Here is a 60,948-nt window from a genome sequence, read left to right as displayed (position 1 = left end):
AGTACAAATCCCAGTGAAGCTCGTAATTGCGGAAATCGGAGAGTGTGTGCGTGACGTGCCGCTACCGCGCCGACTCCTTTCCCCTAGCTGAGGAGGTACCTGAAACCAAACTGAAAACTGTAAGCACAAGGCTTAGTGAGTTCCCCCATAATACCACATACCATGCAACATATAGCAACCATTATTCAGCTAGGAGTTACGGGCCTTGCCCACACTCGGGAAGATACGGGCCCTGCCCACACTTCGCTAGCCGGGAGATACGGGCCTCGCCCACACTTGTGAAGATACGGGCCCTGCCCACACTTCGCTATCTGGGAGATACGGGCCTAGCCCACACTCCGACCTCGGAGAGATACGGGCCCTGCCCACACTCAACCACTAACCCATAACATATAAGTATCACACAGACAACAAGTATAAGCAATTCTATCATGTTAACACATATATCGTACTTAACTACAACAGAGATACGGGCTCGGCCCACACTCTAGTACTAGCATCTCGTCTACACGGGTCGGCCTTGGTGCCTTAGACCCGTTCCTACTGGGAAGGAAACTCACCTCGAAATAGCTGCTGGTCTGTGTGGGAACTGATCACCTACTACTGCTGCTGCTGCTCCGGAAACCCTCCGACTGCAATTCCCACAATATACTCAATCAAACACTGCTCACTAACCTTTGGGTAAAAATGACCATTTTACCCCTGACCTTGCCCTAAGTCAAAGTCAGAGTCAACTTTCAGTTGACCTCGACTCGCCGAGTTGGCTTTCCGACTCGCCGAGTCCCTACGCAAACGACTGCCCTGAATCCCGATCCTACCCGTCGAGTTAGGCGACGACTCGACGGGTTCGCCTTCATGACCAATATTCAAGTCCTTCATCCTACTCGCCGAGTTGTATGAACAACTCGTCGAGTCCATCTTCATCCGAAGAACACTCATGCTAAGACTCGCCGAGTTGTATGAACAACTCGTCGAGTCTGTTCTTGATCTAAGGAGATTGCCTTGAACTCGCCGAGTCAGGGCATTGACTCGCCGAGTACCTCCATAGATGGGTTAAGCTTCCGACTCACTGAGTCACACCTTGTGACTCACTGCTCACTCGACACTACAAAAAGGGGGACAAACTCGAAGACTCGCGAGCAGACTCGCCGAGTCACATGAACGACTCGCCGAGTCGTTGCCATGCACTCCTAAAATATACCGATTTGCTCGATTCCAGTCCATGCCATTCATAGATCTGGACTTCTAGGACACGAATCACACGTAAAGTTTCCAACTTTACGTGTGGATATTCACCAATATGGATTTTAGGGCTCAAAATGTCTCAAAAGGGTAGATCTAGGGCTAACAAGCAACATGGGGCCAAAAAGCTAACAGATCTGAGCTCCTGGAGCTCAATCTTGCCTAGATCCAAAGGCCAAACGCCTTATTACGACATATAATGCACATACAAACTTGGGGAATTGACCAAGAAGGACCCAAATGAAGTTTAAGCATAGAATCAAGGGGAAAACGGGTTATACCTCAAAGGAACTGCTGGAAGAACACAATAATGGCCTGGATGGCTTCCTATCTTCTGGATCTACTACCTTCCTCCTTCAAAGCCTTCAAAAGTACACAACAAAACTTCAATCTTCAAAGAACAAGCACAAACGAGGGTTGGGGAGCTCTGGGGAGAGAATGGGGGCTGGCCTGGGGCAGATAAGCTGCTTAAATAGGGTGCAAACCCCTGAAACTTAGGGTTTCATCCAACAGCTGTGACTCGCCGAGTCCAGGATATGGACTCGTCGAGTCGACAATTTAAACGCGTCCCGGGTCCCGCATCCACTCGGCGAGTCGGACCTATGACTCGCCGAGTCCAAGGCTAAAAGAAAGGAAATACATCAAATAATATTTACGTACCAGGAACCGGGTGCTACAAATCTCCCCCACTTATTTTAGACTTCGTCCTCGAAGTCTGCCGCTCGATCCTGAAATAGCTCGGGGTAGTGCTCCATCATCTCGTCTACCGGCTCCCAAGTCCACTCCGAACCCTTGCGGTGCTGCCATTGCACCTTCACTAGCTCCACCCTCTTGTTCCTCAAATCCTTCGACTTCCTGTCGAGGATTGCGACTGGGCGCTCAATGTAGTTCAGGTTGTCATCAACCTGAATATCCTCCAAAGGTACTACTGCAGAATCGTCCACTAGGCACTTTCGCAACTTTGAAACATGGAAAGTGCTGTGGATCTGGCTAAGCTCGGCTGGCAGATCCAACCTATATGCTACCTTGCCCACCCGGGCTACGACCCTGAACGGTCCGATGAATCGCAGGCCCAACTTGCCCCGCTTCCTGAATCGGATGACGCCTTTCCACGGCGACACCTTCAGGAGAACCATATCCCCGACCTGGAACTCTAAATTGGATCGACGCTTGTCGGCATAACTTTTCTGCCGACTCTGAGCAGTCTGAAGCCTGCTCCGGACCTGCTGGATCCTCTCAGTCGTCTTGAGCACCACTTTGGTGCTTCCCATGACTCTCTGGCCAACCTCACCCCAGCATATCGGGGTCCTACACCTCCGTCCGTACAACATCTCGAAGGGAGGGCGGTCGATACTCGCGTGATAGCTGTTGTTGTAGGAGAACTCGGCCAGGGGAAGATAGGTATCCCAGCTACCACCGAAATCTAGCACGCACGCCCGCAGCATATCCTCCAGAGTCTGGATGGTCCGCTCGCTCTGCCCATCCGTCTGCGGGTGAAAGGCAGTGCTAAAATGCAGACGAGTGCCTAACTCGTCATGGAATCTCTTCCAAAACCTGGAAGTAAAACGCACATCCCTGTCCGAGATCACCGATACCGGCACCCCATGCCGTGCCACAATCTCCCTGATATAGATGTCGGCCAATTTCTCGGCCGATATGCTCTCCTGAATCAGAATAAAGTGAGCACTCTTGGTCAATCTATTCACGATGACCCAAATTGAATCCACTCCACGTGCGGTCCTGGGAAGCTTCGTGATAAAATCCATCGTGATATCTTCCCATTTCCACAGTGGAATATCCAACGGCTGCATCTTGCCATGCGGTCTCTAATGTTCGGCCTTGACCTTCCTGCAGGTCAAACATCGCTCGACATACCATGCCACATCCCGCTTCATGCAGGGCCACCAATAGTCTAGACGAAGATCCCTATACATCTTCGTCACCCCGGGATGAATAGAGAATCGGGACTTGTGCGCCTCCTCCATCAAAATCTGGCGCACGCCTCCGTGATACGGCACCCACACCCTATGGTGTAGTGTCAATAACCCTCGGCTATCATAATCGAAGGAGGAAACCTGACCTACTACACGCTCGCTCTTCCGATGCTCCTCCTTGATAGCCTCCTGTTGAGCCTCCCTAATCTGCTCCAACAGGGGAGTCACCACGGTCATCCGCATGCAAACGTCCCTGATCGGCGCCGCCTTGCGGCTAAGCGCATCGGCCACCACATTGGCCTTCCCCGGGTGGTAAAGGATCTCGCAATCATAATCCTTCACCACATCCAACCACCGACGCTGCCTCATGTTCATATTTGGCTGATCCATGAGGTACCTCAAACTCTTGTGGTCCGTGTAGATGGTACACCGAACCCCATAGAGGTAATGTCGCCAAATCTTGAGGGCAAATACCACCGCCCCCAACTCCAAATCGTGCGTCGGGTAATTCGCCTCGTGAGGCTTGAGCTGCCTTGAAGCGTAAGCAATGACATGCCCCCTTTGCATCAGCACCGCGCCCAACCCAGAAATGGACGCATCACAATAAACCACAAAATCCTCTACGCCCTCTGGCAGGGCTAAGATCGGCGCCTCACACAATCTCTGTCTCAGCGTCTCAAATGCAGTCTGCTGCTCGGGTCCCCACCGAAAGACCGCGGCTTTCTTCGTCAGCCGTGTCAGGGGCACGGCTATCTTGGAGAAATCCTGAATAAATCTCCGATAGTAGCATGCCAATCCCAGGAAACTCCGAATCTCAGATGGAGACTTCGGAACCTCCCATCTCATCACGGCCTCGACCTTGGCCGGATCGACCAGAATCCCGTTCTGGTTGACGAGGTGTCCCAGAAATTGCACCTCGCGCAACCAAAACTCACACTTGGAGAACTTGGCATACAAGCTCTCCCTCCTCAGGGTCTCTAACACCTCTCTCAGATGCTCCTCATGTTCCTCACGGGTCTTGGAATAAACCAAGATATCATCGATAAAGACTATCACAGACCGGTCCAGCATCGGTCTGCATACACGGTTCATGAGGTCCATGAACGCGGCAGGAGCATTGGTGAGCCCAAACGGCATCACCACGAACTCTTAATGGCCATAGCGCGTCCGAAACACGGTCTTCTGCATATCCTCCTCCCTGACCCTCATCTGATGATAACCCGAACGCAAATCAATCTTGGAGAACCAAGATGCGCCCTGAAGCTGGTCAAAGAGGTCATCAATCCTCGGAAGCGGGTAACGGTTCTTCACCGTTACCTTGTTCAGCTCCCGATAATCTATACACATCCGATGCGACCCGTCCTTCTTCTTCACAAACAGAATCGGGGCTCCCCAGGGCGAACTGCTCGGACGAATGAACCCCTTGTCTAGCAGCTCCTGCAGCTGCGTAGACAACTCCTGCATCTCGGGAGGAGCCAACCGATACGGTGCCTTGGCTATCGGAGCCGCACCAGGAACAAGGTCGATCCTAAACTCCACCTGTCGCTCCGGAGGTATCCCAGGAAGCTCCTCTGGGAAGACGTCTACAAAGTCCCGAACCACCGGAACCTCGCTCATCGATGCATTACCCGCCTTTCGGGTATCCATCACATACGCGACATAACCTGCGCATCCCTGCTGGAGATAGCGCCTAGCCCTCGCTGCTGAACATACAACGGGTCCACACTGCGGCCTTTCTCCATGAATTACTAACTCTCCCCCACTTGGGGTCCTGACTCGCACTAGGTGCTGCGCGCAATCTATCACCGCCCCATTAGGGCTCAACCAATCCATGCCAATAATCACCTTGTTCCCACGCAACGGTATGGGAACCAAGTCTACCAAGTAACGCTCCTCGAACAACCGCAGAACGCAATCTCGGAACACCATCGATGCTCGCACCGAACGATCATCAGCAATCTCTACCTCTAAAGGACAATCTAACTCTCCTGAAGTCTCATGAAACCTCTTGCTAAGCGCAAGAGAAACAAACGATCGGGATGCACCCGAATCAAACAATACCTGAGCTGGGATGCCGTTCACAAGGAACGATCCTAAAGCATACAGAGCACATATCAATAACATAACATCATAAAAATAAGATAGAGGGAAAGAATCATACCCGTCACCACATCGGGTGCGGCGCGTGCCTCCTCGGTAGTCAGCTGAAATGCCCGGCTCCTCACCACTGGAGCCTCTGCCTTGCCCTGCCGCCATCCGTGATCCGCAGGGTCGCTGGAGCTGGCGCCTTCACTGGCGCTGAAACTGTGAACTGGGGGCAATTGGCCTTCTTGTGGCCCCTCTGATTGCAGTGAAAACACAGCAACTCCGATGTCTGAATAGCTGAAACTGGAGCAGTACAATCCCTGCTAAAGTGCCCTGGCTTGCCGCACTTGTAGCAGCCTACTGAACCCATCCTACATGCCCCCACATGCGTCCTGCCGCACTTCCCACAGCGGCTCGGTCCTGACTGACCTTTCGGCCTACCATCTGATCCCTTGGGCTTCTTCCCCGAAGCCCCTCCTGCCTGACCCTCCTCTAGTTTCCGTTTCCGGATGTGCTCCAAATCTGTCTCCCTCTCCCTTGCCCTGGCAATCATGGAGTCTAGGGTAGGGCAAGCCGAAAAGCTAACATGCTCCCGGATGTCAGCTCGTAGCATATCATGGTAACGAGTCCTCCTCATGTCCTCGTCACCGGCATACTGGGGCACCAACAAAGCCCTCTCCCTGAACTTGGCGGTGATCTCCGCCACAGTCTCCGTCGTCTGCCTCATGTCAAGAAACTCCCTGGCCAGCTGCTGAAGCTCGACCGCCGGCACGAACTCTACCCTGAACCTGGTCACAAAGTCCGACCAGGTCATAGCCTCGATAGCTGAGGCTCCCAACGAGTCACCCACTGACTCCCACCAATCCCGGGCTCGGTCCCGTAGACATCCCGTTGCATACCTCACCTTCGACCCCTCGGGGCAGAAGCTAGTCAACTGGGCAGACTCGATGTCTGCAATCCATCGCCTGGCAACAATGGGGTCTTTCACCCCATGGAAATCCGGCGCACCGCTGCCCCTGAAGTCCTTGAAGGACAGCGTGCGAGATCCTGACTGGCTAGATGCCATATCACTCCTGAATGCCCGAAGGCGATCCTCCATCAACTCCATGATCCCTTCCTTGATCGACCCAAAGATAATGGGAGTCGACTCAAGGATACCCCTGGTGATCTCTGACGCGATGAACTCGCGTAGCCCCTCATCAATTGGCTCGGAACCTGATCCCGAACTTGACCCCTCTCCTGAGCCGCCATCTACCGGCCTCGATCGGAGTACCACCATTCTGCAATACATCACAACAATCATTAGTGATACTGATACTCCCTGAGGGATCACATCTACTTACAAGTTCCCTGGTCTTATCTTGGCCATCCTTGGTTCGGGTACAGATCCTCTGCTTTCAGTAGTACGGGCCCATACTACCTTCCACATCTATCCGTACCTTCTTCAAGGATTGCCTCGACTCCACCAGATCCCTTTCACTACTGCTGATCACTGCTATACTCATCCTAGGCTTGCCCTAGGGAAATCTCTAGTTCCACTCTAACCAGTCCTCAGCTGCTACAGGCCTCCTTGTAATGCCAGTTAGCCATTACCCGAATACCATCACATGTGACGAGGCCCAAATAATTCTTCGAGTATCCGACTCGTCCCTACAACGGTTGGACTCAAACAAGAGCTGCGCAGTAGGATCAAATCCGGCACTCTAAGATTATTCAACCCTGGTCACACGTGGCGTGACGCATTCGCCTAATGGCTAACTCCCATTATTCAGAGTCCCACGAAGCACGAAGCAAGCAGCATTCAGATAAGGGGTAACAATCTCAACTAACTCTATCACCTTCAGGAACTGAGCTAGCATAAGTGCTAAGCTCATACTACCAGGCATAACCTAATCAGGCTATCCTACTTACCGTCTACCCGATAACTAGCATGCAATTTTTCATACAACCAAAACACAAATAGCAGGCACATAAGGCATCACTCCTAGATCCTTAGTCCTATTCTAGCATGCTGTTCTACGAAAGCTGATAAACACAACATAAACCGGTATGGGTGCTTTGGGGAATACTTACTTGAGCTCGGCCGGTCGCGCACATCACACACTTCGTTATTTCAAAACTCCTTTCTCCATTTTAGAAAACATTTTCTTTTAGAAAATCCTTTAATCCCTTGATTTGAGTCCAGACACTCCCGAAGGTGTGTCCGAATCCCTCAAACCAGGGCTCTGATACCAACTTGTAACAACCCAATTTTCTTTGACCAAAAAATTTCGTTTTAAAAAAACATCACTTTTAGAGAATATAAAAGGGCTAAAACATTGTCTGATCAAAATATCACACCAGTGAACCGTGTCTAAAAAACCAAGTCATACATTTAATTAAAATATCAGAGTACAAATCCCAGTGAAGCTCGTAATTGCGGAAATCGGAGAGTGTGTGCGTGACGTGCCGCTACCGCGCCGACTCCTTTCCCCTAGCTGAGGAGGTACCTGAAACCAAACTGAAAACTGTAAGCACAAGGCTTAGTGAGTTCCCCCATAATACCACATACCATGCAACATATAGCAACCATTATTCAGCTAGGAGTTACGGGCCTTGCCCACACTCGGGAAGATACGGGCCCTGCCCACACTTCGCTAGCCGGGAGATACGGGCCTCGCCCACACTTGTGAAGATACGGGCCCTGCCCACACTTCGCTATCTGGGAGATACGGGCCTAGCCTACACTCCGACCTCGGAGAGATACGGGCCCTGCCCACACTCAACCACTAACCCATAACATATAAGTATCACACAGACAACAAGTATAAGCAATTCTATCATGTTAACACATATATCGTACTTAACTACAACAGAGATACGGGCTCGGCCCACACTCTAGTACTAGCATCTCGTCTACACGGGTCGGCCTTGGTGCCTTAGACCCGTTCCTACTGGGAAGGAAACTCACCTCGAAATAGCTGCTGGTCTGTGTGGGAACTGATCACCTACTACTGCTGCTGCTGCTCCGGAAACCCTCCGACTGCAATTCCCACAATATACTCAATCAAACACTGCTCACTAACCTTTGGGTAAAAATGACCATTTTACCCCTGACCTTGCCCTAAGTCAAAGTCAGAGTCAACTTTCAGTTGACCTCGACTCGCCGAGTTGGCTTTCCGACTCGCCGAGTCCCTACGCAAACGACTGCCCTGAATCCCGATCCTACCCGTCGAGTTAGGCGACGACTCGACGGGTTCGCCTTCATGACCAATATTCAAGTCCTTCATCCTACTCGCCGAGTTGTATGAACAACTCGTCGAGTCCATCTTCATCCGAAGAACACTCATGCTAAGACTCGCCGAGTTGTATGAACAACTCGTCGAGTCTGTTCTTGATCTAAGGAGATTGCCTTGAACTCGCCGAGTCAGGGCATTGACTCGCCGAGTACCTCCATAGATGGGTTAAGCTTCCGACTCACTGAGTCACACCTTGTGACTCACTGCTCACTCGACACTACAAAAAGGGGGACAAACTCGAAGACTCGCGAGCAGACTCGCCGAGTCACATGAACGACTCGCCGAGTCGTTGCCATGCACTCCTAAAATATACCGATTTGCTCGATTCCAGTCCATGCCATTCATAGATCTGGACTTCTAGGACACGAATCACACGTAAAGTTTCCAACTTTACGTGTGGATATTCACCAATATGGATTTTAGGGCTCAAAATGTCTCAAAAGGGTAGATCTAGGGCTAACAAGCAACATGGGGCCAAAAAGCTAACAGATCTGAGCTCCTGGAGCTCAATCTTGCCTAGATCCAAAGGACAAACGCTTTATTACGACATATAATGCACATACAAACTTGGGGAATTGACCAAGAAGGACCCAAATGAAGTTTAAGCATAGAATCAAGGGGAAAACGGGTTATACCTCAAAGGAACTGCTGGAAGAACACAATAATGGCCTGGATGGCTTCCTATCTTCTGGATCTACTACCTTCCTCCTTCAAAGCCTTCAAAAGTACACAACAAAACTTCAATCTTCAAAGAACAAGCACAAACGAGGGTTGGGGAGCTCTGGGGAGAGAATGGGGGCTGGCCTGGGGCAGATAAGCTGCTTAAATAGGGTGCAAACCCCTGAAACTTAGGGTTTCATCCAACAGCTGTGACTCGCCGAGTCCAGGATATGGACTCGTCGAGTCGACAATTTAAACGCGTCCCGGGTCCCGCATCCACTCGGCGAGTCGGACCTATGACTCGCCGAGTCCAAGGCTAAAAGAAAGGAAATACATCAAATAATATTTACGTACCAGGAACCGGGTGCTACAGATGCTTACTATGCTCTTCCTTGATACGAGAGTATATAAGTGTGTCATCAAAGAAGACAATGACACACTGATCCAAGTAAGGGCGGCATAGCCTATTCATTAGGTCCATGAATATTGTGGGCACATTAGTCAATCCGAATGGCATCACTACGAACTCGTAGTGTCCGTAACGAGTTCACAAGGCTGTCTTCAGAACATATTCCTCTAACACTCGTAATTGGTGATACTCGGACCTTAGATCTATCTTTGAAAAGTAGTTCGCCCCTTGAAGTTGGTCGAACAAATCGTCTATGCGAGGCAGAGGGTAACGATTCTTAACGGTGAGTTTGTTTAGTTCTCTGTAGTCGATGCACATATGAAACGATCCGTCCTTCTTCTTCACGAACAAGACCGGAGCTCCCCAGGGTGAGAAGCATGGTCTAATAAAGCCCTTGCTGAGCAGTTCGTTAAGTTGACCGGATAGTTCCTGCATCTCAGTTGGTTCTAGGCGATAGGGCGATTTGGCTACTGGGGTACCCCCTGGAACTAAGTCAATTATGAACTCGACTTGACATTGCGGAGGTAATCCTGGGAGTTCTTCTGGAAAGATGTCGGGAAAATCGCGTACCACTGGGATGTTCTTTATGGCCTTCGTCTCTTGGCTCACATCGGCAACGTGAGCAAGGAATGCATGACATTCCTTTCGCAAGTACTTATGGGCTTGAATACTCGAGATGATACGAAGGTTCGTGTCGGGTTTGTCGCCATAGACTACTAGAGTTTCTCCAGATGGCAAATTAAGGCGAACAACCTTTTCATAACACATGATGTCGGCACGTCGTAGACTCAACCGATCCATGCCGATAATGACGTCGAAACTTTTAATTGAGACCGGCATGAGGTCGATTGAAAATGAATGACTATCTAGAGTTAGAGTACATCCTATGCATATACTGCTAGTACTCTCAGTTTTTCCGTTAGCCATTTCTACAGTGAACGGTTCTTTAAGTGCTCATGATTTTTTCTTAAGTAAGTGAGCAAATTTTTGGTTCACAAAACTCCGCTCTGCTCCACTATCAAAGAGAATGCATGCATAAGAGTTATCGAGGAGAAACGTAACGGTGACCATTATGGGGTCAGCAACTGCTTCCTAGTGGCCTATAGCCAAAACCCTTCCTACTCCACCGGCATTCCCTGCCTTTGGTCAGTTTCTTTTATAGTGTCCCACCTTGCCACAACCGTAGCAAGCCTGGCCCACACCAACGCTGGGGACTTGGTTGATTGACCTTGTCGGAGATTTGTAGAAACGGGTAGTGTCCCCCTTCTTGTTGCAGTTAGAGCACTGCTTTTCCCGGCAGGGTCCAGTGTGGTGGAAACTGCATTTGTTACACTTTGGCAAACTTCTCGCGTACTGCTTCACCAGTGCAACAGCGACAGGTACTATCGCAACATGAACCGCTACGACCTGCTGCTTTTTGGTAGCTTTCTGTGCAACATTCTTCTTCTTGTCATCCCAGAATTTCCGCTTGATATCAGCGGCTTTGGTGGGTTCTGGGATGGTTAGGGTTGTTGTTGTCGATGGGGTACGGACTCCATGGTCAATGTCACACCCCAAAACCGAGAACGGCGAAAACATTCTGGGGCGGAGGACGTCATGTAATGTATCACAACACAGTAATAGTAAACAAGCAAACAACATCATCCATTTCATTAAATATATATAACTTTTAATACAAGTGTGTTCTGTATAGTTATAGACACCAAAAATAATGTAAATCAAAATAAAGAGATGAGTCCTGAATGCGCTCCATCTTCTCAAAAGCTGGTCTCGGTACCTGTCTACTGATGACCTGAGAATACAAGTTATTTTGAAAGAGTTTATCAGCATAAAGCTGGTGAGTTCATAAGTATTTTAGTGTCGGAGTTTGTTATCAAAACGTTTGAACATGACTCAAGTGTAAGTTTGTAAAATGTATGTAAATGTTTGTAAAAGTTTGAATCTCTTAGAAAAACCTATATTTTCTATTAAAGTAGCCTTCTACCAAGGCTTAACTGTTTTGTATGTTCGTTTGTTGTAAAAGTGTGTAATTTCCCAAGTGTAACTATCATTAACAAAATATAGTTTGTACATTAATGTTTAAGTGAAATAATCACTAAATGTATGTAATGGGTAAATTAATGTAGTACTGTAGTGTTGTATTATAGGAACTACTGCTGTACTAACTACCTTAAACCGGATTTCTATTAAGGTATCATGTGATTAATTGTACCATACTATCGACTGAGTAATAACGACAAATGTAGGTCGTAAAAAAAAGGTATCACGTTTGGCACCCGCAGACCTGCAGGTCCGGCTGTAGCTAGCAGCAAGGTGTAGGATAGTCAATCCAGTATAGATCTATACGCAAACTCACGCTCTCCCTCCAAGAGAATTCTGGTTACAACTCGGGCCATGACATTTAAGGCATGCCCGATACAGTGGATCACAATTATAAACGTATCCATGTATAGGTAATGTAATGTTACTTGTTCTAGTATCGTTGTATATGTTCTCTTCCTAGTATAGTTGTATATGTTCTACTCTAGTATAGTTGTATGTGTTCTTCTCTAGTATAGTTGTATATGTTCTGCTCTAGTATAGTTGTATATGTTCTGCTCTAGTATAGTTGTATGTGTTCTGCTCTAGTATAGTTGTATGTGTTCTGCTCTAGTATATTTGTATATGTTCTCATAGTAATGTAATGTATATGACTCATGAATGAACTGACTCATTGATCTAGCAACAACGTAAATGTAATCCTGTGTTACCCCGATGGTAACTTACTAATGATGTAACTAATACGCATGAATAATGGAAGTACGTTTATGTCTATATATGCACACATGGTATATAATTAATATTGAAACGACCCTCGGACGGCTACCCGACATTCCACCAGACCACATCCAACTCGAGGAAAAGGAAATAGGGTGGATGGCCTTCCGAAGCCTTTTAAACATTTCTTATATATCTATACATATATGGGCATGCAATTTATAAGAAGTATAATAAGGTTTAAATAAAAGTATTTGATAAGTAAAAGAGTTTGTAAAACATTTTGAAGTAAAATAGTTTGATAAACATTTGGAAATAGTGATGAAATCATTGGTTTTGTAGTTATTAATCACACGTGATTGAAGTAATAACTATAAGTATTCAACTTGTATTCCCCCCCCCCCCATAAAAGCATTTAAAACATTTAAAAGTATTTCAAAGGTTAATTAAAGGGGTATGAACTCGCCTGTAGTGAGTGGTTCTGATGACAATGTTGGATTAGACGCTAGGTGTCAAGTGGTGACTTGAGTACAAGCGCGAATCCTATTTAGCATATATTGGCACATATGTGGATTTAATTAGTGTTATGAACAACTAATTGATGATTTTGGGACCACCTTAGGGACTAGTAAACACTTATAATGAAGTGTTATAATCATATATGATTGTATGAGGGTTTATAAGGCTATACAAGAGGGTGTATGGCCAAAATACACATTATATGTGTGTGTGCGGCCAGGTGTGCGGCCTAGTGTGCTGCCAGCACATGTGTGCGGCCATGTGTGCGGCCAGATGGTGTTCTTGGTGTTCTTGGTACCTTTTATGAAGATCTTCAAGGAGAATGGATGATACTTGAGAGGATTTAGTGTTCTATGCTTGAAGAAGTGAAAGAAGTGTTCAAAAATGATTTAAGTGTGGCATATATAGGTGGAGTGTGCGGTTGGGAAAGGTGTGAGGCCGCAAACAAGAGTGTGTGGCCGCACACTCCATGTGTTGGAGTGTTTGGCCTGGTTTTGATTCCTACACTTCGAGTTAACCCTTTTTAACACTCCCACCTTGATTATATCACATTTAGAACACTTCATTAGACTCTAAAGGTTACTACTATATAGTAAAATAAGTCTAATATTGATCCGCAGAAAGGGTAATGCTCAGACTCTTGATCCAAATCGAAAGCTGAAACCCAAGAGAACCATGCGTATAACTCGAACCAAGAGCCCCAAAGCTATATAGCCCAACTCACACGGAACACTCCCATACACATACTTAAGAGACCCAAGATCTCATCAAAAGAGAAAAGAAACTCCAGAGATAATCGACATGCCACCTTAATTAAAATAGAAAACATCTTCACGATCGGTGAAAACAAGACCCCATACTGGATTGAACGGATTCTATCACTACCCTACTAGCTCGAGAAAACCTTCAAGATGATTCCGAAGGTTACCAACACCTGATTCTGTTATGAACCAAGCTTCCCCTCTACCATTGAGGGTAAGCACACCTGAAGACTGAAGGGACTTAGAATATACCGAACATGAGGGTAGTTGATGTATTCCTTGACCTTTAACTGGCACCACTTAAACCCTTCATAGAATTCCCGCTGAATATAAAACTCAACGATTAATGACCTCGAATACCTTGACACCCATACCCAAGGTTCTAAATGGAGTGAGGCGTGGCCTGGCGGCAAGGTCAAGCCTCAAGCTTAACGAGCCGTGGCGAGCCATGGCGTTTTTCAAGGCGTGATGTAAGGCGACAATTTTGTATTAATTTAAAATTATATTACCACATAAATATAGATTTATATTAAATATAACTACTTTTTAGAAGTGTTAGATCAATAACTAGTAAGAAAAATTTAACAAAAACGACAATACTTGTATCTCCGATAAGAAAAGACATAACAAAGAGCAAAAAACTGTGTCTCAAATGAAAAAACACACGCCATAACGCGCCATGACGCGCCATATCACGCCTTGCCACACGCCACGCCTAACAGCAACGTTATGAGGCTTTTCGCAACGGCGGAGCCACGCCTCACGCCATGGCGCGCCTTTTAGAACACTGCCCATACCAGAGAAACCACAGCCCATAACTATAATTAGTATGTACTTGACCCGAGAGTAGCATGGTCCATTTGGGTTTCCTTCACCAGAACAATCTGATAGGATGGATATTTGAGAAAAGGGTTATTTATTATTTATTAATATATTACAAGTATAATATATTAATATGAAATCATGTTATTTAAATAGTATTGATCAAGATTTAATTTGGAATTAATTTTGTGATCAAAAGAGACTAATTAAATTAACGAGGACTAATTATGAATCAGTGAGATATATATTGTTTGGGCTATTGATCCATGTTGGGCTAAGTTTATGCAAGTATCCATAAGAGTTAGCCCACATGAGATATGGATATAACCCAAGTGTATGGGTTAGGGTTTACCCATGACTCTTGGAATCCTACACTATATAAATGTTGCCCCTTCGCCAAAATCGTGACCCTAGGTGTTCTAAGAGTTCATATAAACGATTTTGTGTGCTCCATCCTCTCTCTTAAAGTCCTCCTTTGTTCATGGTGTTTGTGAACCATTTAAGGCATCACACTTGAGGTCCTAAGCTCTTGAAAAGCCAAAACTACAAGCTACAATAAAGAGGTATTATTCTAACTTGAATTTATGATTCATGTACCAAATTGTATACTAGTTGTAGGCTTCATGCTTTGGAAATTTTATTGCATGTATAATTAGAGAAAACATAGATCCAAAGCATGTAGGGTTGCATGTGCATCATATGAGTGTTATAGTGCTAAAAACCCAACACATACACCAAAATTGACGCCTAAAACCAAAAGGTCCACAAAGCCCACTAATGGCCCAATTTTTCAAAATGGGCCCAACCCCATATGGGTCTTATCCTAAGCCCATATTTTCCTTAAATACAAATAAGATTACTACAAACACCCCTTGGGAAAAACTTGGTCAAATACATAAGCCAAAGTCAAAGTCAACGGTCCAAGTTGATCTAACTCACCGAGTTGTCCTTCAAATCGTTGAGTTTCTCCATCAATATGCACAGATCGGGAAAAATCAAGCCAACTCGCTGAGTTTACCTACCAACTCGTCGAGTTCCCTCATTAACCTAAAAATGTGGCAGAAAGCCGAGCCAACTCGTCGGGTTTATCCATAAACTTGCCGAGTTAGCTCAAAATCCAGCAACTTAATTCATTAAGCACCTACTCCATAAAGACATGGCCAAAAAACATAGATCGGACTTCCTTGAGCTGGAAAACCACGTAAAGTTTCCAACTTTACATTTATGCATGTCTAAATGAAGCTCTTAAGCTTCAAATGGACTTAACACTCAACTTAACGTATGCATGGCATCAAGATCCTCCTAAAGTTTGCACCTTTAAGCTCAAATGTAGCAAAATAAACTCAGATCTGAAAGGATGAACCTTTACACCACCTAACTTATCCCTAAACTAAAAAAGGAGGCCAAAATCACAATAAAACCCAAATGAGGAGATCTAATCATCTACCAATCAAGGTTTAAACTTGATACCTAAAAATGGCTGCAAGAAATGGAGTGATTATGGATCTAAGGCTTCCTTCTCCAAGATTGAAACTTCAAGATATTTTACTCCCCTTCACAAGGCACAAAATGGACACCAAACTCTTCTCTAAGGTTCAAACGCTTAATAGTGGAGGCTAAAATTCGATTTAGGGTTTTTGGGAACAATGGAGGCTCATAAGGTGGCCAAAAGAAGGACTTAAGGCCTTTAAATAGGGTGTAAGACCCTAAAAATTAGGGTTTCCTTCTGAGTGCCCAACTCGTCGAGTTAAGGATCCTCAACTCGTCGAGTTGCCCCATTAGACTTCGCGGCCAAGCCAATTTCTACTCGTCGAGTTGAGGCTCCTCAACTCGTTGAGTAGACCCATTAAATCCATGATTCTTCATCTTCAACTCGCCGAGTTAGCTCCTCCAAGTCGCCGAGTTCAACTAGAAATTGGCACAATTCCACAGTTAACCTTCTAGATTTTGGGTGTTGCACCAAACTTCCTAAAGCCAAACTGAATCAATCCTTAGCCAAATGCTCAATTCTACTCAAGTTTGACCAAAAGTCAAACTAGTCAAAAAGTCAATGGTCAAAGTCAAATAGTCAACATGTAGACTATTTCCACGTCGTGGCCTTCCTTGTCCATGTTGTGGCCATGCCATGGCAAAACAGTCGAGGTTTCAAACTCCGCCACACCGTGGTCACCTTCGTCACGTTGTGGGAACTGTCTGAAGTGTCATTTCTCACAAAGCACATAATCCTTATAGATCTAAATCCAAAACGTCAAATCTAGTCCTTCTCAATGACTTAATGGATAAAGTTTCCAACTTTATCCATTAGGATTTCATCGAAAGGTAAAAGCATGACCCCCAAGTCCAATAAGCACTTTATATGACCAAAACTCAAACATGGGATCAAGAACACTCAAGCTATAAGATCTTTTTCTTACTCACTTAGAATTTGAAGACCATGAGAAAACCATATCAAGCTCTAGAGTTCCTCAAACTCCAAAAGCATCTAAGAATGGTGTAACACCCGGTTCCTAGTATGTATTTTAATAAAGAATTATTCATTTTTACAAAAGGGAATCGACGAGTTGGAGGCCCCAAACTCATCGAGTAGGAATGAGACTTTTGGATGCGGGACCTAAAGTCTACTCGACGAGTTGAGAAGCCTCAACTCGACGAGTAGGACTGCCAGAGTGAAACCCTAACTTTCAGGGTTTGCACCCTATTTAAGGACCTTAGCACATCCTTGTAGCCTCCCTCATTCCAGCAAACCCTAATTCGTGATCTTGAGCCTTGTGAGCGTGTGAGTGAAAAAGGAGTGATTCTTTGGTATTTACTTGAAAGAGTGGAAGCTTGAAGTGCTTGGTTGAAGGAAGAAGCTTGGATCCAGAAGTAGAACTTCATTTTCGGCTTATTTGATCTATAAAGTTGATACATTGGTTTTCTATCACTTAGATCTCCATTTAAGGTTGTATTTTACCATTTTGGAACCATTCATGGATGCAAGCATGTTTTGGGGTCAAGACTTCAGATCCAGAGCCTTTGAAGGACTCCATGGCATAAAGGTGCCAACTTTATGGCCATAGGAGTCCCATGTATCATATGAACCACTTTTTAGGGCTTTTTGAGCTAAATAACCCATGCATACACGTAAAGTTAGAAACTTTACATGATATAATGACCCTAGGGAACCAGATCTATGTTTTGGATGCATTAAGCCCGACTAAAAACGATTGTATGGATTTAGACTATGGGGGACTCGACTAGTTATTCATACAACTCGGCGAGTTGGGTCGTGGTCCCCTAACCTTTTATGTTACCGAGTAAACTCGTTGAGTCTAGGAGATGACTCAGCGAGTTGGACATGTTTTGGGCTTGACGATTGAAGAACTCGACGAGTTCAAGGAGGAACTCAGCGAGTTGTGAGCAAAATGTATCGACTCTGTATGAAGGAGAACTCGACGAGTTTCAAGGAGGAACCCGACGAGTTGTGAATAAAAGGTCCTAACTATGTTATAAGGAAGAACTCGACGAGTTCATGAAAGAACTCGATGAGTAGGATCGAGGTTTCCAGAGTTTTATGAATCATGGAACTCGGCTAGTTCATGAAAGAACTCGACGAGTAGGATCAAGGTTTCAAGGTTTATGGATTATGGAACTCGACGAGTTGATGGACCAACTCAGCGAGTTGAGTCAACCAGGACGTTGACTTTGACCAGGATGTTGACTGTGACTTTAACCATGGACCAAAGTTGACCCTTAAAGGGGTTATGAGTGTGAAAAAGTAATTAAATGATATTGTTATGTGTAGGAGTTTGGGAGGAGTTGATCCCAACACCGAGGATAATTCAGCTACTTCACGACATTGAGGTGAGTTACCTTCCAGTTGAAGTGGGTTGAAGCCACTTGAAGGCACCAATGTCGGTCCACTAGTAAGAGTATAGTAGGGATGATTGTCTTTGTGATAATCATCTGGTATGCCACTATCTGTTATGCTTTATGTGCTAGTATGCTATGATATTATGTGATAGTGGTAGGAAGGGGACTAGTCCCCAGACCCGGTTGAGAAATACCGACAGTTATGTGATAGTTGCACGATATGCCTGCCGGTATGTTATTTTATGTGTTTATATGGTAGTGGTAGTGGTGAAATAGTCCTCGTAGCCGGTTGAAATAAACCGGAGGGTAGGTCGAGCATCCAGATATGCCTGGCAGGGTAGGTCGAGCACCTAGATATGCTTGACAAGAGGTAGGCCGTGCATCCCAGTATGCCTGACAAGGGTAGGTTGAGCACCCAGATATGCTCAGCAGGGTAGGTCGGGAACCTAGATATGCCTGCCAGTATGCTTATCGTATGGTATGTGGTATGATGAGGGAACTCACTAAGCTTTGTGCTTACAATTTTAGTTTTGTTTCAGGTCCTTCTTCTTCGAAGGGAAAGGATTCGGTACGGTAGCAACGCATCACACACAAGATTTCCGCATATGAGATTCTTAGGATTTGTACTCTGACATTGTTACTATGTTATGACATGATTTTGAGACTTATGATCTATGGCTTTTTATGAAATGAGATAACTTGATGATGTTTTCTATAAATTGTTTTATAAATTGCTATGTCAAAAATGAAATTTTTGGTCCGTATTTTTGGGATGTTACAAATAGGACCAAAACATCCAAAAAAAATGGGCTTAAACATCAAACAAGATACACAAAGGTCAAGATATGAACTTTATACCTCCAATAACTTAGAAATGTGGAAAAGTTGTTGGATCCAAGCTTGTTCGTTGTTTCCTTACACCAAGATGAACTTCTTTCTTCTTCAAGTTTCACCAAAAGAAGACATTAACCTCAAGATCAAGCCACCAAGCTCATTTCCATGGAAGAGAGGCTAGGGTTCTAAATGAAGGGATGGAGGCTGAAGAAGATGGCCTAGAATGGGGATTAAGATGCTTAAATATGAGAGCAACCCTAAAAATACGTGTGCTTGGGCCTGAACATGGCCACGTCGTGGGCATCCTTGCACCATGTCGTGGCACAAAGTTTTCTTCAAAACTCCATCTTTAGTCATTGACAAAAAAAGATTAACCAATCTGGAACACAGGTGTTATAAATTCTCCCCACTTAAATTAGATTTCGTCCTCGAAATCCACTCTTACCACTTACTCTTAAACATCTTCTGAACCCCTTGTGGATTTTCCAAGCCCATTCCCCTTAACACGATTTGAAGCTACTATGAATTCCAAAAGTTGCAACAACCACACAAAGTCTTAGTCTAGTTTTATGATTCATGAACTATTATCCTAAGGGTTTAGATTCCTCATCGATCCCAATGTCTACATCAAGATCTAACAAATAAGGAATAAACAGGTAGGATCATATCAGAGATAGGGTTTGTTTGGTATACAAAGTATACTGTCTAGAAATCCCACTTTAAACACCTCACTAAATCCAACTTAGACGTCACTCTTGTAAGTAGATCAATCAGTACAATGACTTGGAATCACTGATAAATCTTATTTATATGTTAATAATAATGACTTATGACTATAAATATAAGTTACATTGAAGTAGAGTGTTGCTTTACTTACAAAGATTCTCCTGAATAAAAGTCCAAAAAGTTTGAAGTAAGGACTCCGACATATACTCTACTTAATGTCAGACTCTCAGATCCTCCAGAGCCTAGCTAGATACCCAAAATCTAGAGAACTTTAGGGCCAAATGTATAAGGTTTTAGAGGAATTGCGTCTGAAATGGTGTAAGGAAGAGTATGGGGTTGGCTGCTATTTATAGGATGGAATCTAGGGATGTGCGTCGCACACCATAGAGGCGCAAGGCATACTGTGGTGGCGTGGCTCCTTAGGGTTGCTAACACGTGTCCAAATCCAGGTGGGGCTGTGTGGTTGCTTATAGAACCCTCTAATATCCACGCGTAGTGTCGTGTGCATATATCGTTTTTCATATTTTTAAAATTGTGTATCTTCTTCATATGAGCTCTATTTTTTATGTTCTTAATATCCACACGTAGCTATCGATGAGATCTATAACTTTCATTTAGACTCCGTCAGCTAATTTTGACTTTTGCTTTTCACATAGGCTTAGATTGTTAACGCCCACATAAAATGGATAACTTTCTCATCCGACGTCCATTTTCGACAGACTTTATATTGTTGGACTCCTATTAACGAGATCTTCAATTCTCTTTTAAACCGTTGTGGATAAAAATTAACTGGTCTAAAATTTGATATCAGTGTTGCACACTACTGCGTTGAATCTAAGAAAAACCATAACTTCCTTTAATGAAGTCGGATTTTGACGTTTTCCATATGCACGCCTCTCGGTTTAATGACTACTGTGACTTTCGTTTAGATCACTTAGGCTAATAAGCGATCTATCTCTGATTCACTATTTTGTGACATCCGTAGCCATATCAAATTTAACGCGAAACTTCAACGTATTATAACTTATTTGTCCTAAGTCGGATCCGAACATTCCTTATATCTCTAGAATCCTTATTACCTATACTACAACTAGGTTAAGATTATTTTTCCTAAATAATTTTTTATTTTCGACGCGTATTTTAATCCTATTTATTTATTATTAAATACTTATATAATTTGCATAGAATATCGTATAAAACACATAAACACATAAATATATGAATATTCCTTTCTTATTTGTTCCTAAAATATTACAATAGTTGACCAAAGTGATTAAAGAATATGACTAATCTAGCAAGAAACGCGAATGTTACACAAGGGTTGAATCTATATGGACAAATTAAAGGTCAAACGCCTATTTTCACAAGGAACACAACTCTTGAGAATGAAGAAAGTTACAATGAAAGGGTTTTTTGTAAACTTAGTTTAACTAAATCAAGCAGAAGCATGCGATATAAACAATATGTAGAAATCAATTGAGTAATGAGTATGTTCTATTCATCCAAAATGTAAGTTAATCAATCAAAATAATTCACTAATCTAAGTTGGTGCTAAAAGGTATTAACAAGCTTTAATACCCCTGTTCACTTGTCTAATTTTTTTAGTTAAATCTAGTTATTCAAACCTAACCTTCCTAAGTCAACCTAAACAAGCTCTTAAATTGAATTGAGAAGTCGCATGAAGTTTTATGAAAGTAGTCCCAACAAAATTCATTTCTTCTAATAATCTCAAAAGTGTGAAAACATGTAATTTCAAGTTTAAAATGCAATTGAATTCAGACACACAACCAATTCATTTCTTGTTATTGGTTTCAATTCCTAAAACAATATTGGATTCCAAAAAATGAATAATTTTGCAATAACTAACATAATTCAAGTGACAAATATGAATCAACTGAAGTTCAAGAGTATAAATCAAACAAAATTAGAATTTACTAGTCTATGATTCATAACATCAATTTAACAGAATTAACTACATAAATATGAAGTACAAACAAGAAACCATAAATTATGATTTTGTCGATCATGACTAAAACGATATAACAAAGTATTGATTTACAATGTTTAAGGCGGTAAAATAACTTACAAATAGTGAAATAATCATTTCCAAGTGTTTTCACTAGGTTCCAATTGCTCAAAAAAAAATTTCAATATCATCAACAATCGAAAGAGAGCAAAAAATAATATAGTAACAAAATAAAATACGGCAAGAATCGTTCAAAAACAATCATTGGGGTTGACTTGACGAAGTTAACACATATAATAAACGTAACTTGCACGACTCACGGTTCTTGATCTACCATATCACATCTCATGGGTTATAACGTAAAAACTAATAATCTATGTATTTCGACATAACTTCCAACACGATCTTCACGTTTGCGTATCTAGTGACAACATTTTTCAAGATCATGAACATATTTGTAACCCCATAGACACTATGGAATCCTGTACCTATAAGCATAGAATATTTTTACCATAAATTTGTAAACTCAACACATCAATTTTCAAATTGGAAATGAATTAAGTTAAATTATGGGAGGGAAGATGCAACTAAAACCGTAACAATAAAGGTGGAAAGTGAAAACGAAATGAATGACCAATATGACATGAGAATCATCGACCAATTAAATGTATCGATCCATGACTAATTTCGTTGACAGCCCAACAAAAAATAGAAATCAAGAACATCCCCCAATTACCATGTAAGTAATATTATCACTTTTATACAAGATGTCCATGACATTGCTATTGTTATTAAGCAACAATGCATAATGAGCGGTACCTACACTATTGTTATTGAATAACAATACATAATGAGCGGTACCTGCCCACATTTTACCATCAAAATCTGATGATGTAACATCTATATAATGCATATATGATCCATTTAGATTGAGATTAGGGTTAATGCTTCCAACATTTTCATTCTAGAGGGTTAGGTGTGATTAAGTATTAATTTGAACAAAAACATGATGTGTTCTCCAATACGGTAAACAGATGACCAATTAGTTGGGGTTGAAGTTGTTAGTTTGAGGTATCGAGCCTTGACGAAGAGAAGAAATGTCTGATGTATCAAATAGTATATCTCCCGTAGAGCAATGAGTGATTATAAATCTGAAACGGATAATTTTGTCCATGGTGTAGGGTTGGGATGAGGTTCAAGGTGGGATCCGAGTTTTGTAGTGAAGGAGATGAACCGGGTGTCGTGGGTTGGGTAAGGCATTTTTATTTATTATAACATAAATATTAAAATAAAAGATAAAAAATACTTCAAAAAATTGAAAAACAATCACTTCAATTTGGACATGACCGACAATCAAACTAGGCTAAATGAGTGAACTCGGCAATTTTAAAACTCGTTGTATTGTAGAAAAAAAAATGTACCATTTTTGGAATTTTTATTTAATAATTTGTTTAAATTTTGCAAATTTGAGTTTATTATTTGAATTTTGAAAGATGGTGGTAAGATATAAAATTTTTGAAAGATGGTTGTTAATGGAGGCGCCTGTTAAGCAGAAGCTAACAAAAGCGGGGACAAAATCTGAAAACGACGGAGAAAATGGATGGAACCCACCCACACCGCACCGCACCCACTCGTAACCTAAACAATCAAAATTCTTACACTTGAAGCCCTAATTATCAACTTCAGTTCACTTGATCGGAAGGAAGCAATAACATCTCAATCATCCATGGCTGATGATGCCGCAAGCACCAGCACCATTACTAGTAGAATCAACACCTCCATAACCGACATATCACATGACCATCTCTTCTCCATCCTTCTGCTCCTACCTCTGGAATCCATCCTGTCGTTTGCCATGACCTGTAAGAAAACTACTCGCCTAACTCAATCCCATACTCTCTGGAAATCCATCTGCACCAGGGATTGGGGTCACTCCACCGTCGATGCCCTCGTCAATTCTTCCTCATCTCCTCTTTCTATCGACTGGAAGAGACTCTATCAGCGTCTCCGTAACCTTGATCGGGTCGCCTGCTATACGCTCACAGATTCGGAGACTTCCCCTGGTCCTAGAGCTTCTCATTCTCTCAATTTTTTCTCCGGATGTCTCGTTCTCTTCGGTGGCGGATCCGAAGGAGGTCAGTTACTCTTCTTTCTCCCTGTTTTCCCAATTATCTGATGATCATCTTTTTTTAGATGGATCTTAGTGAAGATAAGGATCGTAATGCCGGTAAGAACAACGTGGCAAAATCTATCTTCTAAAGCTATAAATTTGACCCAAGTTTTCTATATTGAGTGAACAGTGTTTTTTGGAAATCAGAGTAGCCCAAAATTAAATTTGGCTTTTAGATATGAACAGGAACATATTGAAACAAATCTCTAGACATAAAAAAGATGTCTAATGGTGAAAAGCTCATTCTATCAGTATCAATGGCAGATTTGGATTCACATAACTAGTCAATGGCAGTCGCGATTGCCAGCTGGTTGAACACAAGTTCCATTCCTTCTTTTTAATTCTAGGCAATCGTTCTCTACTTCCAGATCATACTCCAAGATCGATAGTTGAATGCTAGTAGGTATCAAGATCAGGGTATCATTTCACTTCCTCTTCAAATGGATCATAATCCTTGTCCAATACTTCAATTATTCTCCTTTCCTTACAATCTCCTAGACTTCCACACCTTTAAACATGCTTTATCTTCAAACATCTATATGATGATCTCATAAGAATCTATTATACTCTGTATTGTTAAGCTCATTGAGAATGAATTACTCTTTCCATGTATATTCTCTGTTCCTATCTTTTAAAAGCTAGTAATCACAATTCACACATTGAAAAATTCTTCCTTTTGTTGTTGTTGTTCTAGGACGCCATCTTGATGACACATGGGTAGCCTACATAGGAAACAGCTTTAGAAGAAAGATGAACTGGCAAAGAGTAATATCAGAAGGCCCAAGTGGGCGATTTGGTCATTCATGTGTTGTTATAGGCAATTGTCTTGTCCTCTTTGGAGGCATCAACGATAGTGGAATCCGTCAAAACGATACATGGATGGCTCAAGTAGAAACCACCACTGGTGCATTATCATGGAGACTACTCGATGTTGGCCCAATCACACCTCCAACAAGAGGAGCCCATGCCTGTTGTCTGATCGATAACAGAAGAATGCTCATCCATGGAGGAATCGGGTTATCTGGAATGAGATTAGGTGACACATGGGTGTTAGATTTATCTGAGAATCTCTGTTTTGGGACATGGCATGAAACAGTGAGTCACCACGACCCTGTTCCCTCACCTCGATCAGGACACACATTGACTTACATTGGAGGAAGTAGGAGTGTTTTGTTTGGAGGTAGAGGGATTGGTTATGAAGTGCTTAATGATGTATGGTATTTTGATTCGTCTGAAGGGCATCTAAAATGGGTACCAATAGTCTTTGAGCTGAGAAGCATCCCTAATGGGCTTTCACTTCCTAGAGTTGGACACTCAGCTACTTTGATTTTAGGAGGGAGGATTCTTATCTATGGAGGTGAAGATTCTTACAGACACAGGAAGAATGACTTTTGGTTGTTGGACATAAGTCAGGGGTGTATGTGGAAGAGGCTAAAATCTGAAGGGTATCAGCCGAAAAACAGGTCATTTCATCGAGCTTGTGCAGATGAATCTGGGCGTTATTTGTATGTTTTTGGTGGAATGGTGGATGGGATTCTTCAGCCTGCTGAACCTTCTGGACTTAGGTTTGATGGTGAACTTTTTGTGGTAGAACTTGTATTGTAAAATGTAAATATTATTGTATAAGTCAAAGAGGAGTTTGTAAATTGAAAGTAAGTTGTATTGAATTAAATTTGAAGGAGGCGTAGGGCATGCACATCACTAGAGCCAAAAATGTTACCATATATATGCATATGCATATGCATATGCTGATTGCTTATAAGGAAGCAACCACAAGTGGGGGGTGGGGTACCTGTGGCTCTATAGACTATAGGTGGTCCTATGTCTGTTTTACCTTCTACATCCTTCCTATCCACACTCTCTTTTGCCTAGAAAAATATCAAGGGACATTTCTGCTTCAAAGTTGTAAACAATTTGTGGTCCTGAAATCAAGGTATGGCCTTTTTTTGTCTCCATCCATATGGTTTACTTGAAGATCTATTCTTGGATGTGTAAAACATGAATGCTATGTAGATTGTAGAGTAACGTTTTGTATTCATTAATCCAAGTATTTGATCGTATCTATGTCTCGAATCCATGTTTATGTTTATTGTGTCATCAAGCTTTTGTGTTTATTTGTTAATACAAATCAAATTGGTTCTATGGATTTTATGTTATGGCATCCATATTTGATTAGTTTTTAACATAAACATGAAAATAGGGTCGATTATCACTTTTGTTTGTTATCGATCGTGTAAGGATTAATAGTTGGGACCACAAACAATGATATGGTTCTAACATTCTGCTTCATAGATCTAAGCATCTCTTGACTAGAGAAGTCATGTATGTGTCAAATGATTACGTAAGTCCAACATGGTTATGAATGTGATATAAATAATTTTATGGTAATGTAAAACACTTTCACATGGTTATAAATGATGCACTTTGTCCTTCCTTGCAATAATTATCACCAACTTAAATAGTCATCATAATTACACAATAAAACGTAATGACATTACATTATGCTATTTCAGAAGGCCATTCACAAAACATGTTCAAGGAATATTTTGGGAGATAACTTTTCGCCATTGGTGCTTTTGTATGCTATCAAGATGAAGCTCATGAGTGTGAAAACTAATATTATTCGAGAAACTAATATGGCATACATTGTTATCATAATATAATTTGAGTGGCACTAAGAGAATTAACCACCTTGAGGACACCATTAAGATTTTTCAATAACATAACATGACACATGAAATGGTAATATGCCGCGTATTCCTCCATCATTGTCGAAGTAGTAGTGAGTTATTATTTACGATTCCATCATGATATTGACCTTTTTTATAGCATGAATATGTACCTAAAATTGATTTCTTGTCATCTATGCATTTTGTAAAGTCAAAGCCGGAATCAAAATAACTCACAATTTCAAGGACATTAGTCAAAATATACTTTGTCGTCCCTTGTAAGTAATGTAACACATTCTTGGCCGACTTTTAGTGGTCTAAGTCAAGATTTGATTTGTATTGTCACAATCATGTCGGATATATAAGTAATCTTATGCATAAATACATGACCTAAATGAGACTCCCAGCCATTAAATCATATGAGATGAGATTCATTTGATCAAGTTCTACTCAAGAAATTTGGGCACCATAGGAGAACATAGGAGAGCAGTTTTGGATGTTGTACTTATTGAGAACTAGTTCAATATAAACTATATATGACAAGCCTTACATTTTAAGAGTTCGGTTTCATCGTATTCAACGTAAGTATCAATCTATGTAACTAGTTTAACAATTATGGTTAGTCTAATGGGGTTATATGTAAATACATCCCTTATATGTATATTTCCCTTATCACATTTAGTGATATGAAATTATCATTTTCTCAATTGTGATTGTTATGGTATCATAGCCTAAGTGCTTGTAACCCTAATGACGTCCTCATTTAGAGACAACCTCTAGCAACTATTCCGAGTCGATCTCCGACGACGATCATCCCTTAACTATCAATCATGGCTCTAATTCTCACAACATTCACATCAACAGAAATTTCTAACTCTCATTATTGTGGGCGTTTCTTCTCAATCAAGATAACTTCCAATTCTAGAAAACAATGGTGGAATCCTTCTTCTAAACATATAAACTTATTGGCTAACTTATGGAACAATTACATGCTCTCTTTCAACCTCTGCCAACGCAGACAACACTCAGGTACCAAATCTAAATTTTGCAATATGGAACGAAAATGATGCTTATGTGAAGATGGTTATTCTCTCTTCCAACTTTGAACAATCATATGACTTTTTTTATGGAAAATGCACATCCCACAAAATATGGGATGTCTTGCGTCATGTTTATGAACCATCTAGCCTCTCCCGAGAACTCACACTAAAAACCAATCGCCTAAAACTTGAAATTGGTAGTGATGAACCTGTCATGACATACCTATAATGCGCTAAAGACTATGCCAATTCACTAGCCTCCATTGGTGTACCGGTTCGTCCCTAAGACTTGGTTCTCATAATTTTAGTCGGTCTATCCACATGTACATAATTTAACAACCTAGTTACAACTCTAACAACACGTGGTACTGATGTTCACATTGATGATCTACAATCTCTTCTTTTGATCACGAGTGCATATATGGGAGATTAAAACCCAACATTGTCCGAGTGTACAATGTACAAACCAATCAACATTCACAAGTAGGCTTACTAACTAGCCAAACAAATATTGGCAACCTTGTTGCTCAAGCTCATGCGTTAGGTTTGAGCATCATCCCAACTGGAACGATTCAAGCTCAAGCCCTTAGAACAATCAAAGTGGGATTCACGACACTTGTGGTGGTCGCGAAAGAAACAATAATCGTGGTGGCAATCATGGTGGTACTACGACCAATCGCAGTTGTGGACCAGACTTTAGCAGGGCATCAACACAAAACACTGTCTATGGCCATTGTCCTAAATGTGACATTCATCACAATGTCCAAATCACCACAATAACAACAACCATCCATAGCTTTGATACTATTAAGAACTTCATATATATATATATATATATATATATATATATATATATATATATATATAAACAAACTTCGGTGAACTCACAAAACTTTTGAAAAACATAAATCAAAAGAACACAATATTTAACGTAGTTCGGTCAAGGTGACCTACGTTCATGGACGAACGAGAGAGAGAGAGAGAGAGGATTTTATTAACCTTTTGGAACTATTACAAGCACTCAAAATTGTATCTCACTTTGAGCTCTCATAGAAATCTAGCAATTTACAACGATGGGGATATGGGCCTATTTATACTTGAAGGACCAGACCTAAAACCCTATGGGCCAAGCCCATTGGCACATGAATGGTGACAACCAATCATATTCCACCATGCATTCTTCTAGAACATTTTTCCATATCATACAACCTATGAGCATCAGCAACACACATGATGGACCACCTTGACCATAGTGGAGCATCATGATGCACAGGTGACACATCATGAACACTAATGGTCCAACATCCATCATGGTGTCACAAAAAGGTGTATTTATTAAGCATGATCATCTTCTAAGCATAAGTGGCTCAACATGGTACATCAAAGGAATCAAGATGGCACTTCATGTACCAAGATGGTCCATGATGGCACAACATTTCCTCCATGGCGCAACTTCCCTTCTTGATGGAGCAACAACATTTCCTTGGCTCAACATCACCTTGACACAACTTCAGACATGATGGTGCATCATGCTATCATTTGGCGCAACATCCCCAAGGACGGTGCAACTTCTTTCTACATGGCACAACATGATGTTCCATGTTACTCCCTGTTGCTCCAAGTGCTCCATGTTGCTCCAAGCCACTCCAAGTTGCTCTAAACCCCCTTTTGAAGATTCGTTCCTTTGACACATGATCCGTTCCTTTATCACATGATCCAAAGCCATCTCAGATGATCCATTCCTTTGTTACATGCTCCATGAACCTCAAGTGCTCCATTGTGTTCTAAGTGCTCCATGTTGGACAAGACTCCATACCCCAAAAATCTCCCACTTGAAGGCTTAAACAACTTCATATGCCATTCAAATTTCACCATTCCTCAAAGTACTCCCTCTCCCCTCTCTCTCTCTCTCTCTGACAAGCCCTTATTTTTAAACTTCTGAAAGGCCAGTTGAAGCCATGCAAAGCTTCAACTTCTCATTGGTAACCACCTTGGTGAACATATCGGTTAAATTCTTTGTTCCAAAGATTTTCTTTAAGTTTAGCGTTCTTTCATTATTTAACTCTTGAAGAAATGGTACATCATCTTAATGTGTTTCGTTCTGTTGTGAAACACTTGATTCTTTGCTAAGTGAATTGCACTTTGGTTGTCACAATTTAGTACACAACCCTCTTGTTGAATTCTAATTTCTGACAAGAAACTCTTCAACCATATGAGCTCTTTGGCAGCTTCTGCAAGTGCCTTGTATTCTGCTTCTATGGTTGAAAGAGCAATACTCTTTTGTAACCTTGACATCCAGCTGATTTATGTACCTCCAACTGTGAACACATAACTCGTTGTGCTTTCTCCTAATTCTGCACATCCACCTAAGTCTGCATCAGCGAACCCTTATAAGACTACTCCTTTTATTCTTAAACATAAGGAAAACACAATTGTTCCTTTTAAGTAGCGTAGCAACAATTTGACTCCTTCTTAATGTTGTTTTCCTGGATTTGACATGAACCTGCTCACAACTACCACTACATGAGTAATGTCAGGTCTGGTGCAAACCATTGCATACATTAAACTACCAACTGCAGATGCGTAGAGAACTTTAGCCATGTATTCTCTATCTTCTTCTGTTTTTGGGGATTGCTTCTCGGTGAGTCTTAATTAAATCCCCAATGGTGTACTTCTGGCTTTTGCATCTGCCATGCTGAACTTTTCTAAAACTTTCTTGATGTACTTGGCTTGTGAAAGTTTTAGTGTACTGGTAATTCTGTCCCTGGCTATGCTCATGCCCAATATTTGTTTAGCAGCCCCTAAGTCCTTCATCATGAACTCACTGGCCAACTGCTTCTTTAGCTTGTTGATCTCCTGCATGTCAGATCCATCAATCAACATATAACAATAGGATGATATAAGAGGACTTGAATTTTTTCAAATAACATCAGTGATCCATCTCACATCTATTATACCCATTCCTCTGCATGAAGCTATCAAACTTCAAGTACCACTACCTTGGAGCCTGCTTCAAACCGTACAAACTTTTCTTTAGTTTGCGCACCATATTTTCCTTGACAACTGTGTGAAAACCTTTTGGTTATGCCATGTAGATGTCTTCTTCAAGGTCACCATGGAGAAAAGCTGTTTTCACATCTAGTTGCTTTAGATGGCGATCTTCAGAGGCCATAATTCCCAAAACCATTTTGATTGTAGTCATCTTCACAACTGGAGAAAAGATCTCATTATAATCAATCCCTATCTTCTGTTGTAACGCCTTGACTACCAACCTTGCCTTATATCTCTTGGTGACATCTATTTCATCCTTAACCCGAAACATCTACTTTTTTTCAGTGCTTTCTTCCCTGATGGGAGCTTGACCAAGGACCAAGTGTGATTATTGTCAAGTGAGATCTTCTTTCGTAGCCTTCTTCCACTGTATGGATTCTTTCATCCTCAAGGCTTCTGGATAAGACTCAGGTTCGCCATTCTCTGTCAGTAACAAGTGTGTTGAAGGAGAATACCTAACTGGAGGCCTTCATACTCTAGTGGATTTGCGGATGGTAGGAGTTTCAGTTTATACACCTTTATTTTCTGAACTAATATCATCCATGCTCCTACTATCTCCGGTTTCATTAGAGCTCTCACTGTTTCCTGAACTTTCGCCTATCTCTAGAGTACTAACAAGTTTTATAATGCCATCTTCTGAAGTTTCTTCTAACTCAACTTGTTCTTCCTTTTTTGGTTGCTCGTTACTGCTTAAGCCCTTAGGAAGTTCATCCTTGTATAGCAAATTCTCATTGAACACCACATCCCAACTTCTAATAACCTTTTTGTGCTCGTTATCCCAGAAGAGGTATCCTATGTCGTCCAACCCATAACCTATAAAAGTGCACTTCCTTGACTTTGCCTCTAGTTTGTCTCTCTCAGAGTATTTGACGTTTACATATGAGACACAACTAATGACCTTCATGTGTTTGAATGAACCTCGTGACTTTGCAATTCTTCCTTTGGAATCTTGACCCTTATAGGAACTTAGGGTCCTTTATTGATTAGGTATGTAGTTGTGTTGACCGGATCTGCCCAAAACATCTTGGGTAAACCTACATGTAGTCTTATGCTCTTTGCGCTTTCATTCAATGTTCTATTCATCCTCTCAGCTACTCCATTTCACCGAGGTGTTTCTGGAACGGTCTTTTGCATCCTGATTCCATGTTCAACACAGAAATCAATAAATTCTTTGCTACTGTATTTGCCCCCATTATCGGATTAGAAACACTTTATTTTCATTTTCCACCATTGCTTTCAATTTCTTGAAAGCACTGAAAACTCCAGACTTATGCTTCAAGAAATAGACCCAAAATTTCCTAGTGCAGTCATCGATGAAAGTAACATAATATCGGGATCTTCCCACAGAAGCAATTGAAGTGGGACCATAAACATCTGAATAAACAAGCTCCAATTTCCCTGTATTGGGTGGATGTCCTATTCTCACGAAAGTAACTTTATTTTGCTTGCCAAGAATATATGGCTCACAGAAATCCACTGTCACGTTCTTCAGATCTAGAATTCTTCCTTTGGAGGCAAACATCTTCATTCCTTTTTCACTTATATGCCCAAATCTCTAGTGCCATAGAGTGGATTCCCCAACTTCTTTAACAGCATGTGCTTTATCATCAGAAACTTCCATCATGTAAAGTGTACCCTGCTTCTAACCTCTAGCAACCACCAAGTTTCCTTTTTTCACCTTCCACTGATGATCACTAAAAATGACATGGTGACCTTTATCATCAAGTTGCCCCACTGATATCAACATTCTTTTCAGTTCTGGAATGAACTTGAAATTCTTCAAAGTCCACCTCATACCTAAAGTAGTATTGAGGACCACATCCCCAACATCTATAATTTCAAGGCTCTTGTTGTCTGTTAGTTTGACCTTCCCTTGGTACTGCCTGAAATTCTGCATTACATCTTTGAAGTGACTAGCATGGAATGACGCAACATAATCCATGATCCAGGATTCAACTGAGTTTTCAACTGCACAGATAAGAGCATCTCCCGATGTAATGTTCATATCATTCTTGCCTCTGTCTGCAAGAGGCTTCAGATATTGATTCTTGAAATGACCATTTTCTTTGTAGTTCTAAAAGATGATGTACTTCCTTTTTTTCGATACACCTCTCTTCCTCGACTTTGATCTTCCTCTACCCCTACTCCCTTTGTTGGACTTCCTTCCGATTTCCTCAATACCAAGACAATTGTTAGAGGATTCTCCAACACTTCGTATGCACACATCCTCACCAAGGATTAAGTTGTGTATGCCTTCGAATGTCAACTTGGCACCGCCAGCTGAGCTACTGATTGTTCCCACTGTTCCCGAACAACTTTCGGGTAATGATGATAATAGTAGTAATGCTTGACTTCATCTTCAAAATTAATCTTAACTGACATCAACCTTGACATGATTGAATTAAATTCATTGACATGATTAGCTACCTTCCTTCATCATCAAATTTACCAATTGTCGAATCAAGTGAACCTTATTCGTTGTTGAAGGTTTCTCGTACATGTTAGATAGCGCTTTGATCAACCCATAAGTCTTTTCCATAATCTAAATCAACATATCCACACACCCCGGTGTTGGATTTACCAAAGTATAGATACATAGAAGACGTACCACGTAGATAACGAAAGATCTGTTGCACTTCTTTCCAATGTTCTTTCCCAGGTTTTCCATATATCTACTAACCAAGCTAGCATTATAAGTGAAATCAGGTCACCTGTAAATCATGGCATACATCAAGGATCCGACAGCACTAGAGTATGGTATGCATGCCATATAAGCCATATCAGTCTTAGTAGTGGGACTCAAACGAGATGATAATTTGAAATGAGCTGAAAAAGTGTGTTGGCAGGTTTTGCTTCATGCATATTGAAGTGTCTTAGGACTTTCTCATTTGTAATTTTTATGAGAAAGATTCAAGACCCTATAATTCCTGTCACAAACAATTTCCATACCTAAAATCTTTTTGGCAGCTCCTAAGTCCTTCATTTCAAAGTCTGCTTTCAACCGATCTTTCAATTTTTGAACCTCCTTCATATATTTCTTTGTGCTTAACATGTCATACACATATAAGAGTAAGTAGGTCATCTAACCATCATAACTATTTTTGTAATAAACATAGCTATCATGGGCACACCTCTTGAATTTGTGACTGGTCATGAACGAATTAAACTTCTTATACCATTATCTAGGAGACTGCTTGAGGCCATAAAGAGATTTATTTAGTTTACACATGTAGTCCCCCTTGCCAGGAACTACAAAACCCTTAGGTTGTTGCATAAAATCTCTTCCTCAAGTACACCATTTAAGAAAGTTATAGTAACATTAAGTTACTCTAATTCATAATAATTAGAAGCAACCAATCCTAATAATACATGGATAGAAGTATGTTTGACAAATAGGGAATAAATATCAGTGTAATCAATACCATGAATCTGACTATAGCCTTTAGCTACTAACCAAGCTTTGTACATTGATTCCTCATCTGGGTTGACAGGTTCCTTGAGCTTGTAGATCCACTTGCATTTAACTAATCTTTTGCCTTTCAGAATAGTAACTAAATCCCAAGTACCATTTATTTGCAAGGATTCCATATCACTTTTTGCATTGCAATCATCTAATCACTTGCGTATTTTGAGTTCACAGCCTCATCATAATTCACAGGCTCCATTCTAGACTCAACATCATCAACAACAATAAAGGCATAAGCAACAAGATCAGCTTCAACATACCTCTTTTGTCACACCCCCGAACCAGACGGCGGAAACGTCCGGGGGCTGTCGTGACTCAATTGAATACCATAACATTGAATATATATGAAACATAACAACATTCGTCACCATTTATCAATATAGTACAACCAGTAGCGTTTGCATGAAATACATTGGTTAAACATTACGTTCCCAAAAATTAAATTGTTCAATTCATACATAAATAAACTGCAACCGTCACTGAATATGATTTCCCTTGATTCACTGGTTCCCTGAGAATACAAGTATTTTGAAAAACGTCAACATATGAAATGTTGGTGAGTTCATAAGTAGTGTTTGAAATCCAATGTTTGTATTGTTTGAAAACCACCAGAAAATCCGATATTTCCTGAAATGAAAAACTTTCGAAAATGTTTGTGAAGATCCATAGGTATGCCTGTTTGTTTCTATACTTGTGAAAATTGTTTATTTAAAAATTTTATGCGTTTCGAATCCGATATGTTTGAAAAACCTAGGAAAACCCGATGTTTTCCTAATCCTTTGAAAACCGTTAAGTTGCGTTGACATCATTACAAAGATAGGAGTGTCATTCCCAGGCGACGTTGGATTATTTTTGAGCATGATTATTTACTACAAACCCGCATTACACAAACGCCCAGTTCATAGCAATACTAACGATCCCGAATGCGTCGTTCGTACAAATCGTGTTATCCAGCCGCCCTGACTATGTGTCGTCCCACATCCGAAGAGTAAGAGGACACGAAGGCCTCGATGACTCTATTAATCGGTTGGGGATAATATGCATACGAGGGGTCCCCGACCCGCCTCGCAAAATATGCAGACTCTTCTAGCAATACCAAGGACCCTTGGGGACCAGTGGTATACAAGCCATTGAAAGTCCCTCTACGTTGTGCCAAGTCGGTGAAACTCAACACTTCGTAGAAAATATGCGTCTTCGGGCCTTAAGATCAGGTCATTGGGCTAGCTAGGCCCAACAAGCAAGATTTTACACTTTTGGGGCCCGAAGATGGTGCGTAGACGTCTGTGCACACTCGTATGTAAGCTAAGTTCCCAAACGTTATTTGTATGAACCGTAGTGTTGTAGTGTCGTAGTGTCGTAGTGTTAGTAGTTGTAGATTTCTATTGGTTCGAGACCGAGCCAATTCGTTTAACAACGACTTTTGGTATTGTAACGTATTGTATTTCGTCGAAAGCCGCGGTGCCATTATTTGATCAATTTGTGTATATTGAATTAGCCTTGAAATTTTTCTGTTTTCAGCCCCTCATTGTTTGTAAAATTTACATTTTCAACCCTTTTTATTAAATACTTCCCGGTTTGGTCCTTAAACTAATTTTCTTGACATTTTCACACCAAAAATTATTGAAATTAATATTTTTCAGCATATTTTTCATAGAAACAGTTTAAGTCCCCAAAAATGCAGATTTCTCGGTTTTAACCCTTCTTTTTCGCAATTTTGACAATTTTGGCCCAAATTGGAAAATTTTTGCAACTTTGGTCCTTTTTAAATTTGAAAAGCATTTTAAACCTTTGAAAAGGACTTGGATCACTTATGGTCCACTGTTTTACAGAAATTCACAGTTTTGGCCCTCCAAAACAGAAAATTCGCATAATGGGCCTCATTGGGCCAAAAATGTCATTTTTAGCCCATTAAGCTTGGAATTTATATTTTTAATCCCCTAAATGAGTATATTTCCAGAAATTGATTTATGGAAACTGTTTTGGCACACTTCATCCAGCAGAATTCGTGATATGCCAATTTAGACCCTTAATTTTGTATTTTTCACTTTTTAGGCCCAAAATTTGAGTTTTTAACCCAAAGAAAATTGTTACTAAACCACTTAGCCATTTTTCTTGAAACACTTTGTATGTAGAAATATATTTGAAGCTAAAATCATTTCACACAAGATTTATCTCGGTTTTGAGGGGTTTTATGGCTAGATCCAACATTATAACACACAAAAGCATACATATAAGCATGGAAATCATACAAGGCATACAAAACACATATAGATCTACACTTTCACTTGTATTCCCCCCCCCCCCCCACAAAACTCATAAAAACAGAAAATAGGGGGTATGAAGCTCACCTTGGGTGTGGTTTCGGTTTTTGGAAGAAAAGATGGAAGAAAACTTGGTGATTTTTGGCCTTAGCACCTTTCCTTGGTAGATCTCGAGTTTGAGATGGTTCTAGGATGCAAGATCACGATTTTTGCTTAGATTAGGAAAGGATTTTGATAACAAAAAGAATCTAAACCATAGATCCAAGCATAATCTTACCTTAGATGATGATTAACTTGCAAGATCCTCTTGAAAGCCCCTAATTTTCGAGATTTTTGGAGAGAGGAGGGAGGAGTGTTCTTGAGTATTCTTGAGAGAGAGTTGAGAGATTTTTGTGGTGTGTGTGTGTATGGCCGAGAGCAAGAGAGAGGAGAGAAGAGAAGTGATATTTGAGGTGATGTGCATGGAGGAATGAGAATTATTGCATGGATATCCTATGGGTAAAGATGAGGTGGCAACCAAAGTCAACTTCATCTCTTATCTCCTTGGATTTGGGCCTTGGGCCGAGAATGTGAAGGAAGAAAGGAAAATTTTGGGCCTTTGCCCCTAAGCCCACTATTAGAGTTAATCTTGGGTATGTTTTAAGCCTAAAAGAATGTAGTAGGATTTTTATATTTTTATTGGACTAGTTTAGGTTATTCATGTATCAAGGCTTTTAATTCATTTCATTCTAGGTCCAACATGGCCCAAAATGTTGAAATAAATAAATGTGGGTCCAATTAGAGCCCAATTAGGGTTCTAAGCCCATGATAGTCTAGTTGGAAGCTTATTGGTCCATTTGGATCCAATAAGGGAGTTCTAGCCCAAAATGGACTTAAACAAGAACTTTTAGGGTCTCCAATTGTTTGATGACTATTTGTAGCACTTGTATAATGTATTTGATTGAAGTTTTTGATTCACATTAACTTGAATGTATAGATTACATGACACAAAATTTCCAGTTGTGACATCTTTGGAGGTACAACTTCTCTTCTCGATCTATCTGTGACATCCCTAATTTCGCGGCCAGAAAAGACCGATTTGTTTATGCTTTGTTTTAAAATCAGAGTAATCCTTTTTAAGGAAAACAGTTGCGGAAATTGTCCCAAAAACAAAATATGATAACCATTTATCAAAGCATTTCTCAAAGAGAATTTATATTCATTAAATAATAAAATCTCGGGATGTCATGTTCCGATACAGACCAAAAGCATAAACAATATAAAATAGACCTTACAACAGTTATTTATAACTACTGATCTATAATCCAAATTCTCTCGTCAAGTCCACCAACTTATACCCTTGTGTCATTACCTGTAATGCAAAGAAAACTGAGTGGGTCAGGCTTGGGAGCCTGGTGAGCATATAGGGTTTTCAACCCACAATAATATAATTATTATATTTAATCATCAAACAATCAACCCAATTACCCATCCCCATTATCTTCTTTATTTCTTAAGGTTTTACCCTAAGAATCAACTATCATTTATTCATTCGTTCCTAAGGATTGACCTAAGGAATTGGCATGAAGTCCATTGCTGGCAAAGTTTATCTATCAGGTACTAAGTCCATAGCTATCAGGCGCTAACTCCATAGCTATCAGGCGCTAACTCCATAGTCACCAAGGCTTATGTAACAATAGGCGCTAACTCCATAGTCGCCAAGGTTCACTTAACAATAGGCGCTAACTCCATAGTCGCCAAGGTTTATACAATAGGTGCTAACTCCATAGTCGCCAAGGGTTATACAATAGGCGCTAACTCCATAGTCGCCAAGGCTTATACAATAGGCGCTAACTCCATAGTCGCCAAGGCTTATACAATAGGCGCTAACTCCATAGTCGCCAAGGCTTATACAATAGACGATAACTCCATAGTCACCAAGGCTTCTACAATAGGCGCTAACTCCATAGTCACCAAGGTTTATACAATATGCGCTAACTCCATAGTCACCAACTATCCCATCTACCCATGTTCTACCCAACATTTTCGTAGATACAAATACTTACATAGTTTAAATCATTTAACACCTGTATAAAACATCAATTCTATGCCCATCTCAAATAGACAAACAATATATAAACATATAGCATGTATTTCATAGAAAATACTTCGTATTTATGTGTTAGAAGAAAGTGATCACATACTCACCCAAAACATATACTTAATACATTCAAACAATACTTGTATTAAAATTGTGTTATGAAAGGGACTATACACTCACTTAATCAGAAGATGATCGGACAACACTACGACTTGTAGAAGTAGTATTTCTTTGGTGAAACCGGGATATCTTCACACACCGGGCTTCTCGTAGGCAGAGCTTCGGCTCGGAAACTCTTTTCTTCTCAGGATCTTCGGGCTTCGGGACTTGCTTCGGGTCTCGGGATGTTATCGGGGCTTTGGGGGGGGGGGGGGGGGGTTAAAATAGGGCTTAGAGGGTGTATAGGGAGTGGGAGAGAAGAGATGGAGCAACCCTAAACGGGTGGCCCTTCAAATCTATTTATAGGGCAAAATTTTCATTTACCACATCGTGGACAGTGTTTCCACGTTGTGGGCTTGATCGTCACTGCATGCGTCATCGCAAGTTGTGTCTAGGGGACTCCAGGAGGTGTCAGAAGACTTGCCACGTCGTGGTATCTGACAGTTTTGGGGTTTCGCGCCCCGAACTTCAGAAATTCATAACTTTTGCATACGAACTCCGTTTTCGACGTTCTTTATATCGACGCGTAGGTAAAAACAAGATCTACAACTTTCATTTAGACTCCGTCGGCTAATTTTGACTTTATTTTTATTATATTATTTTTAGTAGGTCGGGACAGGAAAACTCCATTATAAACTCATAACTCCTTCGTCTGACGTCCGTTTCGTATGTCTTTTCGTCATTGCTCTACTATCGATGAGATATTCAATTCTCATTTAGATTGTTTCGGCTAAATATCGCTCTAACGTAAATTCACTATTTACGTCGCGTTGTATTGTGTCAGTTTTTTCGCGAAACTTCGACAGGTCATAACTTCTTCGTTATAACTCGGATTTCGGCGTTCTTTATATGTATGGAATCCTTGTAACATATACTAAAACTTAGTTAAGATTAATCCTTCTAAATAATCTTCCAAAAAAAGTCATTTTTGATGCTCCTTGTCTCTAAATTGACTAGCCCTGATCTACGGACGTTACACTATCTCTTTCAATGCATTGAGTTGTAGCTTGTGGTGGTGAATATGTTGACTCTTCAACAACAACGGGCTCATCAAACAAGGAAGACTCTTGATTTTTTACTGAACTTGGAATACAAGTGAAGGGTGAAGTAGGAAGCTCCACCTCCATTTGAGCTTTTTCTTTACTTGCTTCAGATGATGTATTTGATGCATTTGTACTTTTTGAAGAGTTTGAAATTGGTTGAATCAGGTTAAAGTAACATCTCTTGAGATAATGCCTTTCTTCAAATCAAAGCTCCACAAATTTTACCCTTTAACACTTGGATTGTACCCAATAAAAACACATTTGGTTGCTCTCGGTTCTAACTTCCCATTGTTAACTCGTGCATAAGCTAGACATCCAAAAAGTTTTGAATCTATATAATTGGCAGGTATCCCAGACCATAACTCAAACGGAGTTTTCTTCTCAATTGCTCTTGATGGTGATCGGTTAATAAGATAGCAAGCAGTCGTAGTAGCCTCTGCCCAAAAGGACTTTGGCAATTTGGAATTAGAAAGCATACACCGAACCTTCTCCATAATGGTGTGATTCATCCTTTTGGCTACACCATTTTTTGAGGCGTATGGACTACTGTGCGATGTCGAGTGATACCTTCCTTTCAATAATAGATATTAAACTCTTCTAAGCAAAACTCAAGTCCATTATCCGTGCGAAGACACAGTACCACCAATCCTGATTGCTTTTCGACTTGTAGTTTCTAATTTCAGAAGGTAGAAAAAATGTCTCCCTTATGTTTCAAGAAGAAAGACCACATCTTCCTGGAGAAATCATCAATGATAGTGAGCATAAAAATAGCTCCCTCTTTCGAAACAATTCGATCTGGTTCCCACAAATCTGAGTGGACATAGTCAAGTGCTCCTTTTGTTGTATGAATACCACTCACAAATATCATGCGTTTTTCCTTGCCATACACACAGTCTTCACATAACTCTAAATCAACAATCTTTTGCTCACCAAGTAATCCTCTTCAACTCAATTCGGACATGCCTTTAAAACCTCATATGTCCGAGTCGAAGGTGCCAAAGACAGGACTAATATGGATCAAAAAGAGACTTTGAAACAACAACAACATCACTCAAATCATTTGCCCATCAAGAAATTAGAAGTATGAGGTTTTTCACTTGGCTCTCAGTTTGTCAGAACCATCTTTGAATACCCTGAGAACTCCACCTTTACCAACAAACTATATCCCTTTTTTATCAAAAGATCTGAGATATAACAAGTTTCTTCTGAGGTCAGGAGCATATCTAACATCCCCAATGGTTCGGATAACCTTGTCAAACATGCAGATTCTGACTGAGCCATGTCCAACAACTTGACATGTAGAACTGTAATCCATCAGAACATAGTGAATCTGAGCCATGTCCAACAACTTGACATGTAGAATTGTAATCCATCAGAACATAGCCTTGGTTAACCTGTTTCAAACGTGTAAAACCAACTTATGTTGTGACACATATGAAAAGTACAACCATAATCGAGTATCCAGTCACCACTAGAATCCACTTTATCTGAGTAAACCATGAAAATTTCTCCAATACAACCGTTCTCTACTACTTCGGTTTCACCCCCGAAGTGCTAGCTTGTTTACCATTTGATGTTGCTTTCTCTTTATTCTTCAACTTGAACCATTCATCAATCGTATGTCTCTTCTTGTGACAGTAACTGCAAAAACTTTCGTTTGCCTTTAGACGTGGATATGGTCTTGTTGGAAGATTGAGGATTTTTACCTCTAACTGTTGTTCTTCCTCGGGAATTTAAACCTTCGACTTTCGCATCACTTGAACCACCACCGATAAAATATGCTTCATCTTCTCTTTTGAATCCAAAGTTGTAAAAACTTCATATAAGTTATTTACTAAATCTTTAAATGCAGATATATGTTCAACTAAAGAACCTCCTTCAATCATTTTAAAGTTGAACAACCGTTGCTTTAAATGTAACTTGTTTGGTAGGCTCTTCGTTATCAATAGTTGCTCCAACTTTTACCATAAAGAAGCGGCTGAAGTTTGCAAACCATTTGACAAATGCAGATGAATATGTGATTGAGATTTTAATATTCCGTCTCTTTATCTTCTATCGTCCATGAAGTGGGCATTTTCTCGGAACCCAAAAACGCCTTGTGTAAATCAATCTGAATAAGAACATCTTTCAACTTTACTTGCCACAGGAAACCCAGTGTTTCGATTCAACAACAGAATATCGTATTGCATCGAAGACATGATCAATGACCTGATAAAATGATCCCAATAAACTAATATGAAAACCTTGGAAGCTTGGATACCAATTGTAGTAATACGTGTGTGAAACAAGCCCCAAGAGTCTCCATTATTTAGAATAATATTAGTTCGATGCGAAATGGAATTAAAATATCAAGTGTAATCAACCACTAATAAAATAAAAAAGGACACAAGGATTATAAACCTTGACTTCAGCAAAATATTCACATCCTTTAAACACTTTAGACTTTGTTTCCATCTTGCTTTTAACTTGAAATGGATTTTAGGGAGGGATTTTGAAGGAACTCAATTTAGGATATGTATGGAAATCTTTAATGTCATGTGTCTTACAAAAAATCTACAAAACGTACATGACATTGACTGACATCAAGACATGTTATCTATAGTACTTTATAGTTTCCACTCCTATTCGATTTACAACCTTTATTTGATTTTTGGGTTTGGCTTTTAAGATTTTGAATGTATCTATTGATCCACATTTCTGAATAATTAAGTACAAATATGTATCTAGAGTACTTGTCAAGAAAAAAGATGAAATATATGTATACTCTAATCCCTATAGGAAAATGTCCACAAATGTTGGTATTAATCATCTTTAATAAATCATGAACTATGTGTGAATACTTTAATTATATCTCTTTGTTATTTCCCCCTTCATACAATCAATGCACTCATCAACATTAGAAAACTTAAGATTATCGAGAGTTCCATCTTTCATGGGAGGAAACATATAGACTCGATATATTTGGCCATGTCGTTTATGCCAATTTAGAAGAATCGCCATTTTCTCACCTTCTCGTGATATCATCAATTGATTCAGTCATTCAAAGTTGATTAAGAATAAAAAAAAGATTGTAGCCAAACATATTTTACAGAGGTCCCTTATAAAGCACTAAAATCAACGGTATGAAAATTAAAGTTTTGTTATAGAAATTAAATTCCAGAGCTATACTCGAAACATAATGTCATGTAAATACAATATATGTCTTCTTCTAACATGAACAAAAAAGTCCCGACAATTTCACCTGAGATCTAGTTTTGTCTCGTACTCTAATGGTCTATTGATTTCTTCCTAAGACTGACAGGAGTTGGCTGACATAAAGCTCGACATATCCAATGTGGAGCTCCACAATCAAAGGTAACGTTGCCCCTCAAACTCAATAAAGGTGGTTCAACGAGGTAACTCGACAATAAGCTACCAAATAAGAGAGAAAATTAATTTTTAATTTTTTTTAACCATTTTCAAAATACCACATTTTTCAAAAAAAAAAAAAATAATAATACTCAATTTTTTTAAAATATAACTGTTTTTTTTTTTAATTTAAACCATTCATCAACCACTATAAATCCTAACATCATTCTTTACTTTCAACCACATTCAAACTTTCTTAATTCATCTCTCCAACCTTTTTTATTTTCCACCATCTTCTAACCTTCTTCATCTCTTAAAATGGCATGTATGTGGAACCAAGATGTAGAGATAATTTTGGCTCGTGCATGGATCGGTGTAAATGAAGATCCAAAACACATCAACTACCTACATGAGAATTCTTTCTGAAATAGAATCATCCAACGGTACAACCGCAAAGTAGGTAAAAGGAGCAAACGAAGTAAAGATCAAATTTTTGCCAAATAAAGAGCAACAAACGTAGTGGCGTTACAGTTTCACATTGTGTATTGTAGGATGAAGCATAATTCATAAAATGGTGAAATGCTGGAATGTTGTTCGTCAATGCTCTTCGAACTTTCCATGCAGAAAATAACTAACATTTATGGTTTGTAGAGTTTTAGCAAGTTGTGAGTAGGTCCGACGAATGGTGTCGACATTTTGAATGAAGAAATATTTTTAGTTTTAAATAAAAGAAAATTTTTGTGGTAAAAGTGGCAACCTATTCCCCCTAAATGACAAGCTTTTGAAGAGATGTAATAAGTGTGATGGGCGCTGATACTATAGACAAAATGGTGTTGCAAACTCACTCTAGCATAATGTTTTGTTTCAGGAATACCAAAAGCGAGTTCATATGATTTGAATCGTAGAACCAATATCAAGCACCTTTGAATGTAGAGTATTGGAAAACGTTTCATAAATTCAAAAACTGTAGGGTTTACCTTTCTTTTCAACGTGTCAAAAATTTAGGCTTCCCCTTTGAATGTGCCCATGTATCTATACAACTTCCACTTAGGGCCCCATTTTGTTCCACTTGTATTTCAACTTATCTTCCCTTATTATGATACGTTGCTCATGAACTCTCTTGGTATCAACTATGGTGAGATTGAGATGAACACTTTCAAGTTTCTCGATCTTAAGACGTTCATCTCTTTTGAGATCAATTCTTACGAGCAAAAATACTTAAAAGTTTTTGCGTTTATCAATATCATGTGCAATACCATAAAGGTCTAGAATTCATCCAAAATTGAAGTTAAAGGATTTTATGCATGCATGAGACTCTTTAAACTTTAAACCCATGCCACATGTTGAAACTTAAACATGAAAACAAAATCAATGATGTAAGAGTTGACAATGCAATTACATAAAACTTAATTACATCATCTCTTCCAACATACAATATGCTTTTTTCCATGTTAATTCGACTTGCAAATTATCTTAAAAAGAGGAGTTTCGTATAAGTAACAAATTAGACAAAATTTAAACTACAAACACAAGAAAAAGGGCTATAACTTGTATACATAATGTAAGTAGAATTGTAGATGCACATTCACATTCATAATTTAATACTAACCTGAAAGAATGAAATAAAAATGTCATAACAATCTGAGTTTTGTTCTCCACATCTCTCCAATGACCTTTTTGGGTGTAGGATCATCCACTCCTCTATCTCTTTGTCCTGATGTAAAATACAACCATCCATCCCAAAATCCCACCAGTGTTGTTTTCACACGAAAAGGAAGCTTCCCAACCACTGACCATTTCTGCAAAAACAAACATTCTTAAATCCATAAATACATTAAATATCCAAATCCCAAATATTACAAATAAAAAAACAAAAAAGACAGCTTACCAATGTATCCAACTGAAACTGAAAGATTTCATTATTGAGGATCATTTTCTTGGTTACAGGGTGTTTGTCTGTAGTGCCACCAGCAATAACAATGGAATTGTTAACAACTGCCCAAGCAAACTCTATATGGGAATCAGGCTTTGGCATTGGAGGCAAAACTTTCCACTTCATCTCATCATCCAACATGTACACATCACTATACACAACCTGTTTTCATTAATTTTACAAAGATTCATCAATGTAGTTAGTATATCACACAAATAGTAAAGAAAATAAAAGAAGTTACTTACCTCATTCCTTCTAGAACATTTGAATATAGGCGAATTTGGTTTAGCCATAAAGTCGCCTTCTTGACCACCAATGGTATACAACCTGTCATCAACCACAATACAAGCCCTATGTGGGCCCCCACGAGGTATAGGCATTTCAATTCTCCATTCTTTCTCCAAAACTTTTCCATCTTTCACAGCAATGCTCCAATGATCTACACCTGGTGTATATCTATCTTCTTTGCTACCACCCATCACATGGAGTCTTCCTCTCCAAAGCTGAGTTGCAGGAGCATACCTAGGGACAGGTAAAGGTGGCATGTCTTCCCATTTTTTAGTCTTGGTGTCAAGGACAAATGTATGTGCTGTGGGCCCTCTACATTGTGGGCCATATTGTCCAGTCACTATGTATATGTATCTTCCATCTGTCACCATTCCCAGATGTGAATGTGCCATTTCTTTTGGCATATCAAATCTTCCTCCCCATCTGTTGCTTGTGAAATTGTATATATCAACATGAGAATGCACCTACCAAGAATGAATAAAAGAATAAAACTTTAGCTTTTGATTACATGTTGTATGCAGAAGATTGTGAAGTTGAGGTTCTTACAAGATCAATAGTTCCATATCCTGCAAAAACAAAGAGTTCATCATTGATCTGTATTGCTGCTCCATCAAGACGGGGGACTGGTGCCTCTGACATCTTCTCCCATTTTAGTTCTGGTCCAGGTAAATCAGCAAAAGTTTTAGATAGAATTCTTCCATGAAATTCATCTTTTTTATCTTTATCTGCTACAACCTGTTGTAGAAAATATGGGTATTCGTTACATCTTAAATTTACATATTATAGCACCTCATCACATATAAGGTGAATAGACATAAGGAACTGTATTCAGGTGTGAATACAAAGCTAGAGATATGCATTGCACTTATTAAGGACTTATACTGAGATGAACTAGAACTTATGGATTCAATGAAACAGATGCGACAAACATCAGGAGTCTTATGTGATTTGAAGTGGAATACATATAAGGAACTAACATTGATTAGATAGCAGATCTTAAAAGGATGAAACAAGTATACAAAAAGATCAAATGCTCTATCTATCATCTCAAGTTTGTGATAGGTTTTGAGAATGTAATTAGACATGGAGACAGAAGGCTGCTTGTTGAATGAATGAAGTAGTTATCATTGAAGCAACAAACAATTCGAAATCACAATAGAATCATTCAGGCACTTGAGTCTCACAAGTTCAATCGTATGTAAAAAGAGACTTCCAATTACAGTATCATGAAAACTTGTTTTAAGTTTCTTTAACAGTAGATTGGTTAGTTGTAAGTTGTAAGCATGATTAGTTACCCATTTATATGAATACCAGATCCATCTTTCTATTCTAATAATCACAGCAGTATCTTCTAGTTTTTATAACCACAGTAGGTCACAAATGCAGACAAGGAAGTATGAAGAAGATACCTTGGCAGAGTGATTGGAAGAAACAGGGAGGGGAAAGGAGTCGGAAGATGTTTTAGGCGGGGGCCAATCAAAAGCGGGTTTGTAAGTGAAAGATCGTGCAGAGGAAGATGTAGAAGACGCCCAGAGTAGATCTGCGATAAGGGCTGCTCCCAGAAGGCCAACGCATATGAAGAGGATCTTGGCCGATTTCCTTTGCTTTCCGGCAGCTAGCCTAGGCATCTCTATCAATCACTTGCTGATTCTGCGGCGATTGACAACGCACATATCTTGTTGGGAATCAATGCAGATTTTTAGAATATTGGTATAGATATGGCGGTGAATCGAGCAATTGGAGAGTAGAAGAGATGGGTAGATTGATTGGGCAGACAGAACACCGGCAAGGGTTTTGTGGGAGTGTGCGTGTTGCCGATTAAAAAAAGAAAAAGCAGGTACGCTGATATTAGCCGAAGAACGGAAGAAGCGTCGGTGATGATGACAACTCACGCTGCTTAATAGTATTTTCTACGATGGATAATACTTTTTTTTCGAAAGAGACGATGGATAATACTTAAAATTCATTATTTATACACTTCGATTTAACCTAAATTTGACTGTGTTGGTGAAAGTGGTTGTTAGCTGAACAGTTAGGGGATAGCTTATATAACTTTTATTTGTTGTACGAGCGTTTGGCAAAAGAAGCTAGAAGCTTTTGAAATATATAAAATTAGGTAAAAAGACAATTGATTAAAAATAAATAAATATATAAATATATTTTTAAGGGTAAGTATGTAAATTGATTTCAAAATCTTAGTAGCGTTTTGTTTACATGAAGTAGCTTTTAGATTTGGAGCGTTTTGTTTAAACTAAAAGACAAACGTTCGTGTTGCCAAACGAAGCTTTTTGTTTAAACTATAGCGTTTTGTCAAAAACTAAAAGCTAGAAACTCTCAAACGTTTCCAAAATCTCCGTTCCAAACACGCCCTTTATGTTTTGTTCTTCATTTGTCATAATATTTTAGAAAACGTTTCATTTCGGGTCATTGACCGGTCACCAACAGGTCATGATAACGTGTCAGTTTTGCATTTTCTTTGTTTTGTATTTAGCCCCAACATTTACGTATAAGTTTGTATTTAGCTTCAATATTTTTTTGTTCCCCATTTGCCACTATTTTTTAGAAAAACTTTCATTTTAGTCATTGGCCGGTTATTAATAGGTATTTTATTTCTTTGGTTTCTCAACAAATATGTGATTATAAATATTTAGATTCTTAACAAATATGTCATTATAAATAATCCGTTGATTTTTGGATGAGTTACAAACAAACTAACAATTTTAGATTAGCATATTGAAAGGTCTAATCGACGAGTTAGATGCCCTGACTCGTCGAGTAGGAACATTTTTGGCCACGTGTTTAAGTGGCCAACTCGTCGAGTCGGAGGCATGACTCGACGAGTTGGAGTTGGAGGATGAAACCTTAATTTACGAGGTTTTTCACCCTATTTAAAGGGTCATTATCCCCCTTAGCCTCCCTTATAGCTCCCTTTGAGTCCAAAAACCCTAAAACACGTTTTCTCTCCATATTTGTGTGTTTTTAAGCTTGGAATGTGAATCTTGGTGAAAGGAGCTTGAAGATCAAGAAGCTTGAGGCAAGGAACGATTGTGGATCTGAGCTCTACTCCAGTTTAGCATCACTTGAAGGTAACAAGTCGTTACCTTGACTTTCCTCCTTCTAGATCTCTTCATGGTTAAGATTAGGGCTTTTCTAGCATGTATGATAGCCATTTTCGGGTATGGGCTAGGGTTTGAAGTTGCAACTTCAGATCTGAACTTATCTTGGCCTCTATAACTATAAAGTTTCTAGCTTTAGCAAGTATGAGCTATTCCCTTTGAGTTAAACCCCATTTTAAGCTTGGATTTGGTATTCTAAGCCTTTAGAGCCTTGCATGCACGTAAAGTTTGCAACTTTACGTGATAAGCATGTCTTAGGAAGCCAAATCTACCATTTGGAGCCTTGGAATAACTCAAAATCATATGGACAATAAATGGACTGTATGAACTCGACGAGTCGGATAAGGAACTCGACGAGTTGGGAAGGGTTTTCCCGTTGTTTGGTTTCAGCATGGGCTCGGCGAGTCAGCAGAGGACTCGACGAGTCTGTTAGGGTTTTCCCCGACTTCTGGACACGCATAGACTCGACGAGTTGGTCGGAAACTCGGCGAGTCGGTGAGGGTTTTATGACCTTCTGAACTCTTAAGGAACTCGATGAGTTGCTAGTTGCACTCGACGAGTTGAGTCAACATGGACTGTTGACTTTGACCGTTGACTTTTACTTGGACCAAGGGTTGACCAGTTGACTTCTGGGGGTATTTTAGTAAATTGGAAATTTATGTAAATGGTCCTATGGTAAATATAGGTGGTGGAGTCCGTGGCGGTGATTTGAGAGTTTGAGCTTACCACTTCAGTTCGATAGTTGTGAGGTGAGTTTTCCTCACTATACTCAAGGGTCTAAGGCACCAAGGTCGATCCTTTTGGATTGTTATCCTGATATGCTGTGCTAGTAGATAGGATAGTATTATGCTATTATGATATGTTAGATCAGTATCCTGGTAGATAGGATGTTATTATGTTGTATGATTCGTTAGATCGATTTGTCTGTTTATAGATTATTATGTGATTAACTGTTATATGTGCACATGTTTGGTTGGTGGTTGAGGCTTATCTGCTTTGTGCGAAAGCCAATAGACCTGGGCATTCCAACTTGATGGTTGTGGGCCGTGAGTATTCCATCCCAAGGATGATTGGACTCGTAGTATGTAGGCATTCCAACCTGTTGGTTGTGGGCCTGGGGTATTCCATCTCGAGGATGATTGGAACCATAGTACGTTGTCATTCCAACCGGATGGTTGAGGGCCTGGGGTATTCCAACCCGATGGTTGACTGGACCCATAGTATGATGTTCGTGATTATATGTATATTGTTGTGTGTATGGGTATTTTGGGGGAACTCACTAAGCTTTGGGCTTACAGTTTCAGTTTTGGTTTCAGGAACCTCAGATGATCGCGGGAAGGCAAAGGCGTGATCGTACAGCTCCTCACATTTTATGACTTTGTTTATGGGATACTCTGATATGGAACTATTTTGAAAACAGATTTGTAGTAACTGTTGGTTTCTAAATGTTTTAAAAAGTTTTAAATTGGCTTCAATTTTTATGGTTGTTATAACAAATGCCACCATTCATGCTATACAATCAACATATAGAGGCTAAACCCTTGGGTTTTGTGACTCCATTGTTACGTGTACGGATCCTGTGCTTCCAGTAGTACGGGCCCATAGTACCTTCCACACCTACCCGTATTTGTTCCAAGTATCATCACAAACCACCCGACAACAAATTCATAACTAGGATACGCATACATCCTATCCTCGTTATCTCGAGAATAGCTAATCATTCCTTAACAAGCTTGCTACCTACACATACTCACTCTTGAAACTGCCACCAACCTTGTAGCCACCCATGCATGCTAATCATACATAACACTGATCCTATAGACAGTTGAATACTTGACCCTACCCTAAGCCCTTCATCAGACAAGAATAGGAGATAAGGCTAAATCAAACATTCTCATGCTATAAGATCTTAGTTATGTACAACTATGATGCACACGCTAAGCAACTACACTAATGATGTCAATTTCTTCTAACAAACAAAAAGTCCTCCTAGGCTATGATGCATCATATATCAGACAATTTTATCATGCAATCCCTGAAGATCCCTAGCCTATCACTAGCATGCAGTTCTATCATAATCATCAATAACAAATAACAGTGTGGTAATGTGACATCCCCAATTTCACGGCCAGAAAAGACCGATTTATTTATGCTTTGTTTTTAAAATCAGAGTAATCTTTTATAGAAAACAGTTGCGGAATTTGTTCCCAAAACAAAATATGATAAAAATTTATCAAAGCATTTCTTTAAAGAAATGTATTTTCATTATATAACAAAATCTTGGGATGTCATGTTCAATACAGACCAAAAGCATAAACAGAACAAAATAGACCTTACAACAGTTATTCATAACTACCGGCCTATAATCTAAAATCTCTCGTTATGTCAGCCAACTTATGCTCTCGTGCCATAACCTATAATATAAAGAAAACTGAGTGGGTCAGGCTTGGGAGCTTGGTGAGCATATAGGGTTTTCATCCCACAATGTTATATCATATGTATATATATATATATATATATATATATATATATATATATATATATATATATATATATATATATATTAGAACTCACAAACTTATATAATTTCATAATATAAAAGCAACTCTTATCCCACCCCATCGATCCTCACAGCGACACGATCTAAACTCTCGTATATAAAACCTTCCTCTTTACCTAATCCCTACTCACGGATCTAAAACTAATCTCTTCACCTGATCCATACCCCCGGATCTAAAACTAATCTCTTTACCTGATCCATACTCATGGATCTAAAACTGATCTCCTGATTGATCCATACTCCCGGATCAATAACTGTGCCCAATCCATACTCCCGGACCAGGGAAATTAACTTAGTCTTAATCCATACTCCCGGACTAATAACAAGTTTATCTCTTTACGTGATCCATACTCCTATATCTAAAACTAACCTCTTGATCTCATTATCCAACTAATCTTTTATCACCCACCAACTATCTCATCTACCCATGTTCTACCTAACATATTTGTAGATATAAAATACATATACAGTTTAACTCATTTAAAACTATATAAAACATCCATTCCACACTCATCTTAAATAAACAACAATATATAAACACATAGCACGTATTTCATAGCAAATACTTCATATTTATGTGTTAGAAGAGAGTGACTACACACTCACCCAAAACATATACTTAATACATTCAAACAATACTTGTATTAAAATCGTGTTTATAAAAGGGACTATACACTCACATGATAAGACGATGATCTGACAACACCTCGTCTCTTAAAATAATATTCTTCGCTGAAACCGGGATGTTTTCTCCAAAATCGGGCTTCATGCGGGTAGAGTTTCGGCTCGAAAACTATATTTCTTGGGATCTTCGGGGCTTTGGGACTTGCTTCGGGTGTCGGGATTGATACTGGGGCTATAGGGGGTAAAACTTGCCAAATATAAGAAAGAAAAGGGTGGAAGAATAGAAAATTAGCAAACAATCTGGTTGAGGGTCGCATTGTATTTATAGGGGCTGAACCCTGGGTTACGCGGGGCGTAACGCCTATATCATGTGTACGATGGGCATACTCCTGGTACGCTGGGTGTACCAGGTAGATAGGATCGGTGCGTCACGAATTCAGGTATTATCCGAATGTATATTTTATTTATAAATTTTAATTATTTAAAAAATTCAGAAATTCATATCTTCCTCATGCGAGCTCCGTTTTCGACGTTCTTTATATCCACGCGTAGGTGAGACTATGCTCTACAATTTTCGTTTAGAATCTGTCAGCTAATTTTGACTTTATTTTTATTATATTATTTTTAGTAGGCCGGAAAAGGAAAACTCCATTATAAATTCATAACTTCTTCATCTGACGTCCGTTTCCGTCTGTCTTTTTACCGTTGCACTACTATTAACGAGATCTTCGATTCCCGTTTAGATTGTTTTGGCTAAAAATCACTCGATCTAAATTCGAGTTTTCGGACTGCATACTGCTAAGCTCAAACTTAGAAAAATCATAACTTCCTCATACGAAGTCAGATTTGGACGTTCTTTTTATGCACGCTCTCGTTTTAACGAACTCTACAACATTCGTATAGATCTCTAAGGCTAAAAAGCATTTTATCATAAATTCTCTTTTTACGTCACACAGCGTCGTGGCGTTCTGTCGCGAAACTTTGACAGGTCATAACTTCTTCATTATAACTCGGATTTCGGCATTCTTTATATATATTCGAAATCCTTGTCACGACCACTACAACTTAGTTAAGATTATTCATTCTAAATAATCTTCTACCAAAAAGTCATTTTTGACGTTTATCGTCTCTAAATTGACTAGCCCTGAGCTACAGGCGTTACAGGTAACTTGGGGTATACTCCTTGCTCCGGCTGATCGTACACATCGCATCCCTCTTTGGTTACTTTTAAAAACAATTTTTTTGAAAACCTTTTTTAGTTCCTTAGTTGGAGTCTAGACTCACATGAATGTTCATCTAATTCTCTCAAACCAGGGCTCTGATACCAATTTGTAACATCTACAAAATAAGAGTAAATTTTAATTTTTCTAAAACATCCCAATAACCATAAATTTTTACAAAATCATTGATTCAAAAGTGTTATTCAATATTCAGAGTGTTCCAAAATCCAAATAACATAAATTCGAAGGATGTGCACGATCACGCCTTCGCCTTGTCACGATCATCTGATGTACATGAAACAATAAACTGAAACTATAAGTCAAAACTTAGTGAGTTCCGCTAAAGTATCACCACACAAACATATAGCCACACAGATATCGGGTCCACAACCTTTTGTTTGGATTACCCCCGACCATGATTGTAGAATTTGTTAATCGGTACCTATTTGGCTGACTACCAAGTAGCAAGTACTCGGGAGTACTCGCAAGTGCTCGGGGAGTACTCAGATTCGGTAATTCATGTAGAAATATTTTTAGGGAAATTATATATGTCAAAATCATAAGTTAAAACCATAAGTTGATTGAAATATATAACAAAATTAGATATATGTGAATAAACAAAAACTAAAAAACACATAAGGGTCTCACTTCGTGAATAATATATAGTAATAATCACATGTATGTGTGTTAAATAATAAGTCATTAAGTATATTATACAGATTAATCACCGAGTTGGCCGATTTTTACAACATTGCTCGCTTTAGTAAGGGGCCGATCAGGGACTACTCAAGTTCTGTAACTCGCCTCGGTAAGGGGCCGAGTAGGGAGTACTCGTCCGAGTAATCGGCCAACTCAACGAGTTTTACAACACTACCCCTGACCCACAACCTTTAGGTTGGAATGCCCCGTCCCACAACCTTTCAATTGGATTGCCAATATATACTCGGTCCACAACCTCTTGGTTGGATTACCCTTGGCCCACAACCTTTTGGTTGGAATGCCCCGACCCACAACCTTTCGGTTGGAATGCCTCGGTCTATTGACTAACATCACAAAGCAGTACAGTCTCAACCCACCATATTATGTCAACATATACATAACAAATAACATATGACTAGCAACAAATAAACATATAAACAGTCAGCAGACAACAGGCAGATCTAAAGATCACTACCGCATAGCAACATCCTATATACCAAGATACAAATCTAACATATCACTGCAACATAACGACATCCTATATACTAGGATACACAATCTAGTGGGCCGACATTAGGGCCTTCGACCCACTAGTTCAGTGAGGAAAACTCACCTCACAGTTTGAAAAGATTGTTGAACAGGGCACTGCTCCGACTATCAACTCTACCGGTCACCTATTCATTGGATCATGACCAAATTTAACATATAATCAAAAATACCCAAAGTACCCTTAGGTCAAATGTGGTCAAACCCTGGTCAAAGTCAAAAGTCAACAAAATCACCCGAGTCAACTCAGCTGAGTACATTCGGCGTACTCAACTGTTTGTGGGGCGTACTTAGGCTTGACCAGGTAATCGAGGCATTGATTGCGTACGTGCAACGTACCATTTGGTATGCCCAACATATGTGCACGACCTCTTTTCCTGCTTATTAAGAGCTTAATCCTAAAGTTCTTTTGCCCATATTCCGGATCTAGATTTCAACTCACGTCCTTAACCATAAAGTTTCTAACTTTATGGTATTGCATGGCTAGAAAGTGTCGAAAGGCTAAAACCCCAGCTTCTTATTCCATTAAGACATCCAAATTCATGCATGGAAAGGAAACAATGATCAATACCACATTTTTATGCTTCTCGACACTCCAAAACGCCTGAAAGGACAACTTAGATGGATTAGAGTACCCCATACTCAAAATACCAAACTGATGGGACCAAAAGAACACAAATTTCATGGCCAAACTAGATCTAAGCATAACTTCATCAAGTTCATAGCTTTTTACCTTCAAAGAGTGTCCAAAGATGATGTGTTTCTAGATCCAAGGTGCTCCACACTTCTAGAATGACCTTCTTTTATTTCTTCTCCTTCAAGTTCACCAAAACACACATACCAACCTCAAAAATGTTCCCAAATAGATTAGGGTTTGCAAAGGGGCCGAAATGAGGGTTGGAGTTTGATGAGAGGAAAGAGTCTTGGGGTTAAGGATGTTTCATATGGTCCAAACCCTAAAAATTAGGGTTTGTGCCCTGGCTACGTACACCCATCATACTCAGTATAAACCGTGTATGCCCAACGTACGTATGTAGATCCTAAAATTACAAAAATGCCCCTTGAATACCAAATTGCAAACAATTGTCATACTAAGGGGGTTAAGGTAAATACCTGGAAATCGAGATGTTACATTTTATACTAGTTGTATTAAGTTAGCCCATTATTTTTTAGCCCAGTCCACTAATTTAAGGGCCAATGCTAATATTGTCACAACAGATAAACTAACGAAATGGGAGTGAGAATATGTTGTGTCAAGCGTGCAATGTGAATTCCGATTTTTACGGCTTATAATCAATTTCTATGGAAACTCCACAATATGTATCGACAATGCTTCCACTTCGCCAGAATCCAACTAACAACAATTACTTCTTGATAGTTTTAATTTATTTACTTCTTTTTATAGTTTATTTTAACATATTTCATTTAATTTTTAGTTAATTTTCATTTTCCCTTTTGTCATTTTATATCTATATCGGGTACTTTCTAATCTTTGAGTATAATTTCAAAATTTTAGAAGACTAGTATGGAGCGGATATGTTCGGGGATCGCAAGAATCCATTAGGCTTCGGGATTAAGGAATCATGGGCTTGGTGACACTTGTCGGGATGAGTGGAAGATTCAAGAAATATGGGCCTTGCACTTAAACAAAAAAAGATGGAAGAAATATTTGAGCTTGCAGATTTGATTGGTCAAGTGGGTATTCGAGCTTTGGATGACTAAGTGGAGGTGAATTGGGCCAAAATTGAAGAAAATTTTAAGAATCATGTGTTATAATTTAAGAACCAAGATTTAGGTTAATTATGTTACAAAATGTCATTTTGATGCTAAGGGCATTTTGGTCCTCTTTATGATATTAAAACTTGTGGAATGCTTTGTTTATGTTTTATGCCATTATCAAGTATTATAAAGTTATTAGAATGTAGTATTATGGTGTAAAATGGAATGGAATTGGTAATTGCAAGTATGGAATGGAATAAGCTTGAAAAAGGAATAGAAATAAGGAATCAGGCAATCCCGCAGCGCGGTAGAAGGATTTTCGTGTCGCTGACTTCGAAGTATGTTGCTATGCAGTTTGGTCGCCATGGCGTGGAATAAGAGTTGTTCGTGACTCGTTAATGATTTTCGTAGCATGGCAAACACCTTGCCATGATGCGGTTTCGAATAGATTTAAATCCAATAGTTAGAATCATTTGTTTTTTACCAGCCCCTTTTTCTCTCCAAAGCTTTCCTCCGACGATTTCAACCTTCAAGAAGGTTTAAGTGGCGATTTCACTTGCTTAGGTCTAGGTAAGACCATCTCAAACCCTGTAGTGGTTAGTTTCTCTATTTTCAAGCTTGTGAAGGTGTTAATGGTGAAATTCGATTTTAGGGTTTTGATGTTAGATTTTTCCAAGTAATCTTGCTAATAATGTTTGATTAAGTGTCTAGAAACTTAATCCATGTTTTATATGAATTTTTCATGGTTGAAATCCATGATTTGATTCTAGGGTTTGAAACCCTAAAAATGGAAATGAAGAAGATGATGATTGTATAGCTTAATCTAGTTGGGATAAGTGTTTGTTAGCTTGATTAGAATGTTTGACAAACATTTGAGCAAATAATGGTCAAGTTAGGGTTTTGTCCAAAATATGAGTTTTTGGCTAAAATTACAAGTGTTGTCTTAACGGATTAAGACAAGTATGAAAGTCTTAATGTATTATATATGGACTAGGTGGTAGCACGAAGGGATTGGAAGTTTCTCAAGTGAAGCTTTGGAAGAGTTGGAAGTAGGTTGCTATTCTTCAGCCCAATGTGAGTTTATACTTCTCTTTTAGATATGCTCTCAGCTTTTGGCTCAAAAGAAGAAGAAAAACTAAACTAGTTTTGGTCCTTACTCTTCTTTATATACTTACACTCACAAATGAAAGCACGTGCTTTCATTAAATGAAGACCACTTGCAAGTAAGGTGCTATGTGTAAGAATGATCAGATCAAGTAATCCACCATACCTTCATAGATATGGACGGTTTACAAGAGAAAGAAAAGGAAGAAGTGTTAAACACTTCATCTTGTTATTATAATGTACATGTAATAAACTAGTGAACTTCTATAAGTCCAAAAAGTTATACACAACTTATTTAATCATACCATGTAATATAAATAACTATTTATACTCTCTATTATAATTATTTTCATAAAACAATAATTCTCCAATTATATAAGTTTTGATAATGTTTATTAATAATCAAATTCTAATATATAATCAATAAGTAACAACTTGATTTAATGTGTGACTCTATAAGATCATATGTTATTAGCAAATATCATTCTATAATGATTATTGGACATTTAGATCTTTCATTTCTTAGGTATTTAAGTTTTTCATTATGGCATGTCTTCTTCTTAAGAGCAACATATTTTGTAACTTGTCCGAAATTTTGGATTCCTTGATGCCAATCAGATCCCGTCTCATCTCTCATCGACTCCACACCAATCCAAGAAGTCTACTTAGCCACTTATTGGACCTACTTGATATATTTAAGATCATGAGATCCGTTTAATACGTGACACTGACTCGACCACATCTTTCATTTGCATTTAAACAAGTTTGTTAATCCATGCTAAATAGTAAACATATAGGCACCACTTGTCAATTGACTGACAAATTGTCATACATATTGTTTGCCACCTTCAAGACTTCGATACTCATGGGCTTTTCTTTCGTCTTAACTTTCATCTCCCCTTCGACTAGACTCATTGCATTCACACATTTAGACGGTTTGTGTGGATTACTGACAATCCATTGGATTTTTTCCGATCCTCCGAGGCGCACATTTGGGTTTTATCTCTTATATCATAATTACATTTTCCTCTCTGCTTTCCTTCATGATTACGATGTGATATCTTGGAGCCGCCTTTTTCTCCTTTAACATAGTGTTTCATACTCACACAAAACATATTGATGTCAACTTCCACTTTGAGAAGTGAGAAAGTCGCAGAAAAGATTAATATTAGTTGATCTCTATACATGATCAACTTGATGATACCTTTAGCAAACAATCACATACTCCTTGATTTGTTTTTCTTTGTTCCAAGCTTCAGACTGCTACTCCTCATCATCATCCGCTTGTAGGAGCATACCAAACCTAGTATATTTGGGCTAAATGTTCTAGGGCTAGGATTAATGTGAAGCATTCCCAATATATCATTTCTTACGTTATACTCATTGTTCAATACAAGGCAAATACATACAAGAGATTTCAAAAACTTAATCCATCCTTTGCATAAATGAACTCATTTTTCAATACAAGGCAAATACACACAACAGAGATTTCCAGAACTTAATCCATCCTTTGCATAAACGAACGACCCAAAGTGAATTTATATCCCACCTTTTTGGGTGGAACAACGAATTGTCATCTTTGTCATATTTATTACAATCCTATTCCCAACAAACATGATACAATACCATTGTATTAAACGGGGATTCAAGTATTTAACAAAACCAATGGGTTCAATATAATTTCCTAGAACTTATCCTATCAATTTGTGGGTGTATTTCACTAAAACGAGTAGATCCGCAAGCTTTTGTTTTCTTCTGTTTTGTGATGAAGAAATAACAAAACAAAGAGAAGTGCAAAAGGAAAGACAATGCTGAAAGCAACACCACCCACCACCAACAGTTGAAACTGAAAACAGAATCAAACATATCGTTTTACTCAAAGAAACTTGGAAAACCCACCCATCCACCATCTTCCATCAAAAACCTATTCACAATAACATACAACCCCACTAGTATCTACCTACTATATATCTTGAAAATCATAGTAATAAAAAAGAAAAAAAATTAAAAATTAAAAGTGCAACCTTCAAACTCCACTTTTGATGCATCTTCTACATAGCTACACAGGTATGACATCCACCTTTGATGCATCTTCACATCTCAACACTATGCCCTCCAAGCTTCCTGGCAGCATACACTTTGCCCATTGACACCCTGTTGTGAATGCATCCCCTGGTGGAACTATCATCAGCACATTCTCATTCCTCTGCACTACTCCCATCACACTTACTGTGCTCCCTTCCTTGATATACCTACATCATAAATAAATAAATAAAAAAACCCAAAACTCGTTTAATCATATTAAATTATTAATATTCATTTCCCCATATAATCAATCAAACGCTTACCCTTCTTTCAATCTCATCACACGATCATCACTCGAAAGGTTTCTCTCACCCAACCACCTCACAAACTCTGGAGACAAATCTTTATTCAAAGGATTCACATCAACAACTACCGATTCATCCACATAAGGTGTCACCCTTGCTCCATATCCAGTCTTTACCAATGCCCTTAATCCAGATTGGAAATCAGATATGTAAAAATCCACCACATGCCTCTGTCATTTTTTTATTAAAAAAATTATTAATTAATCATTCACATGATGACACAATCACAAACACAAAAGCTACTCACTTCTGATGATCTCAGCCCCCATGTAAACTTCCTATGTGTAGGGTTGGCTGCTTTTGAATCCCATCCTCTGTATTCATATAAACTTGTGGAAGTATACACGCATCTTGGAACCTTCTGGAAGGCTGATTCAAGTGGCACGTTTCCACATGTCACCACCTTCATAATTCGTAAATAAAGTTTAGAAAAGTAATATATCATTTGATTTAAGAGTTGTAAGTTGAAGAATCAAGATTACATACCCCTGAAACCTTGACATATTGACCATCTTTTGCAGTTCTAAGTTCAGCATCAGGATAACGCGCAATGAATCCAATGATGGATTGTCTACCATAACAAGTATTCCAAGTGAACAATGCTGCAACGATGATGAAAAGAACCACCACAATCACAAGGAGAATACCATTGTGAACAGCTCCAAGAATAAACCCACCAGCAATGAATCCCATCACGAACAACAGAATCATGGACCATAATATTATCTTCGGGAAACCCTTCTTGAATGAGTAATCATCGTCTTTAGTAAGAGTAGTCACAGCCTGATTGTGAACAACGCCGTGTACTTTCATCGAGCCCTTAGAGTCCAGAGGGCCAGAAAATTTCCGGGGAGCTCCGGATGAAGTTAATGGGCCGGAAGAGATTGGGCCGGATGTGATTAGGCCGGTAGCAGGGAGGACCGGCGGCAGAGGGCCTGAATTTTGGCGGTTCACCGGCGTCACTCCGCCAGATTGAGGACCGGAAGACTTTTTTATAGGCTCGCCGTGTTTATTTAGTGGCCCGGAGTTTGACTTTTTGACAGATACAGGAACGCCGCCGGTTGACACAGGGCCTGATGTGGAGTAGCTAGACCTGGCGGCGTTTGACATGATTGGTCCTGAATGTGATGCGACTCCTGTGAATGATCCGGTTCTTGAAGGACCGGTTATTGGGCCGGATTTTCTTGATTTTGAGCCGTCAGTGTTGATATCAAACATCTTTCCTAGCTCACCGGATTTCTTGATGTCACCACCGGTGTAAACCATGGCTGAAGAGCTCATGGTCGGAGCTCTTTCTTTTGGCTGCTCCGGCCGCCCTGACACATACAGCCCATTACTGAGCTGATGAGATGGGAATCTTGAACCCATCGGCTTTTCTTGTAGTTACTAAACACCATGAAGACAAAGATAAGTCGATTAAACAAATGGCTTAAGATTTCAGATAAATAAATGAACAAATCGGTTATAGATCAGAGATACATAGCATGTTCTTCATACCAGACTACATCTTCAAGTGGTAGTAATTAAGAAAGCCGATAGTTTTATATAAATGGACCTCAGATTGTATGATTTTACAAGTATAAACGTAATTCAAAACCGGACCATCCTAGAAATAGG

At 39.7% G+C, this 60,948-nt stretch overlaps 3 protein-coding genes across 5 annotated transcripts in view; 1 reads left to right on the top strand and 2 right to left on the bottom strand.

Annotated features, from left to right (window-relative positions):
- The first annotated feature begins 23,394 nt into the window (after positions 1-23,394).
- LOC111907431 (F-box/kelch-repeat protein At1g51550) lies at positions 23,395-26,075 on the top strand. The gene is made up of 2 exons (XM_023903194.3): positions 23,395-23,980; positions 24,710-26,075. Exons 1-2 carry the CDS (start codon positions 23,572-23,574, stop codon positions 25,618-25,620), a joined length of 1,320 nt encoding a protein of 439 aa, XP_023758962.1. The 5' UTR covers positions 23,395-23,571; the 3' UTR covers positions 25,621-26,075.
- Positions 26,076-44,600: 18,525 nt separating this feature from the next.
- Positions 44,601-47,281, bottom strand: LOC111907432 (kelch repeat-containing protein At3g27220). The gene is made up of 5 exons (XM_023903195.3): positions 46,763-47,281; positions 45,900-46,088; positions 45,311-45,817; positions 45,021-45,227; positions 44,601-44,931 (listed from the first exon to the last, which is right to left on the bottom strand). Exons 1-5 carry the CDS (start codon positions 46,979-46,981, stop codon positions 44,764-44,766), a joined length of 1,290 nt encoding a protein of 429 aa, XP_023758963.1. The 5' UTR covers positions 46,982-47,281; the 3' UTR covers positions 44,601-44,763.
- An 11,148-nt stretch (positions 47,282-58,429) lies between these two features.
- Positions 58,430-60,948, bottom strand: part of LOC111907433 (uncharacterized membrane protein At1g16860) — a 3,339-nt gene continuing 820 nt past the window's right edge. The window contains exons 2-6 of one of the 3 annotated variants that reach the window (XM_023903198.3): positions 59,818-60,717; positions 59,579-59,734; positions 59,290-59,501; positions 58,966-59,193; positions 58,430-58,787 (exon numbers count right to left, since the gene is read on the bottom strand). In XM_023903198.3, the coding sequence (XP_023758966.1) occupies positions 59,001-59,193; positions 59,290-59,501; positions 59,579-59,734; positions 59,818-60,699 (1,443 nt within the window). In that variant the 5' untranslated portion in view covers positions 60,700-60,717 and the 3' untranslated portion in view covers positions 58,430-58,787; positions 58,966-59,000. The other 2 variants (XM_023903199.3, XM_023903197.3) reach the window with 2 other exon arrangements.

The sequence above is a fragment of the Lactuca sativa genome, chromosome 4 (genome assembly GCF_002870075.4).
Source record: "Lactuca sativa cultivar Salinas chromosome 4, Lsat_Salinas_v11, whole genome shotgun sequence".
In the NCBI taxonomy this organism is placed as follows: Eukaryota; Viridiplantae; Streptophyta; class Magnoliopsida; order Asterales; family Asteraceae; genus Lactuca; species Lactuca sativa.
Note: the sequence above shows the minus strand (reverse complement) of the source record. Positions and strands in the feature narration are given on the sequence as shown.

What these genes read in the sequence shown, in the direction of transcription:
- LOC111907431 (XM_023903194.3), top strand. Translation starts at nt 23,572, where the DNA reads ATGGCTGATGATGCCGCAAGCACCAGCACCATTACTAGTAGAATCAAC. An exon ending in CGGTGGCGGATCCGAAGGAG is followed by an intron (nt 23,981 to 24,709) that starts GTCAGTTACTCT and finishes TTGTTGTTCTAG; the next exon opens with GACGCCATCTTGATGACACA.
- LOC111907432 (XM_023903195.3), bottom strand. Translation starts at nt 46,981, where the DNA reads ATGCCTAGGCTAGCTGCCGGAAAGCAAAGGAAATCGGCCAAGATCCTC. An exon ending in GATATGGAACTATTGATCTT is followed by an intron (nt 45,818 to 45,899) that starts GTAAGAACCTCA and finishes CATTCTTGGTAG; the next exon opens with GTGCATTCTCATGTTGATAT. An exon ending in AGTTTCAGTTGGATACATTG is followed by an intron (nt 44,932 to 45,020) that starts GTAAGCTGTCTT and finishes TTGTTTTTGCAG; the next exon opens with AAATGGTCAGTGGTTGGGAA.